This window comes from Hyperolius riggenbachi, chromosome 4 (assembly GCF_040937935.1).
Source record: "Hyperolius riggenbachi isolate aHypRig1 chromosome 4, aHypRig1.pri, whole genome shotgun sequence".
Lineage (NCBI taxonomy): Eukaryota > Metazoa > Chordata > Amphibia > Anura > Hyperoliidae > Hyperolius > Hyperolius riggenbachi.
Genome location: NC_090649.1, coordinates 161,715,317 through 161,787,405, shown reverse-complemented (window position 1 = coordinate 161,787,405; position 72,089 = coordinate 161,715,317).

Below are 72,089 nucleotides of genomic sequence, written 5' to 3'. Positions count from 1 at the left end.
GCAGAACTAGGAGGACTCGCTGACCCCTTCGCAGGAGTCAGCGCAGTCCACACGGACTAGGAACGAGGTGGGGCACGAGCAGAGTAACAGACAGAATCTGAGACTATGGTAGCCCATGAAGCATTGCAGGAAGCAGTTCTTTATACTGAGGTCATCCAATGGGAGCAGACCTGCAGATTCCCACACAAGTGAATGGTAATTAATCACAGGCTGACAGCAGGAAAAGGCAGACAATGATATGCAGCCTGCAGGAAAGGGATTGCCACTCCATTGCAGCAGACAATGTTTGTTTACACAAAAGCATATTAAACTGTCATTAACTTCAGAGCGACTGCAGATGGAATCAGCAACTAGTTTAAGTGCAAACCAAACTATGCAAGCAAATGCATGTAATGACATCAGAACTGCTTGGGTTGCAATACCACTGCAGCCAGCAGTAAACGCTGCAGAAACGATCATAACAGTATCCCCCCCCCCTTAAACGCGGCCTCTGGACGCCTATAAAAACTGACATATTTCTCCTGAACCACCCAAACCAAAAAATCAGAAGTGGAAAATCCAGCAAACTGATCTGACTGAAAATTCATGAAGGTCGGAACAGCCCGACAAAACCAAATTCCTGAATCAGTCTCACCAAAACTAGACCAATTGGAACCAGAGCCTACCGAACCATGCCCGTCAGCACTACAAGCCTCAGTGTGATACCCATCAGAACCACGACTTCCAGAAAAAAGCCCCCAGAAACTCTCTGAGCGATACCCACCGCCTTCCAGGGACTGTCCAAAAACGCCAAAGCCCTTGCAATGCCCACCGGAACTGTCCTTACCAACACAAAACCCACTGTTGAACCAGTCCAAGGTACCAGGACAAGTTTCCTCAGAGATCTCCCAGAACACTTGGAAGCTCCAAAGAGATCCCCACAGGTTAGAACGCCCCTTAGGCTCACATGGAGAACTATCAAGAACCCCTATGGAACCCAGGGCAACTCCAGAGTCAGGGTCACAAGGACACACATCAAGATCAGGGCTTTTAGGGACCAGAACCATCTCCGGGCATGCAGGCCAACCGGCAACATCAGAACATGTCTCCACTAGGGAAGCATGTGAGCACGCTAACACAGACACACTTGGGCACTCTGGCATACGAAGCACATCTGGGCACACCGGCACAAGAGAGACTTCTGGGCATGTCAAGGAACTGCGAACCTCAAAGTCAGTCAAGACAGGACCGAAACCAGGACTGGGCAAAAAAAAATCATCATGACCAGACTTCACAGCTACTGGATTCTCACTAAAAAATGCTGGATCAGACTTAGATGTCTCTGATTCCAGCAAGGTTATTAACAAATCATGTTCAGGGGCATTTACAAGACAGGACAAATCTTCTGATGTATGCACCGAACTAGACAGGGTTCCCATAACTTCTTCTGGACTAGACAGAGACTCATCAAATACACTGGATTGGAGCTCATGAAGGGCTGCAAAACAAGTCAGTATTGCAGCAATCCCCACTGAACTAGGCAAAACTGAGGAACTCACTGGACAGGAAGGGGACTCTGGAACTACTGCCACACCGGCCAGAAAACCAGAATTTTCCAGGATAGAGGGCTGGGTTTCAGAAACACTCATTAACCCGGACTGAAATTCTGAGATTTCTATTATTTTTTCCAGCGAGTCAGAATTATCCATGTTACAGGGCAATACTTCTGAAACATTCAGAGGACAGGGCTGAAGTTCCCTGACTACTGTGATATCAGAGAGGGACTCAACATCTTTAGCTAAATCAGACTGTGTACAGGGCAAGGTATCAAAAACGCTTGCTGACAAAGACAATGTTTCAATAGCTTCTGCTTCACTGGGCAGAGATTCATCAAGTTTTATTAGAGCAGACTGTAATTCCAAAACAGCTGCTAAACAAGTGAATACTACTGCAACACCCACTGAAGTAAGCAGTGCCTCAGACTCCTCTACTAGAGGATCTGAAGTATCCAAAGTACTGGGTGAAGCATAAGACTCTGCGACCACAGCTTCACTGGACAGGATCACTGAACAGGCCATATCGCAGGGCAAAACCATGGAAGCACCTGCTGGACAGCATAAGGATTCTGTGACCTGAGCTTCATTGGGAAGATCTACTGCACAATTCATGGTACAGGGCAAATTTACTGGAACATTTTCTGAACAAGGTAATAATTCTACGATTTCAGGTTCACATAGCAGATGCTCTGAGCTATTCACGAAACTAGAGCGAGGTGTAGAGACAGGAAGATCAAGACACAATGTTTGTGCATCTGAAGCACTATTCAATTGTAAAATTGGGAAATTCAGATGCTGGGGTTCTGAGGTTTCTAGACAGGATTGCTGGGACTCAGAAACTAATGTAGTGCATCTATTGGCATCTGCTAGATCAGACAGGAGTTGAACTTTATTAACACAGGTAAATTCTACAGAAGTGTTTGCAGAGGCAGGCAACAATTTTCTAATGTCTATTTCACTGAACAAAGACTCATGAGTACTGGCTAGGCTGGACTCAGAAGTCAGCAGGACCTCTGGGTCCTCTGCTGAGAAATTTGTGCAGGGCAAGGTTAAGGAAGTATTAGTAATTTATGTCTTACTGGGAAGTAACACTGAGTTATCCATGGTACAGGGTGGAATTACAGGAACTTCAATTTCACACAAAAGGAGCTCTGAATCACTCGCTGAATCAGCCAAAGGTGCTGAAGCAGGCGAGTCCTCAGGAACTGAGGAAGTGGAACAATCTCCAATTGACAGTGTGTCTTCCCTGGTATCAACTGATTGAATCGCATAAAAATCGTCCAAAATCATTCTCCACACATCGATCAATGGAGCCACAAAGTCATACCCACACACACCAGTCTTTATTAGGTTATAAGCCGACTTAATGCATGCATTCAATACTAATTCACTTTTTGCACTGTAAAACTGACAAAATGAACTTGCATCTTTCTTCCATTCATAGACCAGGGCTTCCATCTCTCCTTTCTCAGCTGAGCATTCAGGCTGATCACAGTTTGCAAATGTGTTTGTGGCAGAAACATACATTGGGTTATTTAGCAGGCGATTGGCCGATTTCTTATTCCTAAGGATCTCCAATACCTGTAGCAAGTGTTGAACTGTAGTGTATGCAAATTTCCCTTGCTGCACGAATAAATTGATCTGTTCAATACTCTGTAATATATCTTCATAATCATATTCAGATAATTCATTTAAACAAGAACTCTTATTTTCCCTGGCTAGCAATGAAAGTTCATTAGTAGTTTCACAGGTCCATTTGACTCCCCTGAATGGTGACTGAATTTCATTATCTGCTAATGGCGGAGTCTCATTACAGATCTGATGCGCAGTCGCTAAGGGCAACGACTCCGCTGATTGTAACGCTTTTCTTTTGGAGCGTTTACGTTTGGCTTTAGACCCTGCTGCCTTAGGTGATTTATTCAAAGCAGAAGAAAAGTTATCAGAACAATTATCTGCTTGCTGATTATTTTTGCAAGCAGTAGAAGGAGCAGCTGATTGACAAGCTGCCAGGAGCTCATTAAAAGGGTAAGGCAAGTTAGTTTTGCGCAGCCAGTTATGGATCACAAACGCTAGAAATTCCAGCGGTCTCTCTTTCAAATTGGTATGATCCAAGACATCGTACGCCCACTGAGAACAAATTTCCCTTAAACAAAACATAAATTAGCTGGGGGGCCCACGTTGAAACAGGAGTAGCCTGGAGCTCAGGATTGGCCAGGAACCTGGTACATTCAGAAAAAAACTCATTTTCTGTTTCAGAATTAAGTTTCTCAAATTTCTTAAAGGAACAGGAACCATAACAAACAGTGTCATTTTTGCTGGAAACCCCCCCCCCCCCCCCACAATGGGGATTGGTAATGGGGCTACCATAATGTTAGGCTTGGAGGTGTATTCTCCACAGTCAGCATGCAACACATAAGCTGACGTGAAGGAGGTACACACCCCAGCACAAGGAATCAGGATATCCCCAGTTTAGTGGAGGAGAGGACTGACTCCAATAGGAGATTGTGGTGCACAGAGCCGGTGCAGATCCGAACAGCCACAAACAATACTTTCGTGATAACGTCTCAGCGCAAAGTAGCGCTGAGCGCATAAACCAGGACTGAGGAGATCAGGACAGGTAGACAGAATGAACGCTTGCTTAACTAGCCACTACTTAGTGACAGCAAGCGTCCACAACAAGACAGACTGGAATGAGGCAGCCAATGCGTTTGCAGCGATGGCGTGCCTCACAAAGACAGGACAGGATAGTCAGGAAATAGAAGGATCAAGATAGATGAACGTAACACAGACAAATATACAATAAGTATGTTTTCCTAGCGTATTACAATTACAGCTATCAATGAAACTATTTGTAACGTCTGACTAACATATGTATATATCGGCAATGAACCGATATATGACATAAGCAGGAACACTGACTAAGACTGAACGCAATCCACAAACAGAACCAGGAGCAGGATACTAACTCAGCACGGGTGATCACGATACACGCAAACTACCAAAACGTGCTGGAAGACTGACTAACTGAACACAGGATATAAACAGTTCGTGTACGTATATATCAGTGACACTGATGTATCAACGTAACACGAATACAAGGAAAATAACAAAATGTGCAAGTATGCGTATATATTGGCGATGAACCAATATATGACACAAGACAAGCAGGGTAACAACTTCGAGAACAAGAGCAGAACTTCGCAGGAGTCAGCGCAGTCCACACGGACTAGGAACGAGGTGGGGCACGAGCAGAGTAACAGACAGAATCTGAGACTATGGTAGCCCATGAAGCATTGCAGGAAGCAGTTCTTTATACTGAGGTCATCCAATGGGAGCAGACCTGCAGATTCCCACACAAGTGAATGGTAATTAATCACAGGCTGACAGCAGGAAAAGGCAGACAATGATATGCAGCCTGCAGGAAAGGGATTGCCACTCCATTGCAGCAGACAATGTTTGTTTACACAAAAGCATATTAAACTGTCATTAACTTCAGAGCGACTGCAGATGGAATCAGCAACTAGTTTAAGTGCAAACCAAACTATGCAAGCAAATGCATGTAATGACATCAGAACTGCTTGGGTTGCAATACCACTGCAGCCAGCAGTAAACGCTGCAGAAGCGATCATAACAATAACTTTATTACTAATTATCACACTGAAATGCTCTATATATTATTTTTTGCGGGACAAACTAGGCTTTCTTTGGACAGTAGTTTATGCTAAGAATTATATTATTTTATATGCATTTGACAGGGAGAAAGAAGAAAAAATGAAAAAAAAACCCACCATTTCTCAACTTTCAGCCATCGTAGTTTAAAAATAAAATGTGCTATTGTAGATAAAACAGACACATTTTATTTGCCCATTTGTCCTGGTTATTACAGTGTTTAAATTCTGTCCCTAGTACAATGTATGGCGATAATATTTTATTTTGGGTTAGGGGTGAAGGAGTTAAAAAAAATTATGAAAAAGCATTTAATTTTTCTATGGTAAGTGTATAAATGGTGTATTTGGAAGTAGTTTTACTTTTTGGCCACAAGATGGTGATTTGCTAACTCTGTTTTCTAAAAATAGAAAACAGAACCAAGTGTTTACATGTGTTTGCAGGTGTTTATAAACAAGGACGTAGAAAAGCGTGGCAGAAGTTGCTAAGTGGTTAAGTTTCCATTTGCTGGGGTCCTGGTCAGTGTGTGTGGTGGGAAAGTGATGAACTAGGATGGCAAGGCAAGGCTTGGCAATCAAGAGAGAAGATATACTGAAGATGAACAAAAGAGAAGGATGGCAGCTGGTATTTAATGACATTTGCTCCCTGTGTAACAAAAATCAACTTTGCTTTAGAATTTTGAATCAACAAATTATCTTAAACAGCAAAATAATAACACAAAATGGCATTGACAAAAATAATACAACCCTTTGGGTCTTATTTCCACTAGGTACATTTTCCATGTTTTTCAGGTTGCAGAGATGCATTAAACCTGACAGCCCATGTTAATCAAAGACCACGGTCAATCCCTGCTTGCTGCTCCCCGCCTGCTTGATGGAGGTTTTCCAACATGCTCTGTCACCCTTCTGATTGATAAAATGCCTGAAATCAAAGGTTTATTGATCAGGTGTGTTAAGGGTAATAGATCCCTCACAGATTCCATCACAATTATCATCACATCAGCCAGAAAAGTGAATTTATGTATAGCCAGTCTAAAGCCTAGCACACCCGTTCAATTATGATTGGCCAACCATTAACCAATTTTACCACCTCCATGTACTATGAAACAAGTATTGAATACTATCAGCAGATTGTGTAGGTAAACTGTCATACTACATAGAGATAGTAAAATTGGTCAATGATTGGCCAATCATAATTGAAAGCGTGTACCAAGCTTTAAGGTGCCCACTAATGATGCAACCTTGATTGTACAATCTTACCAAATCTATGTAATAGAAGAGTAAACTGGGTGAATATACTTCGAATAGATCATTTAAGATTGGTTTGATCAAGATTGTATTATTAGTGGGCACCAGGGGGTAACTACAGGGGAGCAGCCCCAGGGGGCCCAGAGCTATAAGGGGGCCCAAACTACTATTTCACTCCCTCTAATTAAAGGGTCCATCCTTCAGATCAGCTGTTTTTGTGGCTACATTTGTTATGAGTGGAAGGATTACAATGTCAAAACTTGTTTTATGACCCTTGCAAGATGGGTCCCCAGGCTGTGAGTGTTACCAGGGGCAGGCAAGGAAAGGGTGTGAACCTGGGGGCCCCAACATTTGTAGTTACGTGCCTGGTGGCCACCTTTAACTTCAGAATACGAGGTGGCATGGTGGCATCATGGATAGCACTCTGACTTGCAGCACTGGAATTCCAGGTTAGGAATTTCACTCAGGAAACTACTAAAATGTGTTTGCATGCTCTCCCTGTGTTTAGGTGGGACCTCTCTGGACAGCTCAGTTTCCGATCACACCACAAAGACATACTGAAACATGACTTGCCCCGAATATGGTAGGGACTTTACACCATGGCAGGGATTAGACTGCGAGCTAGTGACATGACAACAGGCAGTGTTAGTGCTAGTGCTAGTGCTGCAGATGTCAGCACTGTATACTGTTAATGCATATTAACCACTTAAGGACCACAGGCTTACACCCCCCCCCCCCCCCCTAGTGACCAGGCTATTTTTTACAATTCAGGCCACTGCAGCAAGAGACTCTGTAACAAAATTTTCAGCCTTATTTCTTCTATCCTATAAGTTCCTATACCTGTTCTAATGTGGTCTGGATTACTGCAGCCTTTTCTCATTGCACTGTCTCTGTAATATATCTAATCTTCTTTTCTTTGTCAAGCTTTGTTGACCAAGAGAGGAATGCACTGACTCTGCTGTGATAAGGTGCAGCTATGCAGGCCCCCTGCAGGCTCTGTGTGTGTGCTTTGTAGCTACTTGATCTACTGATCGCGCCCAAGCTGGGCTGCAGCTCTCTCAAGCTGCTCCACATCTTGTCTCAGAAATTTGACTATTTAAATACATTTGGGCATGGACAGGACCCAAAATACAGAGGAATCCTATGCATCACCTCTCTGGCAACAACTACAGCTCATCAGAAATTATGGATCCCTTTGGATGGCTGAGATTTAAACTGGATTAAAATTGGACTTGGACTAAAAATGCCACCTCAAAACCTTTGGAGACAGAGCCTTTTGTCATGCTGCCCCTACACTTTGGAACTCCCTGCCACACCCAATCAGGACAGCTCCATCCCTCAAAGCATTTAAGTCTAAACTGAAAACCTACCTCTTCAGTTTGGCATTCATGAACATCTGTTATCTCCTCTGTAACACAACCCAGCCTGCAACCCTGTATTAATCTGAGACACAGCTATGCGCTTTGAGTCCTATGGGAAAAAAAGCGCTTTACAAATGTTATTGTATTGTATTATTGTATTGTATTTGTTTATCCCTCACAGACAGGTCTCTGCTCTCAATTCCAGCTTGTCTGAGGGAGGAAGTAGCTGCCCGTGCTGAGAAACTTTGAGAATCCCTGCTGGAGTGCAGATAATTCACTATGTAATAAAATCTTGTAGTATACTGTTACATGATATATATATATATATATATATATATATATATATATATATATATATATATATATACATATACACAAACCTCACTTCCTGGTTAGCGGCCATGTTTTTTGCTTGTAAACACTGCCTAAAACTGGCGATTAAAAGCCAGGATGGTGGCGGGGAGCGGCGGAAACGGCAAAGAGGGATCCAGGAGATCACAGTAACTCAATTGGTATGTTTTTTATTGTACACGGACAGTACAGATTCTCTTTAACAGTGTGCTGTATGGCCATACAACTTACCACCCAAATTAATCTTGGCTCCTTTTCTGCCCACCAACAGAACTTTGTTTTGGTGGGCTGTGATCACTGCTGCAGCATCTAGTTTTTTTATTAATTTAATTGTATTTTATTTTTAAATATAAATGTAGTTTTTTTTCTCCCCCCGAGGTCCAATCAGAGCTATCCTCTCTTATAGGCATAAGCCTATACGAGGGAATCGCATGGCGAGCCGCTCCAGGGGACAGCCAAGTGACAGGGCTGTCCCCAGTACAGCGCTGCAGTAGATCGCAGCCATGTACAATGAAAACAAACTGTGGTTTCGTTGTATAGTAGTCTGCCAGCAACGATCGCCGCTGGCAGACTTTTTATGGAGCTCCCCTCCGGCACTGAAGCGGGGATGCGCGCACAATCCCCGCTAATCTCCTTCCCAATGCCTATTGGCATTAGGCGGTGGGGAAGGGGTTAATAAGGAGACCTTTCTGCCATTGTTAAAGTGAACCTAAAACCAGTTAAAAAAAATGAGATTAACTCACCTGGGGCTTCCCTCAGCCCCCTGCAGCTGATCGGTGCCCTCGCAGCTCCGCTCCGATGCCTCTGGACCCGCCGGCGACGACTTCCGGTTTGGCCGTCACCGGCCGACAGGCATGGGAACGCGAGTGATTGTTCGCGTTCCCAGCCTGTATATCGCCCCCTATGCTGCTATTGCGGCCAGGAGGTCGCAATAGCAGCATAGGGGGCGATATACAGGCTGGGAACGCGAACAATCACTCACGTTCCAATGCCTGTCGGCCGGTGACGGCCAAACCGGAAGTGTTCGCCGGCGGGTCCAGAGGCATCGGACCGGAGCTGCGAGGGCACCAATCGGCTGCAGGGGGCTGAGGGAAGCCCCAGGTGAGTTAATCTCATTTTTTTTAACTGGCTTTAGGTTCACTTTAACAGCATTCAGCACGGGGCTGCCATTCAGCTGAAGGAGGAATTTAAGGAGGTATGCTGTCTGACAAACAGATGAAACTTTGTTGCTGAAAATGATTATTAGTGATACTTTGGGGTGACAATATGCCCAGCAGCCTCTTATTGACATATATGCATATTATGCGTATTATGGATAGTCAATGAGATGCAAATCATTTCTGAGTTGATGTAGAATTATGCACATTTGGCATGCAATTTTAGGCAGCTTGAACATGAACAAATCAAATCCTGCTCAGGAAAATTCGATTGACCCATTTTCAAGCTGCATAATTTTGCATACATAATGTGCATAATCCCGCATCAACATCTCATTGACCATCCCTAATGCTCATAAGACTATGTACTCTGTACAGTGCTACGGAAGAGGGCTGCACTATATAAATACAAACATAATAATAAATAATAATAAGTTGGCTAAGCTGCACATCTAATGGCTAAAAGAAAGTTAAAGGGGCACTACAGTGAAAAACTGTAAAATGAAAAAATATGTGCAAACATAAACAAATAAGAAGTACATTTTTTCCTGAGTAAAATGAGCCATAAATGACTTTTCTCCTATGTTGCTGTCACTTACAGTAGGTTGCAGAAATCTGACAGAAGCGACAGGTTTTGGACTAGTCCATCTCTTCATGGGGAATTCTCAGGGATTTATTTCTTTTCAAAAGCACTTAGTGAATAGCAGTTGTTCTGTCCAAATGCCAAAAAACTTTGTAGCGAGTAGGGAAGCTGGCCAGCATCATTGTTTAAATCCTTTTTAGGGAATATCTTTATAAAGAATAAAAGCCTTGCTGAGAATCCCCTATGAAGAGATGGACTAGTCCATAACCTGTCACTTCTGTCAGATTTTTACTGTAAGTGATAGCATTATAGGAGAAAAGTAATTTATGGCTCATTTTACTCTGGAAGAAATGTACTTCTTATTTGTATATGTTTGCACATATTTTAAATGTTACAGTTTTTCGCTGTAGTGCCCCTTTAAGAAAAAAGTGAAAACAATTTACCCAGCATAAAACAAGCACAGAAGCCAGGAAACATTTATAGCTGAAGTCTGTAGCAGTCATTTGTATGATAGCTGTACCACAGTACAAGTTTCTGTGTTCTATAGGCACTGCTCAAAGAGATCAGAATAAATGCTACAAGCATGCTTTTTTTTAATACACAAAATGTTTCTATTCTTGTAAGAAAGCTGATAACTTGTTATTGATTAGCTGGCATTCATTAATCTGGTGGCACTTGGGTGGCACATGTTATTAAAGATCATTTGCTATTTATAGCTGGAGTGATGAATTGCTGGTACAATGCTTCACATGACCTTGAGGAGTCCTGCTTTCTCCACATGGGTACACACATAATAAGCAGCAAGAACAGCAATGGAACAGTGATTGCAGAAGATTCATAAATACTGATACTGATATTTTATAATTAAGGAGAAAGCAAAATAATGTTCTCTTTTTTTTCTGCAATATGTGTTGAAAGAGTAAAGAGCATAAACATCTGTGATATTTACAGAGTGTATTTTCTGCAGCAGCCCACTAAAAGCTAGTGCAGAGCCAAAACCACTCACTGAAAAGCAGAAGACAATAACAATAATAATAATAATAAGACAGTAATAATAAGAGCAGTGTAATACAATTGTGAACTGTATATTTTTTTTGTTACATACAATTTTTAAGTGAACCTGAAGTGGGTATAGAATAGTAGTGATAGCTCCAAGTAGTAATGTGCCTGCACTGATCCATTTATTGATCATCATTAGTACAGTGGAGTAATCCCCTTTGGCAAGATCCAGGCAGAGCAAGTTGCCCAGAGCTTTACTTGAATGCAGTCCTTTCCTCAATCCATTTCCATTTGCAGTGGCATAAATCCCTACCCCCCCCCCCCCCCCCCTTAGCTACACTTAGCATATTAGAACATAGTACCATAGACAGTGTTTGTGTCATGGAGGGAATACTAGTTTTTTAGTGTCTAGCTGTGCTGTACACAAATCATAATTGTTATTGCTTTGTGTTGTCTGTGGGACTCATTGTATATATCTTTGCAATTGCAGCATATCAAACTATGCATTGGACAGCACTGCTGCTTGTCTGTAAAATATAATCCTCAACAGCTCTAGATATTCATCATCATAATCATTGTTTTGTGCTGTGGGACCTATTTTATGATATTTGCAGTTGCAACAAGTTAGATCAGGCACTGAGCAGCACTGCTTGCCTCCACAATATGAAAACGAATAAACTGTGTAAATGAATATTACTATGTGTACATTTGTAGTCACACAGGCCATCCTAGTTATTGAGAGGATTTGTCATTTGTTTTCTGTTTCACTTACAAGTTTGCAATGTCATTGAAAAAATAGCTACTGTACATTACAGTGGATAAGCCAACTTTTTACACCCAAATTTAGGTGGTGTGGTGGGTTATCCGCGGGTTATATACAGAGAGCGGGTTCCCCCTTTGTGGAATGTGTGTTAGAGCATGTTGTTAAATGCATATCTACCTATCCTCACTCCAGCTTACATTCATGCGTCTACCCGTACCCCGCAGCTTCTGAACTGGTCACCAGAGCTCCAAGTTCACTCACTGCAGTCACAAAACTGTGAGCTGCTTGCAGCTCTAATGGCCAGTTCAGAAGCTGTCAGAGAGTCATGAGGACAAGAGCTGGAACAAGGATAGGTAGATATGCTTACACCCGCATGGTCCAAGATGCACCCTGCATAGGGGGCTAGGGTGCCACATGAGGGGGGGCAGCCGATCGGTGGGTGGTGCTTTTTGGGCTATTTTCTAGACCAAAGGTACCCCACCTTTGGTCTAGAAAATAGCCCAAAAAGCACCACCCACCGAGGGTGGACTTATGCATAGGGGATGCTTACACACAGAGGCATTTGTGATAACAAAGGCCTGGGTAATTATAAAGGGGCTTATCATTATGTATCACTAAAATAAGTACTCAGTTTAATGTGTGTACATTCATTATCACTCAGAGTATCCAATTATAAAGGGGGTCTGCCATTTATTTTCTTTCTCACTTACAACAAGTTGATGTTACCTAGGCACCCTCCAGATATGTTATCTCCCAAATTATACTATGTACCAAAACTGGGCAACTCTCAAGACGGGATAGGATGGAGATGTAGGCGACAGTCTAAGTTTGGCATCCCTTTATAACACAAATCTGCTTGTGTGCGAAAGTCTCTATTTTAATCAGGCCTGGCTTTATATCACATGAGCCTATAGGCACAGATCTCCTGGCACCCTAGACTTGGCCCTCCATGGACCTACAAACTCCCACCGAACTGCAACGCAAGTGTGCTGGCTGGCCTAGCTGTCACTTCTCCCTTACTTGCCTTTCCTGGCGTAGGTAGCTACAGGTGCAGTTTAGTATTAGGTAGCCAGAGGTTCTCTCAGTATTAAGTAGCTAGAGGTGACCCAAAGTATTAGGCAGCTGGTAGGGCTGCTCAAATCCGAATCAGGGAGATACCCGGATAGTTGCTATCCGGATATCTCCCAATAAACCTGTGCGGGGTGGGGGTCAAGCTTACCTGTCTGACGTCTTCTTCGTCCGTCCCTGGCGCCTCCCATGATGCGTTCCACGTGGCGGTCACGTGACTACAAACACTTCCTCCTTCTGGGTTGAAGGAGGAAGTGTTTGTAGTCACGTGATGCCCGTGGACCGCATCGTGGGAGGCGCCAGGGACTGACGAAGAAGACATCAGACAGGTAAGCTTGACCCCCCCCCCGCACACCCCGTACAGGTTTACTGGGAGATATCCGGATAGAAACTATCCGGGTATCTCCCGGATTCGGATTTGAGCTGCCCTAGTAGCTAGAGGTTCCCCCTGTTGAAGGTAGCTCTCATCAGTGGACTGCTGAGAGTCAGGTGAGTAGCCTCTCATTTAAACTCGACTTGGACCTCTGCACAGAAAAAAAGAGAGGGAGGCACTCAGGGAAGAGGGTGAGACGCCTTTCCATCATCAGGGGCCTGTAGGTATGTGTCTACTGTACCTTATGGTGAATTCAGCCCTGATTTTAATACTAGAGTAGGTACATTGGTTTTCAGTTCCTGCTATGTTTGTGTTGGAGTGTACATGCACTGTATGCGGCTTTCATTGGCTGAGGAGCCCCTCTTTGCAGCCCTACATAAGTCATGTGTTTGTGCTGAGTGCTTGCTATTTCACTCTAAGTTCATAAAGTTAGTATCACCACTGGAAAAAAATTAAGTACACATCTTAGTTTGCGTATGTATGTTCTCACACAGGCCATCAATTATTAAGGGTGTTTGTCATTTATTTTCTGTTTCACTTGTCACAACAAGTTAGTGTCACTAGTAAATATATAAATACATTGCAAAACTCTTGACATCCATCCCATATTTCTACCACATTCAACACTTAAGAACAGGTACATGAGAAAGATGGGACAATGATAAGAGGAGTAATTTGGCAGTGCTGTTCCCGGCAGACATCGGCCATTCGCCAGCTCGCCTTAGCAGCAAAGAGTGCGCGCAATTCGTGCCCGCCCTAGACTTTCCCATAGGGCCATTTTTTGATCCTCCACTCTGAAATCAGGTGGGGCAGGATGACCAATCTGACCTGATCACCACCCGGTACACACCCCCCCCCCCCCCTCCATGAAAGGCACAATCCGGTCAGCCATTTTCCAATCTGCCTTAGTCAGTGTAGAGAGAGGAGCTGCTGATGATACAGGGACAGTGTAAGATAGGCTGTATTGCATACAGTATATCGTGCAGTGTAGCTGCTCAGCTACTCCTGGTACACCAGCTAGTGCTGTGTAGTTGCTTCTTAATTCTTAGGTGCTGGCTCCTTGTAGTGCACCAGCAAGGGACACTCCAATAGTCTTTTTGAGGACTCATCCTGATAACAAAAGTAATTTGACCCTGCTGTGCGCTGTACTGAACTTTTTGCATTGTGGTGAGTGCTGAATCAGCACAATACCTGTACACAGTTACACAGTATAGTGTGTGGCTGGCTGCGTCACCGTTCTAGCCCACAGTCACTGTGCCTAGGTTTGTGCTCGTCACTGACCCCCACACAGCATCACCGTATTACTTTGTTTCATATCAGACAGCCATTTTAAGGTTAAAAAAAGTCACTTCACTGTAATGTAGAGCACTCCCTGTGCATACAGTATATGTCTTTCATACTATCTTAGAAGCTATCCATGTGGTGGGGTCAGCTGGTATTTTGATCCTGGTTTAAGGACAGTATCGGAATCTGTACAAGTATTGCTCTACAGAAGGTGGCTGAACACACAGCCCCTTTCCATTGATGTGCATTGTTGTTACAAGTCTATGTGCACTTTGACCTCCCCAGTATCTATACAGGGTTATATACCCACCTCATTTTCTTTTGCCCACCTGTTTTTTGGGGTTGTGTTGATGAACTAGAATACCACTTGTATCCTTGTATTTGATGTTTGATTTACTTTGGCAGCCAGCACTGTTGGTATACATTTTGATGTTTTTACGCTTTTATTGACCAATCAAACATAACATTTTAGTTGACCAGAGGTACAATAGGGCCTAGTCCTGTATCCTATATCCCTGTTCTGATTTTCAGAATCTGTTGCATTCTATAATAGAATTTCACAGCTTGCAATAAGAGACTGGACATACTGACTGGTTCTTAAATGTTGTGTTGGCTCTTACTTCACAGTCACTGCATATTGAAGATGTAGTACAAAAAGTTTCTTCAGTCCACCTCCTCATCCTCTTCCTCCCAGACACAAAGCAGCCACATTGCAGTGAGCAGGGGGCATAGCTCCTCCCTTGCCAAATCAGACCCTCTCAAGATATTAATGATAACCATCAAGTGAGTGGTTGGACGTGGCCCACCTTCCCAGGCAGTCAGGTGCATAATCCAGGTGTCAAGCAATACCAATCCAACAAGGCAATTCAGAAGTAGGTAAGAACACCAGGTTATAAGCTTGAAGTAGTTTATTGCTTCATTGCATATGTCAACACAAAGTTATTGAAAATTGTTTCGGGGTCCATGGTGGGTCCACTTCATTTGAATAATTGTGTTCAGCTCTGTGACATATGCTGCATCTAGTGACAGTAACACAGTTTAAGTGCATATGATGGTCATTGTAACTGATGGCATGGGAAACTACTGTTTATCGTTATATTTATTTACCATAAGCATATTGATGAGGGGGTGTAGCCTCAATTAGCCATGGGTGGTCCACGACCACCATTGTATGTAAATTCACTCACACAATGGTGCATTGTTTGCATGTATGCCTGCACTTATTCTGATGAAGGGGGCCTGCCATGGCCCCAAAATAATTGTCAATTACTTTGTGTTGACATATGCAATGAAGCAATAAACTACTTCAAGGTTATAACCTGTTGTGCTAACCTACTTCCAACTTGCATTAATGACAACCAGTTGACGGACCGTCTTAGAACTCCACATTGGGCTGTTGACGGATGACTCAAAAACAACCAAAGGAAAAGACCAAGACATGCCATGCCCAGATGACAATGGCTATGGCTAGCCCTCCTCATAACATATCTGTAAGGGAAGTTCCACATTCAAGCGCTTACTGTTAGATTAACTCAGAAGGGGAAGGAGGACAGTAGATGGTGATGTGCATGACTCAATATGGCATGAAGGCATAAACCAGGAAAGTAATCGGCTTATGGAGAATGAGGATAGAAATTACAGAACAGCAACTTCCTGGGAGAGAAGCAAGGTGCCTAAAATCAACAGGGACCTAAATACAGTGACCATTAGATAGAAATCATATCATATTATCCTCATCTGTAAAACCAAGAATCACCCGTGGACCAGCAATGATCTGATCGGTGGACATTTGCCATCCTAGCATTCTTAAATGCCTTGACTTTTGCCACATCTGACAAAACCTTTGTCATTTGCCACATCTGTCGGTAGAGCTTGAAATAGGGCTGCAATGTTAGGAACCTGTGAGTCACAAGCATGAGTAAAAATACCAGTACCCAGTTCAGTGGTGAACCTATGTGACCTAGAGTGCAGAGTTACTGGATCACAGTGTTCCCTCTCTTGTCATTATAGCAGAGCTGTATTTTTCTCCTCTCTCCTAGCTCATGTAGCAGGATCTTAGCCTTCTCTACCAGCGGTTATGAAAGGCAGAAGGAAGAGGCTAGACATAGAACCATCATGCTTCCCAACACAGGCTTGTACTCCAAATACTCCTATATTCCTGGTCAGCAGTCAGCCTTCCATGTAGCAGCTTTTAGAGCAGAAGAATGCCTAGTATATAAAAGTGGAAACAGTCATACCCCCTTTATTAAAAAGCTATCCCTTGAGGGCTTGTTCACACCTAGGGCATTTTTGCCTTTTTTTTCGCCCCAGCGATTTTCAAAATTGCCCTAAAAGCGCTTGTGCAATGATTCCCTATGAGAGTGTTCACATCTGAGCGGTTCAATTCCGATCCACTCACCAAAGCGCTGCCTGTACCATTTTGGGGGCGATTTTCCTATAATGGCAGGTATAGGGAAATCGCAAAGCGATTGGTATAGCAATTTCCCCAGCGCTTTTAAGAAAAAATACATTGTATTTATTCTTTTCCGTGTCAAAGATTTCACTTCCTGACTTGCGTCAGGAAGTGAACAAGCAAATCACTCTGCAAAAGCGCTTAGAAGAGTGCTCTACAAAAAATCCTAGTGCTCAGGTAAGTGCCGGGAAGGGGAAAAATAAAATCACTCACAAAATCGTAAAACACCGGCCTCAGCGATTGCGATTTTAGATGTGAACAAAGCTTCACTGCATGGTCATGTAAGTAAGAATGTTGGCTGGATCGGCTTCTCCTCTTCATCCACCCACAGCGCTGCACTCACAGAATCCTCTTCTGAGTTCCGATCACATGATAGAACATGTGATCTTAACCCAGGGGATGGGGTCAGCGCTGCAGCACCACCTGGTGGTGGGGTGATGAAAGAGACTCTTCCATCACCCCTCTTCAACTACCAGACGGTGCTGCAACGCCGACACCATCCCCGGATTACGATCACACGTCATATAATTCGGAACTAAAAAGAGCTGCAAAAAGTGTGGATACTGCTTCATCCCACATGGTCCTTGGACTGCGCACGACCTGGTTCACAAAACCTTGACAACAACGGTGAAAGAACATGGTCAAGGATTAAGGACTAGAGGGTCCAAAACATGTCAGTTGTGTGATCCATATGGATTTCTGGATATGTCCAGTCTTGTTTGGACCAGTTGCAGACCATCTGTTCTCTCAAGGATGTCAGCATTGCAGTGCCGAGAGTGGAGGAAAGAAGAAGCTGACCCAGTTGCCCTGAACAAGTAAAATTTGATAGCACCCTGCACCGCCCTGCATACCCTGCCAGGCAGGGGAAGGCATACTTCCCCAGAAAAAAAATAAAAACGGCCCTGCAGTGCACATACTGTATAGCTTTTCTATATGTAGCTGCTAAAGGGTGAAATATATAAAAATCCACCTTTAAATATTTTATATGATCTGAAAGCCCATTCACATAGGTGGTTAAATGTAAACTAATTTCAAAATGATATAAATATAGCTGGGTGCTGCACAAGTCTTCTGCAATTTAATGTTCTTAGAAATATCTTTCCATTTCGCACTGCAGCCAAGTAGGCATTGCCAGAACACTAAGCTCAAATTGCTTTTCTTAGTTATCTTGGCAGCAATACTCCATGCATTCTGTTTGCAATACTGCGCCCATAATTCTATCCAGAAACTCCCACCTTGCTGCAAGTGTAATTCAGTGCTCAGGGCAACTGCCTTTTTTGCTTATTTTACCACTTGGAGTCATCTGATGTACGGCAGAAAACTGTTATACTCCCCATCTCCTAGCTTCTGACACAAATGTTGTGAAATACCTGATTTGTATGGACATTAATAGGTTATATCAAAGCTGAAATACTGTTTGCCATTATTCCTTGCAATATATAGATCCAAAATTACAATTTTTGATTTTTCAAATGTTATCATCAATCAGAAAAATTGGTTGTAATTCTCAAATATAAAAATGTATTATGTGTGGCCATTTTTAGATTGAGCAGACTTTGGTTTAAAGCTATCTGATTTTTGTGGCTTGTGCAAGCTAGGGAGACCTTGTTGTTTTAGTGACTCCTTGACAAACTATGGACTTTTAAGTACCACAGTGAAGTTGCTGTTTTTATTAATTGTTAAGACTTATGTTATCATAGCTTACAAGTGCCATCCCATGTACTTTGAGAGTTAAATGGTGCTGGATAAAGGCGGAGTTCAACATCATCATCACCACCACCACCAATGTGCTGCCTCCATTCCACTGACCAAAGTGTTGGAAGTATCATCAGGGTTATTTCCTAAACTGCAGTATAATAAAACAACCACAAGATGTCCATGTCTGTAAAATGTGATGATGATCTCTATGGCATTGTTATTTCCTGTATTCTCTCTCTGTTCTAAGTAAGCTGCATTTCCTGATGGTGGTATATGATACCTCTGCATGTTTTTTCTTCAGTAAAAAGTTCTAACTTATTATGCTGTGTGCATATCTGTGTGACCACTCCGCTCTAAGGGCCCGTTTCCACTAGAGCGAATCCGCATGCGTTGTCTGCATGCGGATTCGCATAACCAATACAAGTGGATGAGACTGTTTCCACTTGTCAGTTTTTTTGTGCGTTTTTCTGTGCAGGATTTTTCTGCACGGTAGGGCCTGCAGAATTCGCCTGCGTGTGGAATGCAGGCGATTCGCAGGCAATGTATTTAATAGGGGAAATCGCACATGCGTTTTTTGCTGCGATTTTGCGTGCGAATTCGCACTAAAACTAATGTACATTGAGTCAGGCAGTGACATGGTTAAAATCGCTGATAGCCTGCCTATGCGAAATTGCATGCGAAATCGCGGCAAAAATCGCATGCGGAATCGCATCCGCATGCGATTTTCTCAGCGGTGGAATCCCAGCGTTTCGCACCGCACTAGTGGAAACGGGCCCTAACACAAAAAAAAACCCTTTCCCCCTGTAAGGCCACCAGCCACTGGAGGGAAGTGATATGGATACTAGAGACGTGACCTCGTCTGGTATCTACTTGGGTAGCAGGAAAACTGAATGTGTAAACTAAAGGTTCGTTGGGTGGGTCTATTGATGCTTCTTGTCTGGGTTTCATAATGGTGTTTAGACTACAAGGGGGCTGGGCAGATGCCGATTTAAAGCCCTGAAATTATTTTTCAGCCTATAGTCATGGAATTCTATGTTGCAGGCAGGTGGGGGCTCCTGACCAGGTTCAATAAAGGCTAAGTATCATCATCTAATAAAGAAGTTTATGCACAGGTTTTTTTTTTTTTTTATAAAAAAGCTCTTCCCTTGAGCATCTGCATGAAAGACATTTGTGCCTGGAATAGGATTATAACATGAACATGCATTATAGCCCTCGACAAGTATGCCCAGCGGTAGAGGCTGCTTTGACTATTGTAGCACCCTTGTATAATGCTGTAAGACTCTTCGCCAGCACAGATGGAATATTCTTGTTGTAGCTATTTTAGGAAATTTTGCAGAGCACACATTTAATATGTACATGCTGTATGAAAAAAAGGGGGCTTTCATGGCAAAGTGAAAAATGTACGGCTATATTCCGCTTTAATATATCTCTCAATTTAAAGATAGCTGTAAAAGTGCAAAGTGAAATGTTGCTCTTCAAAGCACTGAACTGTTACAGCTGAATGCTGAGTGACAGCTCCCCAGTCTTCAGGTTTTCCTCTTATAATGATCTTGCTGCACAGCTCTTGTTCTATGTGATGTGATTTTTATCAAAGGATGGGGTTTTTTAACAGCTGGTCCTGGTGCCATTCTGACCCTGCGCAATAAAAATGATCGAGATTAATAGAACATCTTATCAAATGTTAATTATCCTTTAATGGGCTGTATGAAAACAGAGCCAACCACAAGGAAATAATTAAATTATTTATGAAATGAACTGTGTTAAAGACTGTGCCTTGCAATGCTAAAACAACATGCTATTACATTTAACGTCATCCAAACTCTGCTGTGAATTGCCACAATGGCAGGCCACAGGTCCTATGTAATAGATGAAGTTCCTGGTGCTTTTTACATATACTGAAACATGATCATAACTTATGTATTTGCATTAACCACTTGCCCACCACAGGTTATTTCCCCTTAAAAACCACAGCAATTTTCACATTCCTCCCATTCGTTTTCCAATAACTTTATCTCTGCTTATCACACCAAAATGATCTGTACATTGTTTTTTACAGGACAAACTAGGTTTTCTGTGGGTGGTACGTTTTGCTAAGAATCATTTCAAATCCTATGTATTTTAAACAGTATAACAAGAAGAATCCTTAATACTCAGTTTTCAGCCATTATAGTTTAACAATAAAAACGCTAATGTACCCACACATTTTACATACCCATATGTCCCGCGATACCGGTGGAGAAGTCCACCGGGGGTACCCGCTCTCGTCTCCTGCCTGCCAGCTGCTGCAACTCTGAACCTGGCTTAGTAGTCTGTGAAGGGCTCTAGAAGCATCCACGCAGTGTTTCCACATTCTGCAACAAAAGCACATACAGCTTAAGGTGCATGGTTGCATATGGGAGCTTTGAAAGCAGGAAATCGCATTGGAACGCTGGTTGGAGCGCAGGACCCCGGAAAGGGAAGTGACGTCACTCCCAACTGGTCAATCACCCGGAAAGCTGTGCAGCCGGAGCGCACGGAGCTGTAAGAAGCTTGCAAACGGACGCCATACCGGGGGGGGGGGGGGGGCAGCGATACGGAAAGAGAGAGGAGTCCTGCTTGCGAGGCTACCGGCCGGAGCCCGCATGTGAAAATTAGAAAAGCTGCAAGACGCGTAAGTGACTGGACGCATAAGTGATTGAAAGCGTCCTTTGCGGCAGGTGGATAGATACTCTGAGATAACGGAGGGGACTGCTATAAATATATAGGCGGATTGACCCAATGCACTTATCTACACGGATTTTATTGGAGAACTTTTTATGGGGAATTTTTATTAGAGATTCAGGTGGCTCCATGGTATGCATGACAGTGCGTATGGCATGAATGAAGTTATATTGTTCCACTTATTAATTTTTTTTTGGAAAGTATATGCAGAAGGGGATATAGTGGAGAACTTTGTATATGACCTTGTATATGAAACCCTTTATGCTTATATGGTTTTAATTCCAAAGGCTAGATATATATTTTTTATGTAAATATAAATAAACTATCAATTATAAATTGGATACGAGCGCTATTCTCTGTTTTTTGTCTATTTTTATGTTTGGTGGGGATTAAAGGGATACCCACACCTTGAGAATCAAGCGGCTGATTGATTGGGGGGATAGGGAGACAGAGTAGCGCCTTTTTACTTCTCCTTCTTCTGGCTTAGTAGTCTCACTACCTCTTACACTTTGTGTTCACTATATTCAGGATTGTCGGTTTCATTCAAATTCAGCATGTTTGCACTTGTTTGCTGCTGGTTCATGTCATATGTATAGATGTATGTTTATTTGTAAGCACCTTTTTACACTATTGCGGTGTTTCATTGCTTAGTTTTGCACATGTTTTTGAGACCCTTGCATTATCGCCTGTATACACTACTACTAGTGACCTCTGAACCCAGGTTCTATTACCTGGGATGGCTCCATTGTGAGCAGTGAGCACCCAGGTGACTGTTTCTCTTTATATGTTTATAGAATTATACCATATTTATTTATGAGGTGCCTTTATAGCTGATCATTCTTTGCCTTATTATTGTGCAAGGCAGGTAGTAAAACCTTGTCTTAATTGTTTTTATCTTGTTCAGTGGTGATGTTTACTATAATAAAATGGTTTACATTTTTGCATAACAAAGTGTAGTGCTGTTTCAATGGGCAGATGCTTTCTCTTCTAGTATTGCTGTTACTATCCCTAGCACACACTATGATATAGAGTGCAGTGATCACCAACGTGTTCTATTTAACCCAGTTACAACAATGTATGGTGACAACATTTTATTTATAAATAAAGGTGTATTTTTTCCATTTTGTGACTTCTCAGGGGTGTAGCTACACGTACGGAAGAGGTTAATATCTGTATTGTCCTTGTTGATGTCACTAGTGCATGGACAATGATGGTGTTATTAAATAATACCAATACTTATAGGTGATATGTCAACACACACACACACACACACACACACACACACACACACACACACACACACACACACACACACACACACACACACACACACACACACACACACACACACACACACACACACACACACACACACACACACACACACACACACAGAAGTCACCTACAGGAAAAACTGCATGGCTCATGGCTACATTTTCAGCTGTTTAAGGCCTCTTTTCATCGGATGGGTGAACTGCTCATTTGTAGAGCAGTTCAGCAGCCGAATGGCAGCATTTAGTAACACCGGCCGTGTCACATTTGACACCCGCCACCATTACCCAGCAGAGGAAACCATCTCAAGTCATTTCTGCAGCAATCACCGTGCTCAGATGCAACTACATGAGGCGGCTGCCTGTCCACTGCCTGTGCTGAGCGTTAGCAAGCAACAGGCCACAGCAAATTCACTGCCTTAAGTTGTTCGTGGAAAAGAGGCCTTAGAGATTTGAGCAGGAATACATTTTAAGTCACCTGATATTATTCACTTTCCTATTGGTCCACCCAGGACCTATTGGGAGGCTGTGAAGTTCAAAAAGTCGAGTCAATTCGACTCAATCTTGACACAGATGGGGCCCAATCCAATTCACTTTTTCTCCTAAGTTTTTTCTTGGGTGATATTTTCACATCTTATAAATAAAATGCCTTGCAAGCCACCAGCAAGCAAGAAAATACTCACAATAATTTTGGCAGTTCTTTTTCACCTGCTTTTTGGTACTTTTCCGTTGCAGAGCACTGAAAAGTTATTTCAAATAGAAGATGAAAAATGATCTCCTAGGAGAAAAAGTGAATTGGATTGGGCCCATAAAATTCATTCTGACTGTGAAAAAAAATCAGTTTTTACACAAGTTTTTTTTTTTTTTTTTTTTAAACTCAAAAGATTGTCCTTTTGCAGGGAATGTGAAGCAGCTACAAGAAGCATATGGAATGAGAGTCATTTTACACTTGGTGTGGTGCAATTTTGAACAATAGCACTGCACTGCAGCTACACTGTTCATTAATGCTGCTGTGAACCCCCTAAAAAAATAATAATAATAGAGGCATACCTTGCCTCACCTCTGTGATATACAATATGTTCAAGTTGGCCAGTGACACACTGCATGCACTGTGCTCCCATGCCTGGACCCGCCACACCGAGTTCAATGTGAGAGCCCATAGAGCCATCACTGCTTCTGTGATGGGATGGAGTGTTTTCGGTATGTGGTAATGCACTAGGTGTAAAAGAAGCCTAAGTGTTGTGGGTAAGTACACTTATCAGTTGTAATGCTGGGGGGTCATACTTTCTGACCACCCAGCAAAACAAGGCTAAGAGCTGGATAATAGAAGAGGCTACACAGGCTGCACAGAGCAACTGCAGCTCTGGGCTTCTGATAAGACGCAATGGCAGCGCAGTGCGATGTTGCGCTGCTCTTGCGATAGCAAACATTCAGACAGATACAAGACAGACTGGAGTGAGGTAGCCAATAGCAACCGCAGCAATGGCTACCTTGCAAGGACAGGACTATGCTAGCTAAGCACGGGTGATCACGCTAAGCGCAACCTACCGAAACGTGCTAAAACTGACTAACTGAACACAGGATATCAACAGTTCGAGTACGTATATATCAGCGGCACTGATATATCTCCGTAACATGAATACAAGGAAAATAAACGCTGACTAGAATACGTATATATTAGCGATGAACCAATATATAATAGAAGCAAGGAGATTAGCTAGATCTGGACTGGAGCAATACAGCGAACTAACTAGGCAATACAAACAATACAAATTCTCTGCACTAGAAGGAATACGTATATATATCCCTGTGGGAAATATATAATAGTAGCTCCACAAGATAACTGAACTAGAAAGTAACAAGACAAGGAATATATTTCACAGTATCAAAGGAACCAGTAACAGCTTAGACAAAGCTGAAACTATGACGGGCGAGGTCTAAAAGTGGAGGCAGACTTTTATGCTGGTATCAGCCATTGGATGCAAGCATCCAAATCTCCACACAGCTGAATGGTAATGATTCAATCCTGAGCTGGCCTGATTACCATTTGCTATCTGAAAGACTAAAATGCATGCAGTACTATGCAACAACATGCATGCAGGAAATCCAGGGCTATCTGGCTGCAGTTCAGCTGCAGTAAGCCATTGGTGGAATGATGACAGCATTCTGAGCTGCCCAGAACTGCAGGGCAATCGCAAATGACAATGTGACTCATTGCGAATGCACAACCGAATGCAGGCTGACAAACCAGAACTGTCCTCTTGCGGCTCCACCGCAATGGACAGAACACGCCACAGGAGGAATCCTTACATCAGTTAAGATCTAATTGATAGTGAAGGGTAATAGGCTGGACATTTCCAGTGTACCAAAATAAACACATCCAATCAAGGTTCCGAAATATGCATATTCTGCTAAAATATGTTACAATATTCCAAAATGGCAATTTTTTCAGAGTATACAAGGATAACTGTAAGAAGTTTTACCAATCCGTGTGTGTGTGTGTGCGCGCGTGCGTGCATGCGTGCATGCGTGCATATTTATTGAAAGAATGAAAACTGAGGAAAGAAACATAAAAAAGTGTACAATAATGCAAATACATAACATGTTGTTAAGAAAGCAAATATACAGCATTATAATTTCACGTTAATGGTGCCCATACATGGTACAATTTTTTTCATCCAATCTTACCATTTCCATGTAGTAGAAGGGTAAATTAAGTAAATATACCCAAAGGATAATTTGGGCAATACCCTTATATTACATAGAAATGGTAAGATTGGATGAAACAAAATTGTACCATGTATGGCCACCATAAGACAGATTATGTAAAGCTAAGCAAAAGCCTTGGGCTAAGATCTGAACTCCATATAACGATGGTAAGCCAGCTGTGCTCTGTGTCACTTATGTGGATAAGGGATAGCTATTAATAAAGGATACCCGAACTGACATGTGACATGATGAGATAGACATGTGTATGTACAGTGCCTAGCACACAAATAACTATGCTGTGTTCCTTTTTTTATTTCTCTGCCTGTAAGAGTTAAATATCAGGTATGCAAGTGGCTGACTCAGTCATGACTCAGACAGGAAGGGACTAGAGTGTGACCCTCACCGATAAGAAATTCCCCTTTTCACCTCTTTCTTGATCTCAGAAGCCATTTTCTGCTAGGAAAGTGTTTTATAGTTGGAATTTCTTATCAGTGGGGGTCACACTGTAGTAACTTCCTGTCTGAGTCAGGACTGAGTCGGCCACTTACATACCTGATATTTAACTCTCTTAGACAGAGAAAGAAAAAAAAGGAACACAGCATAGTTATTTGTGTGCTAGGCACTGTACATACACATGTCTATCTCATCATGTCACATGTCAGTTTAAGTGCATTGTGTACAGGGATGAAACCACAACAGCATTTGAGGTTTTGTGAGATTACAACTGTATATACAGTATAAACCTGAAACTATGTATAAACCAACTTTCCAGGATGGCAAAAGTAAATAGCGAATAGCGATACTTGATCAACTTTCCCTTATTTATCATTATTAGAAGCCCACAATGGGCCTGATGCAATTGTCAGACTCGCCAGTGTTAAACGCTGGTGAGTCCGATAATCAGGCGACAATAAAGTCACCTGATCCAATTGCATTTAGCCCTAGGCAGGGTGTTAAAAAAACTTGCTTGGGCGATATTATCGCCCAGCAAGTTCCTTACACCCTATCCTATTGCACTTTGCATGCCTCCGGGAAGCGATGCTTCCCGGCAGACATGAGCATTAGCTTAGACCTTCAAAAAGCAGGTCTAAACATGCTAACGTACGTCATCACCGCTGCATCTGGGGGTCTCCTCTAATAAGGAGACCCCCAGAGCTCCCCGCCGGCCGCCGTTAGTCTGTACAACCCCCCACGTAGCTGCAAAGATAATTGTAAGCAATTGCCCTCCCGCCGCTTTACACCCGCCGGCCGCCGCATCTCACAGCAAATCCCGCTGTGTAATTACAGTGTATGAGTTACTGTAATTACACTCGCTAATAACAGAGTCCCGGCAAAGCATCTTTGAATCAGCCGCCGGGGCTCCCCATTGGTTCACAGGCTGGACCAATGAAAATGGCTCAGCCTGTGAAAAAATGTGGAAGCCCGGGGGCTGATTCAAAGATGCTTTACCGGGACTCTGTTATTAGCGAGTGTAATTACAGTAACTCATACACTGTAATTACACAGCGGAGACTTGCGGCGAGATGCGGCGGCCGGCGGGTGTAAAGCAGTGGGAGGGAAATTGCTTACAATTATCTTTGCAGCTACGTGGGGGGTTGCGGAGACGAGCGGCGGCCGGCGGGGAGCTCTGGGGGTCTCCTTATTAAAGGAGACCTCCAGATGCAGAGGCGGAAGATGGCGGCGGATGTTCGGCGGGTTGTGCGCATGTGTGGGGAGCGAGGCTGTGGTGCTGATGGACAGCACCACAGGGTAAACCTCGCTCCCCATCGCCCGGTAATAGGGAGCATCGCTCAGGCTTTCGCCTGAGTAATGCTCCCTAACGATCGGCCATCGCACGAGTGAAACTGGCAATAGGATTTGCCGGTAATCCTCGTGCGATGGAAAGGTGATAAGTAACTCGCATCTGCAAGCTACTTATCACCTGGAATAGCATCAGGCCCACTGTCTCAGATCTTAAGAATTCCTCCATGATCCAGAAGCAATCATTAATCCTAGGCAGGAGTATGTTTCCAGTGGTAAGGTTTCACAACAGTTAATCCCATTAACCAGTGGTGTAGCAATAGGGGATGCAGAGGTAGCAACCACACCGGGGCCCCTGGACCTAAGGGGCCCATCAAGGGCTCTACTTCAACTGCTGCATTATCTCTGAATTGGTTCTATCCTGGTAATGATCACCTCTAGATGTGCTTTGAATAGTAATAATCATTAGCATTTGGTTCCCCTCCTCCTGCTTACAACTCGGTCAGTGCAGCGGTTTCTGGCAGATTTTGGTTCTCTATATCAATTGCTTCAGAGATGCCCAATGTAAACTTGCACTGGGGCCTGTAGCTATTTAGCTATGCCACTGCCATTAACCTCTAAGCATTTTTTTTTTCAAATTCACTGACCGTGACATATAATATGGATGACGGGATCCACCTCTGTGTCCCACCTCTAGCAACAGTCTCAAGTGTTGAGTTGCAAAATGTCCTTGATTTCTTATTAAAGGACCACTATCATGAAAAATTGTAAAATCTAGAATACATGTAAACACATACAAATAAGAAGTATGTTTCTTCCACAATAAAATGAGCTATACATTACTTTTCTCCTATGTTGCTGTCACTTACAGTAGGTAGCAAAAATCTGACAGAACCGACAGGTTTTGGAGTAGCCCATCGCCTCTTGGGGGATTCTCAGGGTTTTGTTTATTCTCAAAAGCACTTAGTGAATAACAGTTGCTCCGTCCAACTGCCAAAAAAGTGTGCAGCAATCAGGGAGGCTGGCCAGCATTACTGTATAAATCCTTTTCAGGGAACGTCTTTATAAAGAATAAAAAGCCTTGCTAAGAATGCCCCATGAAGAGAAGGACTAGTTCAAAACCTGTTGGTTCTGTCAGATTTTGACTACCTACTGTAAGTGGCTGAAACATAGGAAAAAAGTAATTGATGGCTCATTTGACTTAGGAAAAACATTTTTTTATTTGTATGTTTACATGTATTTTAAATTGTACAATTTTTCATGATAGTGGTCCTTCAAGGACTTTTTTTTGTATAGCAGGTTAGCTAGTTTTATTCTGTGGACCTAATGAAAAAAAAATATCAAGGAATGCTTTACGCTTGACCTTAGCAAATTGAATAGCATTAAAGCTACATCCAGAAGGTGGGCCATTTTAAAAGCAGTCCAAATTATGATTAGGAAAGACGTATACATTCTGGATTGGCTGCTTTCATATGGTGGCATTGGGGGAACTGTAAATGTATGTATGCATGTGAAAATTTTCATATGCAGGTTTCCAGAGCATGTGAAAATTCTCATATAAAAGCAAATTCTAAAAAAAAAAAAAAAAAAAAAAGACGGAACCCTGTATCAGAACTGCTGGAAGAGCATATGTCATCCATTATGTTTTCAGCTATTTTTCCCTGGATGAGTCAGGCTCATCCATACCACCAGGGGAATAATGATGCAATGTAAGGTTTTTTTTATTGCTACTTCAGAAAATCTGGATTGAAAAGTCTTTTAGATATTTAAATAAAGTAGGGGACACATTAATAAACTTAGCAAGGTTATAGGAAGTGTCCCTTGTGGTTTTAAATCTTTGATACTCTATAGTAAACTAACACAGTTAGAAAGGTCATTCAGAAAGTTCATAGTCTACCCCACTAACTTTGACACCGTAAGTTAAATTTATACTAAATATGTTATTCCACTATATTGTATAAAAAGTTAAACAATGACAGGGGGCAACCCCATATGACAACTCCATAGGGGGTTGTGCGATATAGGTTACTGTTCTCAATGTCGACGTGAGGTCAGAAAAATTAGAAAATCCAAGTTTTTAGTCTTCTTGCTTGGTTTGGGTTATTAATTAATATATCTTCCATCCTTCCACCAAAACAAAACAAAAATAAAAACAAACCTGAGTGGGGAAAAGACATCTAATTCTGCAATTATATCAGGTAATAGTGAGTGGTTTGGAGAAAGAAATGTGTTCTAAGGATATAAGTATGCACTGGAGCTTCACTGGGAAAACAAAGGAGAAGTAAATGTCTAAGTGTAAATGGAAAATAATGACTAAATGGCTCTTATTCAATTCATTTTTTTCTCCTTAGTTTTCTCCTTTGAGATCATTTTTCATATTCTGTTTAAAATAACTTTTCAGCATTCTGCAATTGAAAAAGTACCAAAAAGTGGGTGAAAAGTGCTGTCAAAATTATTTTCAGTATTTTCTTAAGTGGTGGTAGAAAAGGCATTTTGTATTGACAAGTTGTGAAAATATCACCTAAGAGAAAATTCAGTAGAAAAGGTGAATTGCTTATGGGTCAATGGCCTATATGCAATTTACCTTTTTTCTCCCGAGTTTTCTCCTACAAGATAATTTTTAAACTCCTTTTTAAAATAACTTTTCAGCACTTTGCAACTGAAAAGTACAAAAAAGTAAGTGAAAAAGTACTGTCAAAATTTTAAATATTTTCTTGCTTGCTAGTCGTTTAACCTCCCTGGCGGTTAATTTTTTTTGCCAAATTGGCAAAAAAAAATTTTTTTTAATTTTTTTTTTGTTTCATGTAAAGCTACCAGAGTGGTAGCTACATGAAACACCACTAGAGGGCGCATGTGTCCCTCTAGTGCGATCGTCGCCGGCATCTATAGCAAACAGGGAAACGCGTATATAACGCGTTCCCCTGTTTGGCTTCTCCTGTCGCCATGGCGACGATCGGGATGACGTCATGGACGTCAGCCGACATCCTGACATCAGGCACACCCGATCCAGCCCATAGCGCTGCCCGGAACAGCACTTTACAGCACACAAATCGCCCCACCAGGGGCTGAGATCTCCCCCTGCGCGGCATAGCCCGAGCTCAGCTCGGGCTTACCGCCAGGGAGGTTAAAAGGCACTTTATTGATGAAGTGTGAAAATGTCACCTAGGAGAAAACGCTAGAGAAAAAGTTAATGGCCCATGTCTTTCTTATATACAGTAGTTCAGAGCATGGAACTTTATAAACTGATATAGCCTATACCGATTCTTGGATAAAGGAGTCCTTCAAAGTTTAAGAGCTAAGGAAAGTAGAGAAAAAAAATAGTATTGTGGTGCGCGTTCTAATAAGTCATGTCTACAAGAAGCAAACACGCCACATGTGAGAGCTTCCTGGGCTGCTGATACTGAGCAAGTTCAGCCAGCCATAGCACATAATGAGCGATGCTTAGTCACAACGCACCAGCTCGCATGTGAGCTAACCCCCCTGCACACTTAATGAATTAGGTATGCAGTAAGCTGTGATACCCTACGGTAATGGACCCACGGGGTAATGCAGTTTACTGCAGTATTTCAACCCTAAAGACATCCACAGCCTGTGTAAACATTTTAAGACATGAAGAGATTGAACAATCTGTGTTTATCCTATTTATTTAAAATAGATAATCACAGGCTGTGGCACAACACACAACCATTGCCATATATCATTTCTCAAGCTTTTCTAATGATTACTATTCAAAAAGCAACTAAAAAGTCATATCATTGTGCTACGAGACTGGAACAACAAAATACTGTTTAGTTTTTGTGCATAGTCTACAGTCAGGTAAATGCACCATCTGATATCCCTAAAGGTACTGCACCCATTGAGCATTAGCAATGTTACTATAGTATAAAGCACGTGTCGACCTCCAGGCCTGGAGGGCCAGATCCATGCCAGTGTTTAGCATTGACAGAGAAAGTAAGGAATGTGTTCTACCTGATGGATCACACCGTTCCTGATTCAGACCCATCAATTCATTTGAGCTGTATCAAAAATGTATGAGGATCTCGGCCCTCGTAGGACCGGTTTGACATCCCTGGTATAAAGGGTACACATAGCATCACCAACTCAACCTATTCATATCTATGAAGAAATAAGTGAAGACATTTGTGGAGACATCTCAGATACCTGGCAGTCATGTAAGACATGGGTGACTAAAAATAGTCACATCTCCTGTTTGTGGCTCTTCCTCTGTCCATGTGTGCATAGTTATGGGATCTAGTATATTAAGCTAGAATAACTGAAACTGGAATATTTGTATGTCACTACTGGCAGCTTCTTTTTACTTGTCTGTGAGCAGTGTAGCTTGCAAATTTTTGGTAAAGTCATTTTAGCATTGAAAACGCAATTTTAGATTTTGAGAAATGTTTGTAAAAATGCCTTGTATTTTTGCAAAAACACGAAAATTGATCGTTTTAACATGAAAAAATGATATTTACTATGAAAAATTGCTTAAAGCATGATAATGCATAAAAATTATATTTTACCGTGACAATTTTTACAGCAAAAAAGGCAAAAAAAAAAATTTTGAAGTTATTTTATTATGATTTTTTTATTAAGTTATTTTTAAGGCAAAAATTCACAAAAATGTGTAAAATATCAAAACAAATTTTTGATGAAATGTTTGCATACAAATTTAATTTAACAGTATTTTCAAAAAATTTATTTGAAAAGAATATTGGCCTTTTTACTCATCGCTGTCTGTGAGCCTGAAGTTTAAAGGGACTCCGAGCAGTGCAGAAACTATGGAAAGATGCACATCATTTTAAAGCTCTCTTTCTTCTCTTTCCAATGATATATAAACCACCACCCTACGCCTTTTAGTTTTCGCTATTTTCGCGATTGAATTTGCCGCGGCCGCGATTTCGATCGTGAAAATAGAGAAAACTAAAAAGGCGTAGGGCAACGATTTAGGTGTCGTCAGAAAGAGGAGAAAGAGAGCTTTAAAATGATATCCATCTTTCCATAGTTATATTGTATTACACAGGGCGACTTTTTGTCAAAGTCAGCAGCTGCATTCAGCAGAATGGAGCTGCTGACACTGGGGAAAGTGTCGTCCTCTGTAATACAATATAACTATGGCTTGATGGATATCATTTTAAAGCTCTCTTTCTTCTCTTTCTGACGACACCTAAATCGTTGCCCTACACCTTTTAGTTTTCTCTATTTTCGCGATCGAAATCGCGTCCGCGGCTATTTCAATCGCGAACATAGCGAAAACTCAAAGACGTAGGGTGGTGGTTTATATATCATTGGAAAGAGGGAGGAGAAAGAGAGCTTTAAAATGATATGCATCTTTCCATAGTTTCTGCACTGCTCGGAGTCCCTTTAAGTTCTGGCGATCTGTCCAGGTATATGGAGGCTTTATGGATCTCTACAGGTGCCTTAAAGGAAACCAGAGACTTATTAAATAAAAAAAAATAAAAAAAGTTTTATACATACCTGGGGCTTCCTCCAGCCCGATGCCCACGGATCGCTCCCAGACCGCCATTCTCACTCTTCTCCAGCTCCGGTACCAGGTCCTGTAAGTTCTGTCAGTTGCGGCCAGTCTGCGCAAGAAAAGTGTGCCCTCTATGTATCTCTGCGGTGAGAATAGGTCATATTAATACGTCTCTGGTATACTTTAAGTTTGATTTGTGCAGCTTGTTTCCCTATAGTTATGCTTATAGGGCCCAAAACACTCTAAAACACTGTAAAATCTGTTTAGTATGCACTTTTTCTAGTGTTAAAAAAAACAGTTCATAATAACTAGTACTTAAGCCTCATACACGAAGCACAGATGTCTCCTGTTGCCAGGAGACAAGAGACCAGGGAGCGACAGCTCCCTGGCGGTGACAGCTATCCACACGTCTCACCAGAAAGGTAGAGACGCGGCGGAAGCTGTCTGTGAAGGGAGCATCCCCCGGCCGGATGCTCCATTCACTTGCCTTTGTCTCCTGTCGCTAGTCCGCATACACACGCAGTACGCGTGGCGGAATAGCGACAGTTGCGGAGACGGAAGTTGCCGGCGATTGAACTTTTCAATCGCACGGCAACTTTACTTTCCGGCGACAGTTCGTGGGCACGCATGTTGCGACGACAGGTCCCCCGTGTGTATGACGCATACACATGGGGGACCTGTAGCTGCAACATGCGCGTGCCGCGTGTTTGTGCCGACAGTTGTGCCCCGTGTGTATGGGCCATTAGAATCCTTGTTGTCATTTGTTTTTTTTAGGAACACAAATAAGGCGCTCCAATGAAAAATGTGCAAAAGCATTTTATTCTTGCAACATTAAAAATGAAGATCACAAGTGACCCACTGCTTACTGCAAACTAAAGTTTTCCTCCTCACGCTCACTCCTCAGCAGAGGCATCTTTAAGCCCTGGTACATCAGGCAGTTACCTGGAGCGCAAAGTTGTCTGGAAGGCGCTGTAAATTTCCTGTCAGTTAAAAAAATATTTTTCCTTTCCTGAGAGACAGAAAACCAAGGGCACAGAGAGAAAAGGCTTTTTGCTCTCTGCACAGTTCTAATGACTGCATCTTCTCAGCCACCAATAAAGAATCATACAAAGATTTGTAGACAGTCCCTACTATTCAGTGAGCAGCAGGGTCTTGTGTACAGGCCCTTCCCCCAGCCCCTTCTCAAGTCCCTGGCAGGCACTGCATAGGTGCGGACATGTGCACATTTAGCCTTGGCATCAATCAGCACAGCCAGGCTCTTCCAGCAGCATTACTACAGATCACACCAAATGTCCTACACAGAGGGGGAGACATTGTCTGGCTAGGGAACAAACAAAAAGCTGGTGTATTAAACCAGGCTAGTGCCTGAACTCATTCGTTCTCCACAAACAGCGCTGTGCACACTTCTATGCTGTGCTGAGCAGAGGACAGAGATGGAGAAATTTCTCCCACCCCTCCTCTCCCGCTTGCAAAGTAGGCAAGCCTTAGGGACTGGATGAGAGAATACACGTGGAGCTGTAGAGAGACTGCAGAGATGGGAGAGATAGTGACTGTTGCTAGGAGAAAATTCAGCAAATGTGTACTTTATGTGTGAATATATGTGCATGGTTGCATGTGTGTAATGTCCTCTGGTTTCATGTGTATTTTTGTGTAACGTTATGAAGAGAGAAAATTTGAGTTTATATATGTTTATATATATAGTCTGTACAGAAAGGGGTTAAAACAGACATAGGCCTCAATTCACTAAGCTTATCTCCTGTCTTTAATAACTCTTCTAGAGTTGTTACCATGGTGATAAGGCATGTAGTATTCAGGAAACATTTTACCTCAGGCAAACCTAAAGTTAACTCTCCAATCCTTAAAATAACTCCAGAGTTAAAGACAGGCTGTTAATTAACTGCGTGTGAAAATAACTACAGAGGAGGTAACTTAACTACAGAGGGGATAAATTAACTACAGAGGAGGTAAATTAACTACAGAGGAGGTAAATTAACTACAGAGGCGATAAGATAACTATCTCACTGTGTGAGGTAAGTTTTCTCTTGCCTTATTATCTCCAGCATGATCTTAGTGAATTGAGGCCATAATGTCCTACCATATTATTATTATTCTGTATTTATATAGCACTGTTTTGGGGCTAATCAGTTGACTTATTGGTATGTTTTTGGGATGTAGGAGAATATGAAGTGTCTGAATGAAATCCGGGGAAGACAGAAGCAGTTTTTGCCCTGGACAATGTTCAAACCTATAATACTATAATGTAAGGGCCTGTTTCCACTACACGCAGATTGGATGCAGAAAAACTGACTCCAGTGAATGTGTATGGGAAAATCTTCATCAGAATAATCACGTTTAGTGGAAACAGGCCCATAGGAATTCATTGGAGTCAGTTTTTCTGCATCCATTCTGCATCCAATCTGCATCAAATCTGCGTGTAGTGGAAACTGGCCCTTATTCACTATGCCTCTATTCCGCTCATATCTATCTGCTCATCCATGTCATCAATTCTGACCCTCTACTACCCTTCCTCCCTCCATTCTACTTCTCTTCTCTTGTCTCACTTACACTACCAACACACTGGGCTTAACTCTAGAATGGGTTATGAATAGCTAAACTATTGTAACATCTCAGTATGTCAGTGCCTATCCTAACAGGCGGGAACATATTTGCATATCCCATAAGGTTTGTGAAAAAGTATTGTGAGATGAAGACTGTCTTGCTTGATAATCTGATCCTGCAATGTGAAGGACATTCTGTGGGAACATGTCGTCAGGATTTGTAGTGTGGGTGCTGTTTTTATTTGAGGTGCATAGTGGCAGCATGTGCTGTATGACATACAGAGCTGGATCATCCACAAAGCAAACCGAGGCAGGTGCCTAGGGTCTGGAGAGAGTCTAGGGGCCTGTTCGATGCAAGCCCCCACCAAATATAACTAAATAAGCCAGGTGACATCAGTGGAGGGCTAAAAGTGTTATCTTGCCTAGGGTCCCACTTGATAGTAATCCTTTACTGATAGCTTATATCATATGCAAAGTGTTCTATAATGTGTGCGTTTTTATTGGGGGGGGAGGGGAGGGGGACTAGGTTTTCGTGCCTGTAGTGAAAACATGGCTAGAAATGCCCCTGCACCTCAGCCCTCTCCTAGACAGCCTGGTCAACCCACCATCATAAGTCATGTGGTATCCACAGTAATAATATTCATGATATGGAGGTGGGGGGAGTGCAAACCCATGTCTAATGCTGGGAATACACGTTTCGTTTATGCCTTCGTTTTAGCCTTCGTTTCGATTGTGCCTTTTGTCCTTTTCGTTCCCGAAATAATCGAACGTACGGTTAATATCACCACCCACGGTTTCGTTTTTTTTTTCGATTCTGATGGTTTCGTTTTTCCAATGATCGAAGGCTGCAAAGAAACGAAACGAAAATCCCTTTTTACAGGGACGGACTAACATAAACGAACATATAATCGATCTGAACAGCCATCAAGCCTACCAATGGCTCGATTAGATGGATAAAGAGAGATAATATCAAACATGTTCGATCACTAGTCGTTCGTTTTTGGGGTTTATTAATCAAAACTATAATGAGATTATGACTATTTTCACATACGTTTTCAACACTCGATTCGTTTACTGAAAGAATCGAAGGCTAAAACGAAGGCAAAAACGAAACGTGTATTCCCAGCATAATGTAGACACGCCTCCTTCACGCCTTTGGGGTAGTGCAAGTAAGCTGCACACTGTTGGCAGTGAGGATCGTGCTACCAGCTAACTGTTATCATGTTGGCAAATGATTTAGAATTTTAAAAGTCACCAAGTTACCGTACACTATTTTGTCATTGGCAAAACATGGCGAGTGTGAAAAGCCTTCTCACAACAAAAATGTTTTTTTTTGCCTACAATGTTGGTTCGCACCTACTCAACACTAAGTAAGCAGGTAAGTATAAGGGCTCGTTTCCACTAGGAGCGGTGCGATGCTGCTACATAGCCGCATCGCACCGCAGGTGTGCTGAAACACATGCACGCCAGTGGGACAGTTTCCACTGCGTGCATGGTGTGCGGAGTGGTGCGATCCGATAATCTGCAGCATGCTGCAGATTTTCACATGCCCGCATCTGCCCGCAGCAGTGTCCCATCTTCTCAATACACTTCCGCATCGGAGATGTGGAAGTGATGTGGCCGGCGGCGGAAGTGATGCGATGCGGCTGCGTAGCCACACTCGCATCACCTCGCAAGTGGAAACCCGCCCTAAATGGAATGCTGATATTACCAGTAAATATAAAAAGAGTAAGAGGCAACAACCCCTTCATTCCTCTCTTACACAATAAAAGTTTCAATTATGTCCCTGATGATGTAATCTGTTGGCTGACTGCATGTTTATTGGCATTCCTATTACTAAAAATAGAAAAATATAGAAAGTAAAACGAAAATATAACTAAAAGAAAAAAATGATTCATGCATTTCCTAAACTTGAGAATGATGTGCTTTAATAAAGCATTGCAAATAACAAGAATGAGGAGTAAAGTGCTGTAACCCAGAGGAACTAATCAGATTTCATCTTGTATCATTTCAGAGAAATCAGATTAGTGAAAGATAATGATGGGTTGGCTGTTATGGTTTTCTGCATTTTTTCACACCATTTTGTAGCTTAATAAACCCATTAGGAAAGCAAGACAATCTATAATGGCATTGTTATATTGCTTAGACAATAACAAAGTCATAGTAATTGTCCATTTGTCTGCTTTTCTAAAATAGTTCACACTAGTAGGACACTTTGCTCCAACACGCCTGTCATCAATCACTTATAAAGCATACACACTGTATATCTCAAGTCTTTATAAGCAATACACAGTCTTTTTACATAGAAATATAATGTCAGATGGTGCTTGATATCTTGGGTTCATGAATAGGGAACTGCTAGCATATTACATACAATGTGTACTTTATCTTTTGGAGTCACAATGGAAAATACCATGTAAACAAAAGGCAAAGTTACCCATCTTACACTCAAGGTTTGTAAAGAACCACTATTGTGAAACATTTTAAAATGTAACATACATACTATATGTACATATTCATATAGGAGGCACATTTGTCCCAGAGTAAAATGCATTGTAAGTTACTTTTTGCTTATGTTCGTGTAACCTACAGTAAGTAATACAAATCTGACAGGTTTTGAACTAGACCATCTCCTCATGGGGGATTATCAGTATTTCCTTTTTTTTCTTTGCAAAAGCATTTCCTGGAAATTATCTATACAAAGGTACCAGTTGACCTGCCTACAAATTTGCTCATTATTTTGGCAGATGTACTGAGCAACTGCCATCCAGTAAGTGCTTTTGAAAGTAAAAAAAACTCAGAGAACCCTCCATGAGGCGATGGATTAGTCCAAAATCTTCAGATGTCAGACTTTTACTACCTACTGCAAGTGACAGGGACATATGGAAAAAATAATGTATAGTTCATTTTATTCTGGGACATGCATACACGTCCTTTAAGAGTGTAACTCCAGTTACAGAAACAGTGCAGATTACACATTTGGTTTCAGTTTTGCTAGGCTGAAATCAAATAGCCTATTACTACATGTAAATGTTTTCATTAGACCAAACCGCAGCCAAATTAAGAGAGGTCATCAATATTTAGTGTTATAGATGAAATAGCTATTAACCACTTGCCGACCGCACACTCATAACGTGCGTCGGCAAAGTGGCAGCTGCAGGACCAGCGACGCAGTACTGCGTCGCCAGCTGCAGCCTAATTAATCAGGAAGCAGCCGCTCGTACGAGCGGCTGCTTCCTGTCAAATCACGGCGGGGGGCTCCGTGAATAGCCTGCGGGCCGCCGATGGCGGCTCGCAGGCTAGATGTAAACACAAGCGGAAATAATCCGCTTTGTCTACATTTGTACGGCGCTGCTGCGCAGCAGCGCCGTAAGGCAGATCGGCGACCCCCGGCCAATCAGCGGCGGGGGATCGCCGCCATGTGACAGGAGACAGCCTGTCACTGGCTGCACAGGACGGATAGCGTCCTGTGCAGCCGGATCTCCAGGAGGGGGCCAGGTAGGAGAGGGAGGGGGAGGATTTCGCCGCGGAGGGGGGCTTTGAGGTGCCCCCCCCGCCACCCACAGCAGGCAGGAGAGATCAGACCCCCCCAGCACATCATCCCCATAGGGGGGAAAAAAGGGGGGCAATCTGATCTCCCTGCCTGCACCCTGATCTGTGCTGGGGGCTGCAGAGCCCACCCAGCACAGATCACTCAAACCAGCGCTGGTCCTTAAGGGGGGGTAAAGGGTGGGTCCTCAAGTGGTTAAGGGCGTTAACCACATATAATGAAACTGAATAGAAATAATATAACCATAGAACCTCAACTCCTTTTAAAAAGTTATTTGCAAGTAAACTAGTGTAATCTCAAAGAGGATACCAAGAAACCCTCCATGTTTATTTTATTGTTATGATTTAGTATAGTTTAGCTTAGTTCTGACATCTTTTTCAGTGCTTTACAGAGTATGTAGTCTTGTCTCCAACTGTCCTTCAGAGGGGCTCACAATCTAATCCATGGATGCCGAACTCCAGTCCTCAAGCATCATATCCATGCCAGCGTTTAAGTTGGGCAGAGAAATGGATGAACCACACCTTTCCCAATTTAGTCCCATCAATTAATTAAAGCTGTGCCAAAATCATGTGGGGGCCTTGGTCCTTGAGGACTAGAGTCCAACATCCCTGATCTAATCCCTACCATAGTCATATGTCCATCATAGTCTACGGCCTATTTAGGGAGAAGTCAGTTAATTTATCTGTATGTTTATCAAAATAGGAGAGGCTACCAGAGTGCCCAGTAGAAATCCACACTGACATGGTAAGAATATACAAAGTCAGTGCAGAAAGTGTTCTGGCTGGGATTCAAATCATGGACCCAGGCCCGCAAGGTGAGTGTGCTTTCCACTATGTAATAAACACCTAAAATATGAAGCATGGACTGGCCTTCCTATAACACGGACTAGAAAAGCACAGTACCACTATAAGGAGGGCAGAGGTGGATTGAGGTGAAATGGGATTCTAAGGTAGCAACTCATGCTGATGGCTTGACCTTCTTAGCAAGGTTTTGTGGGGGCTTGCATCAATCAGGCCGTTCTCTATTCAGGCTCTAAGCATTGTCTAATTTGCCCTGAGGATGATGTGGATCTGATCCTGAAGGAGGGTCCTCCCTAGCAGCAGTTTATACAGATTTTTGTAAAAAGAAAGATCTAGTTCCCATGATCACAGTTTTAGGATACAAAAAGACAACTTTAATTAGTTTTTTTAAATAGGCATTACTTACCTTCTGTGTGTAAAACTAAACATACATGCAAATCATTTTGGAAACTACCTATATATTTTAGGTGGTCTCAGTCATGAGCTCTGTGATTTTATTTATGGCATTGCAGAAGTAGCAATAAGTGTCTACTGTATGAGCAAAAGCTATGCCTCTTTCAGATTGAGATATTCTGATTTCAATCAGCAAGATGCTGAATCATAGATTTGTGTTATTTAAATTTATATATATTTGTGTTATTGATACTACTATCAGACACTATCAGGGTTACTGTATTTGTCTATCTCCACACTGCCTTCACTCACATTATTCTTCAGAAAACATGTTGTGGGATTAATGGGTAAACAAGTCATTGTAAAAAAAACACTTTCTATTTTTTTTTTGTTTAGTAGAAAATAAGCACATCTTACCTTAGTTCACCTTGCATTATACAGAGAACATTAACATCAAAACTGCCACAACACAAAAGCTTACATTACATGTCTGGAACAGCTTCCTGTAAACTACAGTCTCTCACTCCCTTATGTATTAGTTGCTTCAGATAAACAGAATAAAAATGCAAGGAGTAATGTACAGTGCTGCTCGAAAGCTGCATCCAGATGCCAAGCTGTGCAAAGTATCATAATCAGAAGAACATTTGGCTCTGTGATTAGCATCTTGATTCCTAGTCTCATTGGCTGACGATACTGGCAGCTAAAAAACTGTCCTCGGGGTAATCTAGGTCAAGCTTCTCTAATCCTGATTGGGTATTTCCTTCTGTAGCCCTTCATGTGCATTCTGTAGACTTACAAGACTTTTCCCGGTTCTTAAAAAAAGTTATATTTATTTCAAGGTTAAGAGATTTCTCAGGAAAACTAAAATCAAAATATACAATTTTTAGAACTGACCATCACGAGAATGTCAGGAAATAGAAAAATATAAGTTTGTGAACTACAATGTGGTGTGAAAATATTAGAAAACTACAATGTGGTGTTAAAATATTAGAAATCTCAAAGGGATAAAATAAGATACGAGTTGATGGTAACAAGTATTTCCTGACATTGTAGAAAACTAAGTGAAAGCATATTACAGAGTACAGTATATTAAAGGCTAAACAGAACCCACAGTGAACCCTGGGTCAAAAATTAAATACTTACCTAAGGAGAAGGAAGCCTCTGGCTCCATTAGAGGCTTCCCACGCTGTCCTCTGGACCTCCGCTGCTGCCCAGAACCCTCCTGCACATTGTGACTGCCTCTTCATGCAGGAACATGGCTGCCCTGCACCCGTGTGAGCACTGAGCACCGCAGTGCCTGTGAATTAGCATGGAGCCGTTTGTACATGAGTGGCTCCGGCTTGCTGAGAAAGCATGGCCATGCTTCCACAGGCGCAGTACAGCCGTGCTTGTGCTTGAAGAGAAGTGCAATTGTGAACTTGGAGTCCAACAAGCTGGGGGGGGGGGGTTCCACATTTGGCAATGGTGGACCAGAGGAGAACAAGGGAAGCCTCAACAGAATCCAGAGGTTGTCCTTTTAGCATTTGACTTTTGACCCGAGGCTTGCCTTAGGTTCACTTTAAAGAAAAACAAAACAAAAGCTTCCTAGGTGCTCCAGCTTATCATGGTTCATTAAACTGTAATAAATCCATGCAGTCACTTTTTATCCAGAGTTAACTCACACGGGGTTATAGTCATAAGGTCACCCAATTTACTGTAAATGTACTATAACTACACCTGTAGATAACAAGTAATACAGTTGCTCTACCACAAGGTATATTCAATCCTCAAAGCAATGCTGCAAACAATATCTCCATAACATATTTTAAAATGTTGTGCTGACCAACTTCTAAAACACCCAGTCTCTGATACAGGACCCTCCCCCCAGAGCAGGTGATGCTGATATCACACCTCTTATGGGTGGGAGGCGTCCTGGTAGCTGTGCATATTATGTTACCTGTATAGATGGGCCACCTGGCTGTGGGGGGTCACTACAGGGGGAGGAGGAAGGGAGTTTGAAAATGGAGTGGGCTTTTCTGGGGACCTGATGATTTATGGTAGCTACGTCCCTGCTGAAATCCTTTTCTATTAGAGTTTCCATTACCCCTATAACCAGGGGAGTAACTAGGCCCCACCGGGCCCCCCTGCAGATTTTCAGAGCGGGCCCCCTCCCCCCCTGGGGCCCGCTCGTGGCCGGTTTTTGGGTGCTGGAGGGGTGGCAGCATGAGGGGAAAGCCTTGCCCACAGTCGGCGGGGAGAGGGGAAGTTCCCCCCTCTCACTCACCTCGGGGCTCTCCCCTCTGCGCTCCCCTCCAGCTAGTTAGTGTGTGGGCAAAGGCCAGTGGGCAGCGAGCGGCGGGCAGATACATACCTTCTTCCTTGCGTTCCATCGCCGCCTTCTCGCTCTAGCGGCTGACGTCACTTCCGGAAGCGGAAGTGACGTCAGCCGCTAGAGCGAGAAGTCTCCGATGGAACGCACGGAAGAAGGTATGTATCTGCCCGCCGCTCGCTGCCCACTGGCCTTTGCCCACACACTAACTAGCTGGAGGGGAGCGCCCCGAGGTGAGTGAGAGGGGGGATCTTCCCCTCTCCCCGCCGACTGTGGGCAAGGCTTTCCTCTCATGCTGCCACCCCTCCAGCCCCCAAAAAACGGCCCCGAGCGGGCCCCAGGGGGGGGGGCCGGGCCCCCCGCGGGCGCAGGCGCTGCAGGGCCTATTGCTACGCCCCTGCCTATAACTCTCTGCTAAATTTTCTAGTGAGCTACTGTTCCCCAATTCCCTCCAGAATTTGTAAAATCCTCTGAGGGCTCGTTCACATCTAGGGCGTTTTCAGCATTTTTTTAAACCCCAAGCGATTTTCAAAATCGCACTAAAAAGCTTGTGCAATGATTTCCTATGAGAGAGTTCACATCTGAGCGGTTCGTTTCCGATTCCGCTCATCAAAGCGCTGCCTGTGTCATTTTTGAGGCGATTTTGCCTCAATGGAAGGTATAGAAAATGCTCACAAAATCGTTTTGTGCAGCAATTGTGTTCGCGTTTTTAAGAATAAACACGTTGTATTTATTATTTTCCAGGTCAAAGAGTTCACTTCCTGCAGGGAGTGAATTAAAAAAATATGCTCTGTAAAAGAGCCTTTTTTTCTTAATTTTTAAGCGCAGGCGATTTGTGCAAAACGCCCTAAAAGTGCTTACACTATGCTTTCCAATGAGATAGTTCTCATTGGGGCGTTCCGATTGCTTGCCGCTGACGAAAGCACTGCATGTACCATTTTCAGGGCGATTTACCCTGAATGGTAGGTATAGGGAAATCACAAAGCGCTTGAAAAAGTGCTTTGTATAGCGATTTCCCCAGTGCTTTAATGAATATATTGTATTTATTCATGTCCGAGGGCAGGGGCGGGTGCTGCGGGTGCAAGGCACCCAGGCCGGCCGCCGCTCTCCCCCTGTGGCCGCTGCTCCCTCTAGTTGCCGGCGCCGCCGCGTCAGACCTCGATCAGGCGGGTGGGTGCTAGGACCAAGTACGCCGCACTGATATGCGGAAGTGACATCACTTCCGCATATAGAGCGGGTGCGTCAGGCGCCTTCTTACTGGTCGGGTGGCCCGCTGATTGAGGTCTGAAGCTGCTGCAAGGTTAGGGGGGGAGCGGCGGCGGCGGCAGCAGCGGCGGGAGGGGAGGGTTGGGTGCGCTCCTGTCACTCACTACCTAAACAGGGACCCTATACCCCCTGGCTACATATACTGGTCACATATACCCCCTGGCTACATATACTGGGACATATACACCTGCCTACATACTGTATACTGGGCACATATTACCCCCTGGCTACATATACTGGTCACATATACCCCCTGGCTACATATACTGGGACATATACACCTGCCTACATACTGTATACTGGGCACATATTACCCCCTGGCTACATATACTGGTCACATATACCCCCTGGCTACATATACTGGGACATATACACCTGCCTACATACTGTAATACTGGGCACATATTACCCCCTGGCTACATATTCTGGGCACATATACCCCCTGGCTACATATCCTGGGCACATATAGCCCCTGGCTACATATCCTGGGCACATATAGCCCCTGGCTACATATCCTGGGCACATATAGCCCCTGGCTACATATCCTGGGCACATATAGCCCCTGGCTACATATCCTGGGCACATATAGCCCCTGGCTACATATCCTGGGCACATATAGCCCCTGGCTACATATCCTGGGCACATATAGCCCCTGGCTACATATTCTGGGCACATATAGCCCCTGGCTACATATCCTGGGCACATATAGCCCCTGGCTACATATCCTGGGCACATATAGCCCCTGGCTACATATCCAGGGCACATATAGCCCCTGGCTACATATCCTGGGCACATATAGCCCCTGGCTACATATCCTGGGCACATATAGCCCCTGGCTACATATCCTGGGCACATATAGCCCCTGGCTACATATCCTGGGCACATATAGCCCCTGGCTACATATAGCCCCTGGCTACATATCCTGGGCACATATAGCCCCTGGCTACATATCCTGGGCACATATACCCCCACCTACATATACTGGGGACACTGGCTGTTTGTCATTATGTGCATTTGCTGGTGAAAATCTGTCTTCTTATGTGCATTTGCTGGCGAAAATCTGTCTTATGTGCATTTGCTGGTGAAAAGCTGTCTTATTATGTGCATTTGCTGGTGAAAAGCTGTGTTATTATGTGCATTTGCTGGTGAAAAGCTGTCTTATTATGTGCATTTGCTGGTGAAAAGCGATCTCTTGTTATGTGCATTTACTGGTGAAAAGCGGTCTCTTGTTATGTGCATTTACTGGTGAAAAGCGGTCTCTTGTTATGTGCATTTACATGGGGAAAAGCTGTCTCTTATGTGCATTTAGTGGGGAAATTTTGTCAGTAAAAATAATCTTTTGTCAGTAAATTTTTAGGTATTTGTCAGTAAAAAATAACGTGAAAGGTTGGCAACACTGGCAGGCTGTGTGGCGCAACGGGAAAGTTACAGGCAGCCCACCTTGGGCTTGGCAGGGGGGAGGAGCCGACGTCAGCAAGAGTAGGGTGGCCACAGGCAGCCATAAATACGCAGTGTGTGACTGCGTCGCACTCGCAGAGCCTCTCAGCCTGCGTCAGTCCAGAGACTAGCAGACTCGCAGAAAGCCAAAGCCAGCCAGGAGCAAGCCCATGGAAGAGGGGTAGGAATGGGGTATTGCATGCGTAAAGAGGTGGAAGGTGTGGGTGTGATTAGGCAGGACATGGGTGTGGTTATGTGGTTGGGCGCGGTTAATTTAACCACTCCCATAGGCGCCAGAGAAAATCTTGCACCCAGGTGCCAGGCACCCCAAGCTCACCCCTGTCCGAGGGCAAAGTAATCACTTCCTGACTGAAGTCAGGAAGTGATCTAAATAATTGCTCTGCTAAAGCGCTTACAAAAGCACTTATAACATGCAGAGCAGAGTGGTTAGACAAAAAATAAAATAATCGCTCAGCGCGGGCAATAGTGTGAGTGCAACGCAATGTGAACAAGGCCTAACTGATTTCACTTGCCTTTTATACTGGCATAATATCTGTTTGGATAAGAAATTTGTTGAGATATTTATTACTGTTAGAAAGTTCTCCATGGTAACAGCTCCCAACTTACCGGCTTCTAAAGTGTTCCTTTATTTTTATTTTCAAGCATATATTTTGGAGCCCCTAATACTAACAGTAGCAAAACATTTTGTAAGTTTTAGCTTTTCATGCCCACCTTCAGTAGAACCTTAATCAACCTGTTGACAGTGGTTTAAAGAAATAACAAGCATGTTCAACAAAGATTATATATCATTTTTCCATGCCAAATTGATGTTAAACTGTAAAATACTGTATGTGGATGTCAGGTTACAATATTTACATGGTTGTCAGATCTTGGCCCATATGCAATTAACTTTTTCTCCTGAGTTGGGAAAATATCACCTATGAGAAAACTCAGGTGAAAAGTTAATTGTATATGGGCATCTGCAAACCTTAACTACCTACTGCACCAGGGGCCATATGCAATTCACTTTTTCTCCTGAGTTTTCTCCTAGGAGATAATGGACGCAATGGACGTTAAGGTAAGTGCCTGTTTTTAATATTGGGAGGTTGGAGCGGACGGCTCCCCCCGGCGCTGGCCACGCTTGGGGGGGGGGGTCGCCTGCGCCACCCAGCCTCCCCCTCCGGGGTACTGCTGTGGTTCCCAGGCGGTGAGAGTGCCTGGGACCCCGCGGTCCCCCGGTTGTATGGGGGCATTGGGAAGCCTCCCCGTGGCGCTCCTGGATAGTACTAATGTGGCATGAACTAATTCCCGCAGGGCGACCGCTTTGCGGTATTCGTTTTTTGACCCTGCATAGTTTGGCGTGCGAAAGCAAATGCATATGTAACGATTGTGGAACTTCCTCCGTGATCAGCGCACAACGCGTGTGCTGATACAGCGGAAATCCTCCACAAGCGTATAATTGCAGGAACCCAGCAAAAGGTGCTACGCACCCGTAGAGGGAAATTCCTGTCGGCAGATGGCGTTGTGGAGTGCAGAGGAACCAATCCTCTATACCTCCACAAATGCCAGACAGGAATTGTACGAAGCGCAGAACGCAATTGCAAGAGAAGCGATTGCGAATGAGAACGAGCAAAGGGACAGGTTGTATGTGTGTGCACCAAACTAGTCGTCAACCCGCGACGTTGCACACACCACAGCAGATAAGAAGTAGGAACGCGATCGCGAGAGGTGCGATCGCCAGACATGACACAAGGCTACAGCAAGGCGGAGCACGAGAGTAGCAAAGGCACAGCAAAACATACAATGAGGAGATACGGAAAATAACAAACGCTAACTGAACGCGAACACCGCACTCATTCGCAACAGTGCACGCGTTCATGCGCGGTCTCCACGTGATAAGCACAATAGAGACAAGCACGCCTAACTAACCATCGACAGACAAACATGAAACAGAGGACGCGAGCGCTTGCTTAACGGTTACCTCACCGAGCCTCCAGCAAGCGTTCGTAGCAGACAAGACAGACACACGAAAACAGGGACAAGCGAGAGATAGGATCCACAGCACTAGCGAAAGTGGCTAGCGCGATCCAGAAGACAGAACAGAAGGATCCACAGTACTAGCGCAGGATGCTAGTGCGATCCAGGTACAGAGTAGCAGAACAGAAGGATCCACAGCACTAGCGCTAGGCGAGTGCGATCCAGGCAGACAGAGTAGCAGAACAGAAGTATCCACAGCACTAGCGCTAGGCGAGTACGATCCAGGCAGACAGAGTAGCAGAACAGAAGGTATCACAGCACTAGCGCAGGATGCTAGTGCGATCCAGGAAGGCAGAACAGAAGGATCCACAGCACTAGTGGAAAGTGGCTAGCGCGATCCAAGGAGACAGAACAGAAGGATCCACAGCGCTAGCGCAAGATGCTAGTGCGATCCAAGTGAGACAGATCAGAAGAGATAGCTGGTAGCAACCGCTGCACCAGCTATACTCCAAGAACAGAGATCAGAACAATTTCCTGTCGACCACCGCTGGGACAGGACAATCGCAACAGAACAAACAAAACAGATAAGCAATCCTAACTGCACTAGGGGAACCTGCCTAGCGCAGTTTCAGAAATTACTCTAAGCTGATCTTCAAACAGAGAGTAAGGCTGACACTCCTCCAGGAGCGTTTCACAGGAAGGAATCCTTATGACCAGCCAAGCATTGTGGGAAACACATAGTACTTATAGTACACGCCTCCAATGAATGTGGCCAGGCAATTTGCATGACAAAGTTTGCAAATTCCTCAGCAAGCACAAGCTGCAAAACTGACAGAAGCCCTTCTTTCCAGAGTCCTGCAGCATGCAAACCTAAACAATGGTCAAAAAGCTGCCTGCCTGCACAGGCAGCTGAGCAGATCATTACAGCATATTTGCATGAGCATTGCCTCATGAATAGCCAATTAAGCCAGATTTCCAGAGCCAGACTTGCTAGGGTTAAAACTTGGTGTTAGAGCACGCATACATTTTCCTCAGGTAAGCATAATTTTTCATGTTCGATTTAAAATAACTTTTTAGCACTCTGCAAAGGAAAAAGTACCAAAAAGTAGGTGAAAAAGTACTGCCAAGATTATTTTGAGTATTTGTTTGTTTGCTGATGCTTTAAAAGGCGTTTTATTTACAAGTTGTGAAAATATTACCTGGGAGAAAACTCAGGTGAAAAAGTGAATTGCATATGGCCCCCTGTGCAGTATAATCACGCCCTGGGAAACTTCATTTGAAGTCCCAAGGCTGCAAAAATGATTCAATGGGAGCGGCGGCTGCCGCCCGCGCTACCGTTACCGCCGGTTAGTGGGGACATGAATGAATTGGAATACAGTTCTGATTCATAAATCTAAGTCCCTGAATCAATAACAGAGTAACCAAGCAGCTCAGGGTGACCCAAACTACTAGGAATGTATAGGGGAATTAAAGGAACCAAAAAGCCCTCCTACTAAAAAGCAAAGCTTGGTGTAATTGCCTTCTTAAAACAGAAGGAAATTTGCAATAATTCAGTTATAAATGAACATTTGTGGTTACCCACAATGCACTGCTACTAAATATGCAAATTATCCCTTTCCGTCCTTGTTAAGCCAAGCAAGCATCCAGAACTGCTGGTTTAAAGCAAGCCTATAGCTATAGGCTTGCTATAAACCAGCGGTTCTGGATGCTTGCTTGGCTTAACAAGGGCGGAAAGGGATAATTTGCATATTTAGTAGGTGTGCATTGTGGGTAACCTGAATCAATAAACGCTGGCATCTATTACATGCCTGCGTCACTGTATCTCTTGGCTGTTACACTGCCACGCATTATTTCCGATTCACATCCTTATGTACGCTAATCAGAAATAATGACTGAGGACATCTTGTGGCAAAATAGTAAAACTACATCAGAACACATTTTATTTAATAAAAATACCTACACTCACATCTAAAAATTAACTACTTCCCTCCCACAATCCCCCATAGTACCCAAACATATATATTTACATAAACACATAAGTAGTTGCCTGTTATTTTTTAATTTGCAGGATCTAAATAGTGATGGACACAAAACTGAGAAACTGCACCTTTATTTCCAAATAAAATATTGGCTCCATACATTGTACAAGGGAAAAATTGTAAACGTTGCAATAACCGGGACAAATAAAATGTGGGTTTTATCCACAGTAGAACGTTTTATTTTAACACTACAATGGCCGAAACCTGAGAAATAATTTTTTCCATTTTTTTCTTATCATTCCAATTAAAATGTGTTCAGAATAAAATAATTCTTAGCATAATGTACCTTCCAGAGAAAGCCTAATTGGTGGTGAACAAAACAAAATATAGATCATGACGCTGTGATTAAGTTATTGTCGAAAGAAAGGGAGGAGTGCTGACAGGTAAAAATTGCTCTGGTCCCAATGGGGTAAAACCCTTCAGTGGTCAAGTAGTTAAAGCACACCTCAACTTAGTAATACAATTTAAAACAACATATAATGGTACGTAAGCTCACCCACAGACACCTCTGCAGAAGTGTCCATTTTCCTCTCGGTTCCCCCTGCCCAGCATCTCTTGACATAAGACTGGACATGTTTATGCTAGTGGATGCAGTGCATCCTAATTGGCCATGGGTCGGCCTCTTCAACGCATACCCACAGGTAACAAGCACTTGTGCACAAGCACTTCATTTCTTTGGGTATGCAACGTATGAAGCTTGCACGTGCCCAATTCAGATGTGCTCATTCCTATGCACTGGGTATGCGTGGCTCACAAGCTTGTGCATGGACATGGATGACTGCATGCCATTTGGACAAAGCTGCAGTGGAGAGCAGCATGGAACAGGAGGAGGGGGGGGGGATGTGACACCTCTACAGAGTAAAGTATACATACCACCGCCTCAATTCACTAAGCTTTATCAAACACTTTATCGAACGTTTGATAATTTACCTCATGAGTAAAATGTAATTTTGAATTCACTAAGGTGTTATAGATTTATTGAATGTTTTATCGATAAAATGTTCAATAAATTTATAATACCTTAGTAAATTCAAAATTAAATTTTACGCATGAGGTAAATTATGAAACGTTCGATAAAGTGTTTGATAAAGCTTAGTGAATTGAGGCCATATGTGTTTTTTTTTAAATTTTCTATGCTGGTTCAGGTGTAACAATGGTCACAGACAGGTAACGAAAAATATCCTCATTGGTGGCTATGGCATGGCATGCAGTTCTGTAAAAAAAAAATCTTTAAGGGAAAATTACAAAATGGCTGGATGAGCAGAAATGAAGTTGCACTTGAGGACAGAAAGAAGTAAGAGTGTGTGTGTGTGTGTGTGCGTGCGTGCAGCATACATTAAACTGTACTGTACAGTAAGAACTATTTACGATTTTCCATGGTAATTATCAGTAAACCTTACGGTTTCCAGGACTGTTCATTCATAAGAGCAGTTACCATGGAAACACCAAGTTTGGTATTTTTGGTCAATCAATGGCTTTTCTAGTTCATTAATTTAAATATTACAAGCTTGCCACACTGGTTACACTACAATCTTTGAGCTGCCATTAATAAAGAAGTGGAAATAATTTGCCCATATAAAAACCTTCTGATTTCCTGCAAACATTAAGTAAATACAGCTACCTGGACACATACATACCTCTTTCTTATAAGGGAATGTGGTAGCTTCATGAATGCACACTGCACAAGAGATATAATGGTAGTGTTTAAAGATTATCTGCTGCACATGATATTATTTTAGGTTTCCCTGTATGTGAAATGTGGTGAGTGTATGCGCTTTACTGCTGGGAAAGCAGAATTTATCAAAATTATCTAAGAGGCCTCTATTCTTAATTATTTCTTAGAACAGTCGTACAGGGCCGGTTCTAGACTTTTTGCCGCCTGAGGTAAACTTATGAAGAATTTGCCCCCCCAATACGTAGTATAATTGCCCCCAGTATAGGTAGCCTGGAGGGGGAAACAGCCAGGAAGAGATGTAGCGGGTACAGCGGTGGGTAGGGTCGGACCCCCGACTCACCTGAGTCCACCCGGTCTGTGCTCCACCCTTCAGCTATTAGCGCAATGTATAATTATCAGGCAGTGGGCGGGGAAGTGATGACTCACCTCTTTGACATTCCAGCGTGCATTCCACCTCTCGTCACTTCCTGCAATGCTGTCCACTGTATAGTACAGTGGTGGAACGCTGCGCTGGAACTTCAAGTAGGTGAGTCATCGCTTCTCCACCCGCTGCCTGATAATTGTACACTGCAGTAATTAGCTGGAGGAAGAGTGCGGATTGGAGGACCCAGGTGAGGGAGTGGAGGTCCAACCCCATCCCCACCGCTGTGCCCGCTGCCCCCTTTCTGGCTGCTTCCCCCTCCAGCTCAGCAGCCCCCCCCCCCCCCCACAGCCAGATGAGCTCCTCCCCCCCACTTCTGCCTGAGGTACCAGCCTCACCCGCAGCTCGGGGCTGCAGTGTTAGGCCTGGAAGCTACTAGCAGTTCGTTACTAAGATTTGAAAAACTCTTGCTCATGTAATGCTATGGATGTGATCCCACTTGAGTGATGTGATTTTATAAAAAATCCCACATAGCATTGCATTAGCAAGAGCTTTTCAAAGCATTAGCTCGTAGAAAAGGCTGCAAGTGGGTTTGAGCCCTAAGTTATTTTTCGCGGGAGACTTAGCCCATTAGAACAGTCTGTGCTACACTTCAGTCTAATTTGCTCACAATGAATCATTATTGCCACAGAGTGTTTAGTCTCTTAGGGCTGGGTGGTATGGCCGATTTGCAGAAGAACAAAGCACCTGTAATTTGCATATTTGGGGAAGTGCTGTGACTTCCCAGAGTGATCACGGTGTGATTACTGTAGCCACTGATGCAATTGCTATCAAACTGCTGAAAGCAGCATTTTGCGATAACGGAGCTGCTAGTGGCACCACTTCCATCGAGATCCACTGGCAAAGCGTTTTGACGATCACCGCAATCGGCAAGTGCTGCTAAAGCACGTCTAGTGGGTCTAAACCCTTACACAGAATCTAGGCTCAACTTAGAATGCCTTACAGTTCCTCAATAGGGCTTCAGAGTTACTTGCTTCATTAGTAAAAGACTGGGTCTTGATTTTATTTTACAGTCTCTTGTTCAGGGCCAGTGCTTTATGCTTGCTTTAATTAAAAGGGAAGTGTCAGCTTCAGTAGGAGCAGAGAGGCGATTTTTCTGGAGGGTGAGAAACACTAACAATAGGAAAGCCAATGCAATAGCTAAGTCAAGAAGTTTTTTCAAGATAAAAAAAAAAGAAAATGCATTCTCTACCAATGTATAGTTCCTCAGAAAGCTTCCACCTTCCTGCTCACATCCCCTTCTGTCAGTGTGAAACCCTGGTTCCCGTTAGGCTATGAGTCAGCAGGAAAGCATGCATTCAGCTGTAGGTCTCGGAGCACAAAATGAATTGGGGTGACTTTTTTTTTGCTTTTTAAAATTAGTAGTATCAATTTAAAGGTTGGGAATGAAGTTTAGAGCCAAACATTTTTTTTAGCAAAGAAGTATATATATTTACATATAAAGAGGGACAAAGTCCTGAAAGAGGGACAAATGTGGAGGAAAGAGGGACAGAGGAACAAGGTTCCCAAAGAGGGACTGTCCCTCCAAAAGAGTGACAGTTGGGAGCTATGCCACTGAGCGCCCTAGACTTGGAACATACCATCTGGGCATTGTTTCTGAACTGTGAACTATCTAAACTACATTGTGTTTTTTATAATTATAACCAGAGTGGTCAACAGGAAAGTGCACAGTGGCAGAATGTTAGCCCCCAAGACTCTCCTGGGTGGAAGGGGATTGGGTGTTTGGAGTGGGCTGAATTTTGATGGGTGGTCTGTGATATTTAAGTTACACCTCTAGAGGTGCAGCCAGAAATATTATACAGGGCCCAATGATATGGAGCCTGGCTTCAGATGCCTGGCAAAAATCTTTATTTCTAAGCACAAAACAGTAAAATAATATTGTGGAAGCCTAGCCAGTCTTCTCTCTGCACTTTTACCTCTCTAATTGGTTAAAGTTCTTCTGTGGTCCGAAACGGTATATCTACATCCTGCAGGACTTCAGTTCCTGCCCAGGGATATAGATATTAGTCTATTGCGGCGAATGGCAGCCACGCACTCCTGCACGCGTTCTTGTTGATGCCCATTAGTGGGGAGATCAGTGAATAGGAATGCAGTCCCCATTTATTGACCTAAGTCCCCGTGTCAATGATCGCCAGCATCAATGAGTTTCACTTGCACACATTACTTCCTGTTCGCGTACTAACATGCGCAAGAAGAAAATGTGTGAGAACACCTTGTGGCCAAAATTGAAGTAAAATTAGTAAAATTACATACATACATTTTAATAATAAGACACATATATACACATATATAAACAATTAAAAAAATACATAAGTAGTTACCTGAGGGATGGAACTTTTTAATTTGTATGTCATGGGGGTATATTACTGTTATTTTTGCAATTATTTACTTGTAATTAGTGATGGACGCAAAACAGAAAAAAATACACCTTTATTTCCAAATAAAATATTGTCGCCATTCATTGTACTAGGGAAATATTTTAAACATTGCAATGACCGGGACAAATAAAATATGTGGGTTTAATCCACAGTAGAAGTTTTTATTTTAAAACTATAATGGCCAAAACTTGAGAAAAAAATGATTTTCTTTCCATTCATTGCTTAAAAATGCATTTCCATTCATTGCCTTTAAAATGCATTTAGAATAAAATAATTTGTAGCAAAATGTACCACCCAAAGAAAGCCTAATTGGTGGTGAAAAAAAAAACAAGCTACAGATCATTTCTTTGTGATAAGTAGCTGTAAAGTTATTGGTGAGGGAATAGGAGGAGCGCTGACAGGTGAAAACTGCTCTGGTACAGAAGGGAAAAAAAAAACTTAATATGGGTAGGGAAGTGGTTAATACTGCTTTTAAAAAAAAAAGGCACAGAAAAATGATTCATTTCACTAAGCTATAGATATATAACATATAGAATTTTATTACATCAGGAATGCCTGTGTTCTAATGAATGTATTTTAATGCAAGCCAAAATAATAGAGAAATGTAATATCACATGAAACGGTGTATATTGTATCCCATACAATAGCTGTCTACAGCTGAAGCCAGACTACACAGTAACAACTGCACTGCACTTGAACCTAACAATTATTGCATTTGAAGTTTAATTAATTGTCCTCGACTGATTCAATATATCCCCTCAAGACTGTGCAGTGTCTTATGATTATTTACTGCTTGAAAAGGAATGATAATTAGGTTATATATTTAGAAAATAACTCAGAATAAAGTTGTTGTTTTTTTCTAACAATTTGCTTTTACTTAGTAAAACACAGGCACACAGACAAAGAACAGATTAGTACTAAGTAGTGAAATGTGGATTATCCCATCTCAAGTGAACATTGAGGATAAGTCCATAAAAGCTTTATATGCCATTTACAAACCAGGGTGGAAGCACAATGCAGCATCTGGTCCTGAAGTAGGTAAGCTGTGTGTGGTATACTTACTGGCTGCTGGATTTCAAAATCCAGAGAAGGAAGATCATTCAACGCTTTATGAACCAGACTCTGCTGCTAATACACCAACCAGTTAGATGCAGTAGAGAGAAAAGGGTGTGCCTGGACCTGAGCGCTGTTAAAACAGTGCAAGAGATTTGGGCGCAGCCGGCGTCACCATAGGCCATACTAGGAATTACTGCTATAGCAGCGGTCAGTGAGTAACTTGGACGCCGTCATAAGACGGAGCGCAAATCTCCGGAGCGCAAACTTAAAACAAGCTATAGCTGGCAACCGAGTTACATCATTCCCTACCATTCACGTCGACATGGAGGGGGAATAGTTATCAACGCCGCTGGGACTTGTGCAGGAGGAGGGTATGCCATATATCGGCTTTATCCTGCCCCCAAATCTCCCAGCGGCATATTCATAGGTACGCACCTGGTCCTGAGGAAGTACAATCAAATGCATTTCATGTTTGAATGATGATAAGGATGCTGAACCTGGTGTTGTGCTTCGGCAGGAGGAATTGTAGCAATCGGGGAATTAGCTGCTGCAATGGGAATAGAAGCGCAGCAAAGGCTTTAAGAGGAAGTTTAATCTAAAATTGACCTTCATTCCAATCAGAAACTGTTAGCTGCTTTCCCACATGAAATCTTTACCTTTTCTCGAATAGCGTATCAGGAGATGGTGTGGCTGATATTGTGGTGAAACCCCTCCCACACTGATGTCATGACCATGGTCTTGACAGTTTGCTGTCTATGAACCTCATTGAATTGTGGGAAATAAGGACTGTTCTTAACTGCCGAGCAAGGAATATCTCCCTCTGTGCATAGAACTCTCAGTAAATGACTATTCCGTACAGATCACCTGGCAGAACTAAAGATGTTACCACCAGTGATAAATTTCAAAATGTAAATCGGGGAGAGAAAAGATTTTACAATGGCCACACAATGACTAAATCTATAAATGAATGTTGTCAAATATAAGCAATTTTATTAATTATGCCATTTTCACTACAGTTCCTCTTTAAATGGTGCTGGTGTTCTGGGACTCCTATTATTGGAGTCTGGTACTATTAAAAAGGCATACAGACAGCTAGGGCCTGATTCACAAAGCGGTGATAACTCAGTTATCACGCCTAAAAGACTTTAGGCGTGATAAGCTTTGCACCGCTGAGTTAGCACCGATTTGTGCTCTTTATCTCGCGCAAAGTCCAGCGCGTAAAGTTTTACTCTCGCAATCGCGTAATTCCGCGCGCAGCGCCCATAGGGTTTAATGGGCGCATCGCGCGCACTGCGGTTCGCGCAAGTTTCATTTTATCACGCCTAAACTGAGTTTAGGCGTGATAAGGGGCTTTTCACAGGCGTGCAAACACTTTGCACCGCTTTGTGAATCAGGCCCCTAGTCTGTTAACAGGGATGATGATTGCTATGTAGTAAGTTGTCGAGTGCTTGGTTTATACTTATAGGGGAACCCATAGACAGATTGATCGAAGGAGCTGAGGAGAGCCTTGTGGTTATGGTACACAATTGTCGATAAGAATGTTAGTGGAACTGGGTTGACTTTAAGTTGGCTATAGACTTTATAGCTGAGATAGTCTATAATGGGAGGATGCAACTGTGCGGAGCAGAAGATAGTTAGAAGGTTGGAGAAGATTTTAAACTAGGACTTAGGGGGCAGAGAGGGAGTATAGAGAGAAGTCTTGTAGATTGGTACTGCACACTACAGAAAAGACACCAACATAAATAAAAAGTTTTAAACAGTGTGCATAACCTGAACCTGGAAACCTTACCTCTTTCCCAGCCTGAAGAAAATGTAGGGCTTGCCTCTTCAACGCACACATACGTAAATGCCACCTCCTAGAGGCGATCATTTGACAGATAAGCAGAACTGTGATCATGTGAGCAAACCAGTAATCAATTTAAAGATATCCAGCTGTTGATATACTTGAAATTTTCTAACACGGGGATAAGTAACTAGATGTAACTAGATGCTTTTTGACTACTGGGACAGGTGGAGGTCAAAGCAATCAATCTTGCAATTCACAAAACTCTGTGTTTATTTTGAATGTACATTGACACATTGCTAGATCCTATTTGAATACAGCATTATATTATGTTGTGAAGCCTGCAGCTCCAACCCAGAATATCCACAAGTCTATGGCAATAATTCATCAAGGCTGTTTGATAAACACAGAACAAGTTGGGAAAATACTGCAGTTGGTATTTTAGACTTTTGTGTGCTAGTTCATCAATATTTTTTGTAAAAACACTCAACATTTCTGCTCTTATTACTGTACATACATTTTGTTTAAGTAGCCATAAAAACTTTGCAGGATGTTTTACTTTTCCCAGTAGTGAGCATTGACAGTGAGTTGTTCTGATAACAGAAGTCTCATGGCGAGACTTTTCAGTTGAGGAAGAAGAATCTAATTTGACCTGCATGTATTTCCTGTCTGTCAGACATAGCAAAACATTACCATCTTCCCTTCTTTTATGGTATTTTAGCCGAAATGCTTCATCCTCTTGGTGACAATAATAGCTCATAAGGTACATATAGACAGAAGATAAGACAGCGGACACGACTGACTGATGACTGTTTGGAGAGATAAGGCAAGGCTTTTCTAAATATGTTTCTACTTCCTCTTAGATAATCATGTGCATACTTTGGTGATCTAATGATCCCTATTTGCGAGTTACATTTTCAAAATGATAGCTTTTCCTATGTAAAGATTTCACATGACTACCCAAGAGCTATTGTTTAACTTTCCCAATCTCATAGATGCTCAAACTCTCTCTGCTGAGAATCTCTCGATGCAGCCCCTCCCTTTAGATTGTAAGCCTTTGGCAGGTCCCTCCCTCCTTGTGTATCCTACCTAAGCGTGCGGCCAGCTCACACAATAACATCAACTTGAATTACTCGGACAACTACTCCAGTGTATGAGCTGGCTTTGTGTGTCTTACTGCTCATTACCTGTATTGTGCTGTCTGTCACCCCAATTTATTTTGTGTAACCATATTTATGTTCTGCTGTGTAATATGTTGGTGCTTTTGCCCATGGTAAAAATTAGCATTCAATGGGGAGTGCATGCCAGTTTGTGTCATTCCATTGCTTCACCTGCTGCTCTGTGTACCCTCACTCCATGGAACTTTTGTAGAAGCATCAGGCATCAGACAGGTCTATGTGCCACCCACATGTCCTACAAGGGTTCCGGACAAAAGGAGTGCAGAAATATGGGAAGCAATGGAGACTGCCAAGCGTATTTTAACCTCTTTACCGCTAAGGGTTTTTTTCCCTTAAAAAAAAACAGAGCAATTTTCACATTTCAGCACTGCTTCCATTTATTCAGCAATAACTTTGTCACGCCTAATGATCTATACATTTTTTTCACCTTTAATTAGGTGGTGGTGTTTTATATGGGGGGGGGCACAGAAGTGGGAAAAAGGGGGGGAGGCCCGCTGCTCGTCAGCATACAGTGGTAAGTGTCTATGTCCCTGGGAGCTAAAGTGAAGTTTCCAGAAACAACATCCTTGTCCCTCTTCAATCTGGCTTCAGGAAATATCACAGCTGTGAAACAGCCCTCACCCAGATTTGCAATGATCTGCTCATTGCAAGAGACGAGGATCAATGTTCCATCCTGATTTTGCTCGACCTCTCAGCGGCTTTTGACACAGTCGATTATGAAATCTTGCTCATGAACAACTAGAGAAAAGTACCCAATTCAAACAGCACCAAACCACTCAGAATTATATTCAAAAATACAAATCTTTTTTGGTAACGTAACAACCAAAATATTAAAAACAATATTAAAATTCACCAGAGGTAATAGCGGCTGTGTACATAGATGTCAATATTAGGAAGTACATATATGAATCACAAGTCCTCACAAATAATTCCCAAAAATATAATATATAATTATGTTCTATAATCAGATCAGTAGGTCAATAATGTCCTCAAAATAACTCATTCAGGTAAAAACATATATAAAAAATGTGCAAACCATGAAATTGACATAAAGTGCTATATAGTGCAATAATTAATGTACAAAGGCAAATTGATAGACCTCATATAGGCCCAATTATAGTGAACAGTGTGAAAACGCACTAAAGTGCATCAGCCTGATTTCAATCAGGTTAAGTGTAGGAGGTATGTCAAAAACACAACAGGGATAACTGAGGTGAACAGTGTGAAACCACACTAAAGTGCATCAACCTGAGTACTCACAGGTTATATACTAAGTATGTCAAGAATACACAGGGAATAGCTGAATAACCTTGTCCATGCAAATGAAAAAATAATAATAGTGAAGGCAAAAGACTTACATAAGGAAGAAGGAGGATGACTACACCGCCGCATGCCTGAATGCATCGCGTGGGCTCTATCCGCTTCAGAAGGAGGCCATCGCCATTGAAGCGGATAGAGCCCGCGCAATGCATTCAGGCGTGCGGCGGTGTAGTCATCCTCCTTCTTCCTTATGTAAGTCTTTTGCCTTCACTATTATTATTTTTTCATTTGCATGGACAAGGTTATTCAGCTATTCCCTGTGTATTCTTGACATACTAAAGGTGGCCACTAACTGTCCAATTTCTAGAGAAATTCTGATCGGATGAAAAATCGTTGAATACACCAACAACTAACCAATCTTTGCTTCCTATCTATCACGACCACCAAGAAAATCCAAATTTTCGTTCGGCGAAAATTAATTCGGGCGACATTTTTGTCACTCGTTCATAATCGATTGTGTCCACCAATGGAGATTATTTACAACCAATCCGATCAGAATTTCTGATCGCTCGAATGATTTTTCGCTAGAAATTGGACCGTTCGTGGCCAGCTTTAGTATATAACCTGTGAGTACTCAGGTTGATGCACTTTAGTGTGGTTTCACACTGTTCACTATAATTGGGCCTATATGAGGTCTATCAATTTGCCTTTGTACATTAATTATTGCACTATATAGCACTTTATGTCAATTTCATGGTTTGCACATTTTTTATATATGTTTTTACCTGAATGAGTTATTTTGAGGGCATTATTGACCTACTGATCTGATTATAGAACATAATTATATATTATATTTTTTGGAATTATTTGTGAGGACTTGTGATTCATATATGTACTTCCTAATATTGACATTATGTACACCGTCACTATCACCTCTGGTGAATTTTAATATTGTTTTTAATATTTTGGTTGTTACGTTACCAATAAAGATTTGTATTTTTGAATATAATTCTGAGTGGTTTGGTGCTGTTTGAATTGGGTACTTTTCTCTAGTTGTTCATGTTCACCTTGGCTGCCCAGTTAGCACATCCCTCTCATATTATAAAAAATCATTTTTTATTTGTTGATGGTGCTTGTCCATATGTTTGTGTCATGAAATCTTGCTCAACAGGCTACAAAAGTACTGTGGCATAGATGGCATTGTTCTCCGGTGGTTCAACTCCTTCCTGGCTGGCAGAACACAAAGGGTAGCATTAGGGCCCTTCCTCTCCAACCCTGTACCACTAAAATACGGTGTACCTCAGGGCGCAATATTATTCCCTTTACTTTTTACCATATACATGCTGCCACTTGGAGAAATCATACAAAAACATGGCCTGACATATCATTGCTATGCTGATGACACCCAGCTATATTTGTCATTCAAACCTGGCGTCACAGACCCTACTCCACAAATAAACACATGCTTAGCTGAGCTTCAGGAGTGGATGAATAATAATTGGCTAAAACTTAATGCTGACAGAACTAGGTTCTTGTTATCGAGGGCCAGGGCTGAACAGCAAAGCAGCCCCAGTCTCAACCAACACCGCTAAGGATAGGGAGCTCAGACCTGAACAACTCAGACTGTGTGCGCAGCCTGGGAGTACTGATTGATGGGAAATTAAGCTTCAGGAATCAAATCTCAGCTGTTGTGAAACATTCCTTCTTTCATCTAAGGAATATTGCAAGGATTAAACACCTAATTCGTTCAGAGGATCTTCCAACCCTAGTTTATGCCTTCGTCACATCAAGGTTAGACTACTGCAACGTCCTCTACACAGGCCTGCATAAAAAAGACTTACGCCGCCTGCAATTAGTACAGAATGCCGCCGCAAGGCTGTTAACGAGCCAACCGCGCCATTTCCACATAACACCAACCCTGTGCTCACTCCACTGGCTACCGATAAAATGGAGAATTCTGTTTAAGATTGGCTTACAGACATTCAAATCCTTGCACAATCTGGGCCCTGGATACCTGAAGGACTTGTTGCAACTGCATCACTCCCCCCACAATCTTAGATCAAAAGGACATAACACCTTGGTCACCTCCAGAGTCCACCTCAAAACCTTTGGAGACAGAGCCTTTTGTCATGCTGCCCCTACACTTTAGAACTCCCTGCCACACCCAATAAGGACAGCTCCATCCCTGGAAGCATTTAAGTCTAAACTGAAAACCTACCTCTTCAGTCTGGCATTCATGAACATCTGACCATCTCCTCTGTAACACAACCCAGCCTGCAACCCTGTTTTAATCTGAGACACAACTATGCACTTTGAGTCCTATGGGAGAAAAGCGCTTTACAAATGTTATTGTATTGTATTGTATTGTATTGTATTGTATACTTGTCCCACAGGAGAGCAACTGGTTAAACCTGTAACATGATTTTCTTAATAATACAAACATTGGCCACTCCAGGACAAAAAAACAAAAACCAACAACACGTTAGTAACCCAAATCCTCTGTAGGCTGTTTCTTCCAGCAATATCTGCCCATAATTAAAATTCACTGTATATGTGGTCACATGCCACAGGGAACATATGACCAGGAATGTTCTGGTCTTTTCTGCTGATTGAACTCGATGGACATATGATTTTTTTTCAACCCAAACAACTATGTAACTATTTAACTATGTAAATGCCATACTGATACAGTTGAGAAGCCCAAAGAGAATTCATGCTCTATTAACAAGTATGACACTCGAGTGTTTTACATGTGTTATCACAGTGCGATCGAGAGGTTAAAAAAAAATATCATCTTCTAGTATCAAATATGCTCCGAATGCCATTGCTCTACAGTTAAATAAAAAGGAAGAAATCGAGAGTCCAATATAGCGTAGTATATCAGATATGGTTGAAGGTATATATAAAAGTGAGATGGGTATACTCACAAACACGGGTTACCATTCAGGCAACCACTGTATAGGGAGGTGAGGAGTTTAGACCTGTCCCCACTCATGATTGAGAAGTTGCTCTCTGTAGATCGGAAAAAAGGGGTAAGTCACCCCTCCACCTGGGGTGGACTCAGTGTAGCAATAAGAGAACAGAGGCGCCAGCAGGATAAAACTACAGGATCTTCTCAAAAAATTAGCATATTGTGATAAAGTTCATTATTTTCTGTAATGTACTGATAAACATTAGACTTTCATATATTTTAGATTCATTACACTACAACTGAAGTAGTTCAAGCCTTTTATTGTTTTAATATTGATGATTTTGGCATACAGCTCATGAAAACTCAAAATTCCTATCTCAAAAAATTAGCATATTTCATCCGACCAATAAAAGAAAAGTGTTTTTAAAACAAAAAAAGTCAACCTTCAAATAATTATGTTCAGTTATGCACTCAATACTTGGTCGGGAATCCTTTTGCAGAAATGGCTGCTTCAATGCGGCGTGGCATGGAGGCAATCAGCCTGTGGCACTGCTCAGGTGTTATGGAGGCCCAGGATGCTTCGATAGCGGCCTTATGCTCATACAGAGTGTTGGGTCTTGCATCTCTCAACTTTCTCTTCACAATATCCCACAGATTCTCTATGGGGTTCAGGTCAGGAGAGTTGGCAGGCCAATTGAGCACAGTAATACCATGGTCAGTAAACCATTTACCAGTGGTTTTGGCACTGTGAGCAGGTGCCAGGTCATGTTGAAAAATGAAATCTTCATCTCCATAAAGCTTTTCAGCAGATGGAAGCATGAAGTGATCCAAAATCTCCTGATAGCTAGCTGCATTGACCCTGCCCTTGATAAAACACAGTGGACCAACACCAGCAGCTGACATGGCACCCCAGACCATCACTGACTGTGGGTACTTGACACTGGACTTCAGGCATTTTGGCATTTTCCTCTCCCCAGTCTTCCTCCAGACTCTGGCACCTTGATTTCCGAATGACATTTAAAAGTTGCTTTCATCCAAAAAAAGTACTTTGGACCACTGAGCAACAGTCCAGTGCTGCTTCTCTGTAGCCCAGGTCAGGCGCCTCTGCCACTGTTTCTGGTTCAAAAGTGGGTTCATGCTTCCATCTGCTGCTAATAGGCACTATTGGGGTACTATCAATAAATGTGTTTGTTTACACCTAGACAGTCCTTAGTGTCTGTTTTATGGAGGTAAGTCCACCGCTTCCTCCAAGCAATTTTTTTTTTAAGACTTGTATGTACTTTTATCCTGCTGGCGCTTCTGTTCTCCTATTGCTATATTGCTCTACAGTAGGAGGACTAGTACACCAGAAATCTGTGATAGTATACCAGCACCCTCTGTATCCTTTGGTATTGAGGCAAACACTTTAGTAATACTAAAGACTATACAAACAAATGGTGTTCATTTTCATGTCAAGCTTTATCAAGCAGAGAATCATCCATACACGTATATGACAAGCCAAAGGGGGAACTCACAATCAAATAGGGATGCTCATTCAGATTCTGTGGAAATGTCTGCATTTTCAATCAGAAATCAGCATTTCCGATTGGAAATCGAATTTCTGGGACATACCACATTACCGCAACTCGGTAATTTTAGCCCAATCACAGAACTCAGAATCATTGGAGCAATCAGAGAAGGCAGAGTCAACTTAGAAGTATTTGGCCAATCAAAGAATGCAATTAAAAAAAAAAAAAAAACACTTGGAAATTGCAGAATCGGTAATCAGCATTGGTGGAAATCAGAATTTCTACGGAATCACAAAATCAGCATTTCCGATCTTCTCTACAAACTCTGATGTAATGATTGCCTAAAAATATAGCTTTCTTTCAGGAACAAAATGTATTTCTTTAAATATGCCTACTCATTATATTCATTTTGAATCTGAATGTATTATGACTTTACAATACATTTCTCATTCGCTCAGATTACTGCAATGACCTTAGTCAATGTAATCAAAGTGAATATTTATTTCTCTCTGCATTAATAATGTTATCAGCGTGATGTCTCTTAAAAGTCTAGACTCACCGCTAAAACTGATGCACCCCTTGACAAACAACTAGAAAGGGCATAAAAGATGTCACTTTTAAAGAATTATGCAAGAAGCAGGATATGAAAGATCCTTGAGTGCTACTAGAGTTCATCTTAAATAGTCCACACTAAATCATTGTTTAGACTATAAATATCTGAAAACAGTGTTTCTGAATATGTTTTGTGGCAAGGCAATAGCCATTATCTGAAATATTTCATCTTGTCTTTATCTCAGGATCCGTCAAACGGACTTCTTAAGCTGTGAAACGGCTGGGGATTTCCTCAGCGCTTTTCATTTTTCATAGTTATGGCAATAAAACTGCACTAGGAAAAGCTAAATTTATAAGCATAACATCAAAAGTATATTCGACACTAGACCACCAGAATATACATAAGGAATAACATAATGCTGTGTAGAAGTATTTTAAGTACTTTACAATTGAAATAACAAGAAAATATTTGAAATTTAAATGAGCTAATCTCATAGTTTGCTGCCTTCAAAAATATCAGACCTTGCAATTTCCTTATTCTATTTTCCTGAAAGTGACCCTGTAGTAGATGTGAATGCTAAAATGAATAGTGTAAGATGTAAAATGCTATCAGTCTTAAAATATTATATTGGAGAAAATAAAACTAAAAAGGTTTTAAAACAAATCTGGAGTGCAGAAAATTTCTTCAGGTTTGAAACTCACCCGAGCAAAAGGAAGGCTCTGTATCCCATAGAGTCCTGGGTTCATACCATCGTTCCTACACCGTCCCTGGTTGAAGTTACTCATTCTGCTAGGTCTTCGGCACTGCTCGAGCAGCCTTCAGAACCTCATGTGTCCCTGAGAAGTTCTGAAGATGAACACATCTGTACTGCACATGCACGAGCCTGTACTAGACTTTGGAACAACTCAGGGAAGCAAGTAGTTCCGAAGGATGCCGGAGCAGTTCGGAAGAGCTATTCAACCCTGCGGGTCGAATAACTTAAATTGGGGACAGCGCAGGAATGATGGGAAGGACAGAGGACAGAGAAGGCTCTATGGTATCCAGAGCCTTCCTTCTACACGATGCATAACAAATCTGTGAGTTTCCTCACTTCAGTGTGCATTTAAGTTAATACTTCAGAAAAATTAAGATAAAACAAAATTGTGCCAAAGTGTGCATGAATTAAAACCATTTATAGATTAATGCACGTGAGTGTAAAGAAGCACATTTATTGGGGTATTTTGTGATGCCAATATGGGTTAATTTGATGCCTACCTGAGACAAATGAATGAAAGGATTTGTACTTAATCTGGGTGTGTTCATCTCCCTACAAGTCAGCCTGCTCCCTCGCTGTCCTCCTGGTCCCCTCAGTCATGCCGCTGTAGGATTGGCTCAGTCGCGGACTGCCTCCTCCGTGCACACCACCTCAATTGTGCTCCAATAGTCGGGAGCATTCTGTACATGCGCAGTTTTGTAAGACTAACGTTGCTTGTGCAGAACACGTCTGGCAATGAAAGCGTGATGAAGAGCTTGCAACCTACCTGGATCACAGACTTCACAGCAGCACCACAGAGGGGGCTGGATGGACGCCGAGGGAGCAGACAGACTACACGGGGCTCTAGTGAGCCCCAGGTAAGTAAAACTCCTTTCCTCCCATTCGTCTCAGGTTTACTTTGAAAAATAGATATACGGGATTCATAGAATGGGGCAAAGCATCTAGCTCATATGATGCGGTACACTCGCATTCAATATTCCACAATCTTGCAAAAACAGATAGGATACTGCGAACAAAACAAATTATATGAGAAATTTAAAAAAAGTCTCTCTCTGATGTTTTCCAATTTACCCCTAAATATTAAAGCAAACCTGAAGGGAAAATAAATGTATGATATAATGAATTGAATGTGTAGTACGGATAATGAATACAACATTCATAGCAAAAAAAAAAAAAAAAAAAGTCTCACTTTATATTTTCAGTTATCTATTTTTGTAACATTGCATCATTCTGTCACAGTTACCTGACACACTGTATTTTAAGCTATAAAATAAAGCAGAAATAATGACCATTTGAACTTTCCTGCAGTAAAATCGTTTTTCAAGCTGTTGCTTGGCTTTTTCAGAGCTTCAGAAAAACTAGTATATTTGACCCAAGTTGGGACAATAGCTCAGAGAAGCTCTTTTGCATAGATAAAACAGAAGGTTTTTTTTAACTCTCCCTGTACTGGAAAACAATGAGGCTCTTCTTTGCTACTAATGTTCTATTTCTTAGCTGTACTAGTACTCATACAATTCATTATCTCATAGGTTTGCTTTAAGTAAAACGCCCATTTTTATAAGGGGTGATCTAAAGAACGCCTTAACTGTCACTAGGGAAAACAATTAGCAGTTGATTATTAATACTGCAAACTGGCACATTTTGTTTATTGTCTAAAAAGTATGAAATATCCTCTTTCAATAAGGTGTTAAAGAAAAACTCTACCCAAAGGTCCAAAACAGAAGCTTCATATTCTGAGAAAAATGAGACTTGGTTTAATTCCATCCTTGTCTTAACCATGGCTGGTTTTGCTGAATCACCACGGAAAATGCTTCAAAGCAGTTGTGATCAAGTCTGTCAGTCAAGCTCCTCTAAAAGCTCATACACACGGGCTACAACTGTCACCGCAACCACATGGCACGCGCGTGTTGCGGCGACAGGTCGCCCGTGTGTATGAGGTGCGCACCCCGAACCGTTGCTACTCAGAGCTGTCGCCAGGCAATTGGCGCGGCCAATTGCCGGCAACAGCTGTCGCCACAAATTTGCCGCAACTGTCACTAGTCCACCACGCGTACCGCGTGTGTATGCGGACTAGCGACAGCAACCCCATACACAATGCATGGAGCTTCCGGCGGGGAGGGGTGAGGAACCTTCGGCGACAGCTTCCACTGCATCTCTGTCCCTCTGTGTATACGGCTGTTGCACAGAGGGACCTGGCGACAAACTGTTGCTGCCTTTTTTGTTTTGTCTCTTGTCTCTGAGAGACATTTGTAACTCGTGTCAGTGTTGCTTGCGAATTTTCGCCAAAGGCATTTCGCCGAATTTTCGCGAAAATAAGTACTATTTTTGCTTCAAAAGGCGAAATTTCGCAATTATATTTTCGCATTAATTTTCGCCTAAAGTCCGTTTTTTTCGCGTTGAATATCTAAGCCCCCTTAAAAGCTAGAATCACCAAATTTGCAGGGTATATTAAAGAGATATGTGGGTACAAGAGGAAAAATAAATTTTTCAAAAAGACCTTATAGTTTTTGAGAAAATCGATTTTAAAGTTTCAAAGGAAAAAAGTATAAATGTAAATGCAGTAAATGACAGTTACTTAAAGAGGAACTCCAGTGAAAATAATTTAATATAAAAAGGTGCTTAATTTTTACAATAATTATGTATACATGATTTAGTCAGAGTTTGCTCATTGTAAAATCTTTCCTCTCCCAGATTCACATTCTGACATGTATTACATGGTGACATTGTTACTGTGGGCAGATTATGTAGCTGTTCTGGCTTTAACAGACAGCTATAAACAGCCATTTCCTGTGTGTCATTGTTACATTGTGGCAGTTTGCCCAGAGTACCGTACGGTACCAGAGCCTCTTGTGGGAGGGGTTTCAGCACAAAATCAGTCATACAGCGCCCCCTGATGGTCTGTTTGTGAAAATCATTATATTTTTCATGTAAAAGTGGGTATCAGCTACTGATTGGGATAAAGTTCAATTCTTGGTCGGAGTTTCTCTTTAAGCAAACCTAGAGGTAGTGTAAATGTACTAATAGCAAAAGAAAGGGCCAAGTGCCAAGTGCAAACTGCCAAGTGCAAAGGGCAAAGGGCCAAGTGCAAAGGGCCAAGTGCAAAGGGCCAATTGCAAATGCAAAGGGCCAAGTGCAAATGGCCAAGTGCAAGTGCAAAGGGCCAAGTGCAAAGGACCTAGTGCAAAGGGAAAGTGCAAAGGCAAAGGGCCAAGTGCAAAGGCAAAGGGCCAAGTGCAAAGGCAAAGGGCCAAGTGCAAAGAACCAAGTGCAGGTTCAAAGGGCCAAGTGCAAAGGGCCAAGTGCAAAGGGCCAAGTGCAAAGGCAAAGGACCAATTGCAAGTGCAAAGGGCCAAGTGCAAGTGCAATGGGCCAAGTGCAAAGGGTCAAGTGCAAGGGCAAAGGGCCAAGTGCAAAGGGCCAAGTGCAAGTGCAAAGGGCCAAGTGTCAAATGAAAAGAGCCAAGTGCAAAGGCAAAGGGCCAAGAGCCAAGGGCCCTTTGCACTTGGCCCTTTTCATTTGACCCTTGGCCCTTTGCACTTGCACTTGGCCCTTTGCACTTGGCCCTTTGCACTTGGCCCTTTGCACTTGGCCCATGGCACTTACACTTGGCCCTTTCTTTTGATATTAGTAAATTTACACTACTGCTAGGTTTGCTACAGTAACTGTCATTTACTGCATTTAAATGTATACTTTTTTCCTTTGACACTTTAAAATCGATTTTCTCAAAAACTATAAGGTCTTTTTGAAAAATTAATTTTTCCTCTTGTACCCACATATCTCCTTAATATACCCTGCAAATTTGGTGATTCTAGCTTGTAAGGGGGCTTAGATATTCAACGCGAAAAAACGGACTTTAGGCGAAAATTAATGCAAAAATATTCGGCGAATTTTCGCCTTTCGAAACGAAAATAGTATTTATTTTCGCGAAAATTCGGCGAAAAGAATATTTGCATTTTCGCTCATCACTGACTCGTGTGTACCAGCCATAAAAACAGTGCATGTTTTTAAAGGGAACCTAAACTGAGAAGGATATGGATTTTTCCTTTTAAAATAATACCAGTTGCCTGGCTCTCCTGCTAATCCTGTGTTTCTAATACTTTTAGCCACAGCCCCTGAACAAGCATGCAGATCAGGTGCTCTGACTGAAGTCAGACTGGATTAGCTGCGTGCTTGTTTCAGGTGTGTGATTCAACCACTACTGCCAGGCAACTGGTATTGTTTAAAAGGAAACATCCATATCCCTCTCAGTTTAGGTTCCCTTTAAGTTCTGTTCCCAGACAAATGCTAATTAGATTTGTGCAGAAAATATGTACAGTAGGATGTATATACTTTTTAGTTTGAAAAGCATTGTAAAACATTTCTGGATTAATATAAGATGGACAATGACACAGTTTGTCCTGCTCCCTCCTATGTCCTCCTCAATAGGATAAGTGAGAATCTTCTTAGGCCAGCTTCAGATTTTCAAACTTTCCATCTCAGCTGATCATTCCTGTAATACATACTGTTGGAAACCTCTAATGAGATTTTTAAGTGTTAAGCATTAGTGATGTATATGTAGAGGGCAGTACACACTACACAATTTACAGTGATTTTTCCAACGATCTGCAATTTTGTTGAGCGACGAGCAATCGTTTCTGCAATATTACGATGTGGGTGCAGGTGAGCGATTACATGGAATTCTGCCGATGGCCAGTGTTAAAGACCATCACAATGGATAAAATCTTTAAGATCCCAGATGACTCTGGTGCAAAGTACCGCGATTGTCACGTGTTCCTTCGGGTAGGAAGCTGGATCGTGGAACCTCGTTGGTCACTGTGAGGTTCCCCGATCTATCTTCAGGTGAGTATTCGGCTTAAGACTTCATGAAACTGTAATTTCAACATATGCATGTGTTTTTGTTTTTTCTTATTCTCCTAGGATACTTAGGAAAATCAGCTACATCAGATTTAGGGAACCAACACACCATCAGGATCAGATATGAGACAACCTCTAGCATATAAAACTAATCCCTTGCATAATGAGCTCTATAAATGTAAAGCTGCAGGCAGATGCTAGAGCTTTATCGCTAAAGCATCATCACAGTTGATCAGTTATAATAGTCGTGTGAAAATCCAGCATCTGCACAGCTGTCCTCGATGTTGTTTAGCAGTTTATCAAGACAAATGATGAGTGAGCCCTATCATATTGTTCATTCTGACACAAGCACAGATCACTAATGCAATGTTCATTTCCCCCCTCCCCTCTCCTACTAGCAGTACAGGCAGCAGAGCTTTGCAGTTTATAAAAAATAACAGCAGATTAAGATCCCCGTTACTGTCAGGGCCATAACTGCAAAGACCTCTGTGCATATAGACCTAGTGCAGCCATCATGCAATCATCATAACCCACTTGTTTGCGACAGCGAGTGACTGCAGTCTACAGTGGAGGGCAGAAGGGACTGGTGCTGTAGCAGGTAAAATACTTTCTTCCATATATGCAGAGATGACCAGTAGCTACAAAGGAAGAAATGGAGGGGGGAGTATGGAAGCCAACCTCCCAGCAGCTGCACGGGATGCTTCCATGGTAGTTAAAGGGGATTTCCAGCCTATAACACAAATTTACTCTCACAGCCTCTTCTCATGTAAAGTTAGAATCATCTGCCTGGTCTTTTTGTAAATCAGTCCCAGGGGTTAGTGTCTGTGGCTCTTGGTGCGTTTCCCCTCCCTCGAAAATCTTAAAGGTAGAGAAAACAAAAGGTATTTTCAGCGCGAGTTGGGGCTACATGCTGGAAGTCACTGGACACAGTCCTCCTGGACTGATTTACAAGAAGACGACCAGGCAGGAATTTATAACTTTACAGAAAAGGATCCTATGAATTTATGTTACCGGTTGCATATCCGCTTTAAGCCACCTTCTGCTGAGAAAACGCTCGAGTCTCAGATAACATTTTGCATGTATGGTTGCAGAGTCAGCAGTTAACCACTTCAGCCCGAGAGCAATTTTCACATACAGGCGCTGCTTCCATTCATTGGCCAATAGCTTTATTACTACTTATCACACCTAAATGATCTATACATTGTTTTTTTCTGGACAAATTAGGCTTTCAGTGTGTGGTAATTTTGTTTAGTAATCACCTTATTTTCTATGCATTTTAAAGGGAAAATAAGGGAAAAAATAGAAAAAAAACTATTTCTCCAATTACATCCATTATAGCTTTACATTAAACAGTGCTGACTATAAGTTAAAACCACTAATTTTATTTGCTCATCCATCCTGGTTATTGCAACATTTAGATTATGTTCCTAGCACAATGTATGGTGACAATATTGTATTTGGAAATAAAGGTGTCTTTTTTCTGTTTTTTGCTTTCTCATTGTACACTACGGATTACAAGACCTTATTTTCAAAAATAATAGTAATATACCCTCATGGCATACATATTTAAAAAGCCAGGTTCCTAAAGTAACAATATATGTTTTTTTCTTTTATATTCTGTCACTTTGTTTTCATTTTACAAGTCTTTTATTTTGGTACAGAATATGCGAACTTTAATTTCTTTTGATTCAGTTTGTGACTAAAAAGAATACAGGAGACATGTGCTTCAACCCTAAAACTCTTTAAACTGTATTCTATTACCTATCACGGTTAAACTGATACCACATATGTCTCTTGTAGCGTTGCTAAAACTTTCCCAAGTTTGATTGTAATTCTGAAAATTACTTTTTATGTTTGATTGAGTTTGTCCCTACCTATTTTTCATGTGAGGTGGGTTACAGCTTTTAGACACACCAAAATTAATTCTACAACTTGTCCCTGTTAAAATGATACCACATGTGCCTCATTTAGTAACAAACTAGAGGTGCACTCTCCACAAATACACTGGACAAATATATTCGTCCAGTTGTCTTTAAGTGGTTAAAATAACTGGCAGGTTACTCCCGGCAGACTCATTATACCTGAATGCTTTAAGGTCTTTATGACTAGTAAGTGGCACAAGAGTAGGGTGTGAGCAGGGAAACCTCAAGGTGGTAGTGATGTATTTGTTTCCATCCCTGCTGGCTGCCTGTTCTCCGTGACCTGGCGGCATGTTATAGGATTATGTACATGTTGCCGAGTCATGGAGAACAGGCTGAGATAGAGACAGGACAGAGAAAGGAGCACACCAGTGGACAGGCCAGTTCCTGTCTCTCTGATGTCACTGCAGCACATTATAATCGTCTGCAAAGGGTCGCCTGTGACCCACCTCAACAGACTGTGCTGGGGGGGTTGCTGCTGAGTCATTGAGACTTGAATACGTGGCTTGAGAGGAGCTCTCAGTGTCCCCATGTACAGCTTCAGTGCTATTGGGAAGAATTATGTAGCTGGGAGAGATGTGGATTAGCACCTCTGCGGGGTAAGCTCTTGATGCTCTCTTACAGTGCATTAATGTGTCAATAGCCATGACTAGCAGATACAGCTGGAAATTTGAGCAGTGGAGGCACCTGAAAAATTAGCAACTGAATAACCGCTATAATAGCAGGCAAAGAATAGACACACAAAAAAATGCTACTACAAATAGCCACTATAAAAAAAAGTACAAATAGGGGACACTGGCAGCGCCCCCCCCCCCCCCCCCAAAAAAAAAATAATGGAAATAAACAGGTGCCAGCAGAACCTGAAAATAAAAAACATTCTAGAGATATAGCAGCTTAGTGTTAGGAGCTTTTTGACATTACATTCTTGGTCTGCATTCCTTTCTAATGTCATTCTTAAAGTTTTGTACTACTAGTGTTATGCTAGGAATACACGTTTCGTTTTTGCCTTCGTTTTAGCCTTCGATTCGTTCGGTAAACGAATCGAGTGTTGAAAACGTATGTGAAAATAGTCATAATCTCA